General features: G+C 34.2%; 1 protein-coding gene, 1 long non-coding RNA gene and 1 pseudogene across 4 annotated transcripts; all 3 read left to right on the top strand.

The window, feature by feature from the left end:
• The first annotated feature begins 13024 nt into the window (after positions 1–13024).
• LOC113714348 (uncharacterized) lies at positions 13025–15683 on the top strand. Of its 3 annotated transcripts, none has more exons than XR_011822523.1 (4): positions 13025–13429; positions 13845–15088; positions 15194–15257; positions 15366–15683. It is a non-coding gene; the product is annotated as an uncharacterized lncRNA (long non-coding RNA). The 3 variants fall into 3 exon arrangements; XR_003453683.2 differs by having other exon boundaries at positions 13026–13429; positions 15194–15232; XR_011822524.1 differs by lacking the exon at positions 15194–15257 and having other exon boundaries at positions 13026–13429.
• A 12779-nt stretch (positions 15684–28462) lies between these two features.
• LOC113714166 (metal transporter Nramp7.2-like) lies at positions 28463–35358 on the top strand (annotated as a pseudogene).
• Positions 35359–57830: 22472 nt separating this feature from the next.
• On the top strand, positions 57831–63839 carry LOC113713488 (putative ABC transporter C family member 15). The gene is made up of 10 exons (XM_027237217.2): positions 57831–58366; positions 58464–59893; positions 60004–60090; positions 60177–60779; positions 60882–61046; positions 61185–61479; positions 61747–62267; positions 62353–62416; positions 62591–62830; positions 63198–63839. The coding sequence occupies exons 1-10, from the start codon at positions 58003–58005 to the stop codon at positions 63293–63295; spliced, it is 3867 nt and encodes a 1288-aa protein (XP_027093018.1). The 5' UTR covers positions 57831–58002; the 3' UTR covers positions 63296–63839.
• The last annotated feature ends 8250 nt before the right edge of the window (positions 63840–72089 follow it).

The following is a 72089-nucleotide window of genomic DNA, read 5'->3' as shown; positions in this document are numbered from 1 at the left end:
TTAATTAGCCAGATATTTTCCAACAACATATCATATAGAAGCATTTTATATTATCTATCAATACATCTAAATTGTACCTAATTCGATTTTTTGTCTCATGAGATCCCAACTATTCAATTGAACCCTTTAGAATTTTAAGTGATTTTAATTACATCATACAAATACTAATTTACTCTTGTATTTAGGTTTAGTATATTTATGTATCTAGTGTCCTGTTATATAATCCTCTCAATTCATACAAACCCTAGAAGCTTGTCTATAAAGAATTTAATTGAAATAATTAACCAATCTCCTTCATAAAACCCTAACCCTAGAATTAAATTAGTTCAAAATAATCATGAATGAAACTAAGAATTCAAGAAATAAATACAAGAGTGAGGATAAAAGTAAAACTTCTCAATTTTAGCTGTTGATTGCTCATTATCTTCCTCATCTTGGTCTTGATCCAGAAGAAAATATAAAAAATATGAACTAAAGTTTTCCTAATATTTTTTCCTCTCCTAAAAACGTTCTAAACAACCCCCTACTTATAGTGCTCTAAACTATGCAATACGATTAAGTCTTGAAAAATTGTCAAAAGTCGAATTCGAATAGGTTTTCGCCAATGTCCAGCGCAATGTCAGGCCCATGACACTGTCTAAGCCAAAATATGAAAAAACTCCAGAAAATGTCTGGCCCGAAATCTAGCCCCAAGTTTGGGCCCGAACATGCTTTGAAACAATTTTAATTATTGACCCAACAATGTTCAGCGCTAAGACTGGTGGCTTGTCCGGCACCTGACTTTCTCTGGTCCTTCCCCGTTTTCAGTCCATTTCCTACTTGATCAGGTATTTTACCTACAAAAATTGAAAAGAGGTCGAATTAGCAGTTTCTAATCAAGATGAACTTCAAATATAACAATCAAAGCACAAACCAGTGTAGGACGAGCACAAATACCAACCTAACAATAACATTCATAAGGGTTTCTTTCTTCTTCTTTTTTTCGGCCTTTTGTGTTCGTTTTTATGCCTTGGGCTGGAGAACACTTTGCAAGTTGCAACTAATTGCTTCCTGTCGATCTTGAAGCTCTAAGGTCGGAGCTTTTAGGTATGATGGTGATGAAGCCCAGAAATTACAAGATGATGAGATCATGGGTTGATTATACATTTTGCCTTAGAAAAAGTTCAAGGTTGATTACAGGTCCACTGCGCTATTATCTTTCTGTGCATATTCCCTAAGCACCACTTGTCAGTTGATTCCCATTTAGCATTGATAACAAGTTTGATAGCAATTTGTGCTAGCCTATGAGAACAAAACTGAAAAGTATTTATTTTTCATGTTTTTAAAGTTGTAATAGAGAAATTAATGACAAGTCATGTACAAATAAAATTACACATTAAACCCATGATCAATTCAGCTCCATAATTCGGGACACTTCAAGTATGAAATAAAGTTTTAACATTTAATTAAGGTTTAAAACTTTCTCCTCTTCGAGTTGGGGAAAGGAAATTTTGCAGTGCCATCGCCATTAACAAGCTTCGAGGCACATGCAATTGTCATTGTTGTCACAGAAGCCAGAAAGAGCAGCAAGAATGTTACAAGTAAACCGTTCACAAGGACCTGGCCGTGGCACTGGAAATGGGACTTGGCGGATATCGGCCTTCGCCACCGTTGTGCTTTGTTCTGATACATGCACACAAAAAAAAAAAAAAAAAAACTACTTTAAGATTGTAATCAACATCTGATATCATGTTAAATGCTATGAGAGAATTGATGTTTTATAAGAAGCTGCTGATTTCTAACTGTTGTTGATGAGAATGTAATCCATCAAGGTTGATAATTAATTGGAAATTGCAGTTTTCTTTTTATCAATTTTCTTCAAATTTGCAGTAGCTAAGCTGGCTTGTTTAGTTAATTGGCATGCATTCCTTAGTTAAATCTTGTTCTGACCAAATCCAAATGTGAAGGCGGTAATGTCAAATCAAATTCTTAAATTTCTGATTAGTTTGAGCAATTTAATTTGCATTTTTAACAAAATATGTACCTCGTTGATAGTTGGAGGGAATAATCAGCATGCATAAATTGAAGGAAAACAACCACAATAACAACTATAAAAGAAGCATATTTACCAAATGCGAAAAAAAAAAATCAACACTAAAGAAAAATAACATGACGTGATGATTACCAAAAATCTCATCAAGCTCCCATTATGCTTTTGGATTGAATTTTTCAGACCTTCTTTATTTGTACAAATATCCGGTGATATGGGAAATAACTGGTTCTTGTAGATACTCCTAAATAACACAATCACTAAAAACCTAATTCCAATAAACTAGTAAATAAATGAACTACTTGTTGTTGATTATTGCCATTATTCCTATTCTCTTCTGCCATCTCGGATTCGTTTGGACTACCCGATTCAACTATTTCCAAAGCAATATGGAATCCTGGTGAATATAGTTGCAAAGCATGTTTTTGTAAGTAAGTTTGTTCCTCAAATACTTTGCAATTTTTTTTTTATTTCTAGGTCAAAATCCAAGTCACCTTTTTGAGTTCAGGTTATACACTAAGCACCTAAGTAAGAAAAAATAAAAACTAAAAGTGAAGGACTAGAAAACAGCAAAATAAATGAAAGAAAACAAAAATAACTAAAGTAGAAATATTAAGTGTTGTCCTCGGCAACAGTGCCAAAAACTTGATCAATGATTTCTTACAAGCGCACAGGGTCGATCGTAGTAATAAATTACCTAGACTATTCCAGGATCGAACTCACAGGGACGAGTTAATTTTCTCTACTTTAATTATTGTGGAACAGTAATAAAATTCAAAGGATTCATTTTTAACTAAATAAAAAAGAAAGTAGATTATCAAGTCTAATAAATGAATGTGAGAAAAGATACAAAAACTAGGGTTTTAGATTTTGATCTAGAGTTTGACTTAATCATTTAGTTAATTCCTTAACAAATAATGAACGCATCACACAATTGTATTTTAGATTATCTATTGATATATCTAAAATGTGCTTAATTAAATCCTACGTCTCTTTCAAGATTGCAAGTATTCAATTAAATCCTTTAAGAATTTTAATGATATAAGCGCATCATACAAATCCTAACCTACTCTCGTGATTAGTCTAAGTATGTTTATCTATTTAGTACAGGGTTTTATATCTTTTCTCAATTCAATACAAACCCTAAGAGCATGTCTATAGTGGCTAATCACAAACATATAATTAAATCAAGATAGATAAATCAAGGCAAAAGTTAAAGACTTAACTAAGATAAAAAAAAAAATCAAAACTCTTTCACAAAACTCTAACCTTAGAAATAATTTAGTTCAACATATTTGTAATTAAAACCAAGAATTCAGAGAAAATATACAAATAAGAAGATAATAGTAAAGAAAACTTCTCTATTTTTCTTGCTTCAATCTCTGTCTTGCTCTTTCTCTTTGATTCTTCCACCCCATCTTCTTCATCTCTCAAGAGAGGAAGATGTAAAAAGGATGAACTAACACTAACCTAATGTTTTTATCCTAAAAACGATCTAAGGAACCCCTATTTATAGTTTCTTGAATATATATCCTAAACAAGGTAGGAAGAGGCTTTATTAGAGTCACATTTTCGCACATTTTTTCAATGATGATCGGCCCAATGTCCGGCACCGGTCATTAGGCCATGCTTAAAGCACAAAGAATCTGAAGAGGTCCGGCCTGAGGTCCCTTGTGATGTCCAGCGCTGGACATGAGATCCGTCTACAGATAGGTAAGTATCCGTGCGTGGATCACTTTTGAAGCTCAAAAATACTATAAACAAAGCTGAATTAGCTCCTACTCAAAACATATAAGTTGTAGATCTTTTGTGACGACCCCACTTCTCCCAAGGGCGAATCCAAGGGTATCGGCGGGCCGTCTGCCTAGCTCGCGCCAGGATTCAAAACTTAAAGTAATAAAACTAGATAAATCGAAAGAGCACTATATACAATATATACAATCCCCAAAAGTGTTCTAATTACATTCTTCAAAAGTACCTGCTCATACTATTACATCCTTATAATTATAACCAAAACCAAAGAGTAGACCCTAGGGAGGGTCCTTATACAAACCACCACAACAAAAACAAACATCCTAATAACCAACTATTACAAGCAAACCTAACTATACTAGTGTATGTGCCAAAAGTCCCCGCGTCGGCCCCTGTTAAGGAAAATAAAAGGAAAGGGGTAAGCTATATGCTTAGCAAGTAAACAGGGCAAAAGCGTAAATTTCACGTAACAATAGTTACACAGTAAGAATAAAGCAAAAGCAGAAAAGTAACATCACATAATAAGGATACAAGTGGCTCCAAAGCCAGATCGTTTGCCATACGTGACCTCCTGCCGACACTCCGTCGACCACAAATAATGGTCCGTAGAACTTCACTTGTACTCCCACCGTACATCTTATCACCCTCTCTGGCCAGACACCTCACAAACTTGCTCGAGCGAACGAAATTGAACTTGGTTCACAAGCTCGGGTCACAAACTTGGTCCACATAATCGGTGAACCGGATTCATAAACTTAGTGATCTCAAACCAGGTTGGACTGACTTCGACCAAGCCCTAATCGGCTCGAATAGTCCATCTAGGTCATGAGATTGGGCCCCAAACTCACAAACCTCACAAAATTTACTCAAAACTCACCCCGAGCCACAAGCTCAAGGGGTTTAGTTCCAAAATGATTCATATACATATGCCATGTACAAATATGTGCGTAAATTAGGGTTTAGGTCGAGTGCGATAAAGTACACCCTCGCCTAGGTACCCTTTTCATACATATCGAAACACATAAGCAACCAACACATAGGAACGGCCTGAATACTTACTCAACGAACAAAAGAGCAAAAGTTCGAGATTTGTGCCGCAAGGAGTAGCTAGTAGGCCTCACCGGCTCCACCTAACTCACCACCGTCTGAAATAGAAGATTGCGTCACATAATATCATAAACGGCTACTAATATGTCTAAATCAAGCAAAACGGCAAAATCGGCACATACGAGTGCGGAAACGGCATACAGAAACGGGAATGGTAACCTAATCGCTTTGCCGTCAAAACTGTTTTGAGCCTAATTGAAGATACGAGTATCGGATCAAGGTACATGAGGTACCTTTGCGAAGCTAAGAGGAAGGGTTACAGTTTTCATGAAGACACCTCAATCCGGATCTAAACGGAAATAGGTCGAAAGTACAGAAAATCGTTCCAGGAATTCGCACTCTAGAGTAACGAACAGGGTATGTTTGCTGGACCATAACTCCCAGCTCACAAATCCAAATCAGGAAATTCCAAAGGCATTAGAAAGCTGAGACATAAGGGTAAAATTTTGATGTTTTAGCCAAGACCTGAATCCACTCAGAACAAAACGAAAGTTGAGTGTCAAAGTACCCATCAGAACTGTCCAGATTCAAGGCAGTTCTGACGATCGATCTTGTTTTGGTCATAACAGGAGCTACGGAACTCGGATTTCGACACACTTTATACCGTTTCGAAGCCAAAACCAAGATCTACATTTCTTATGAAGGAGTTGACATCCAGATCATACAGGATCAAAACAGAAAAATGCACGGTCAGAGGCTGACTTCAAAACGCAGCACAAACCAATGTTCAAAACAGGCATGAGTGTTTTGTCTATAACTCAGGATACACTAATCCGTTTGACCTGAAATTTTACAGGCATATTCAGGACTTATGATGCTACAAATTTTATGTTTTGAGGAACTTCTGAATCCGTACGTAACATCAAGAAAAGTGAAGCCAAAGTTTGGATGCTGAACTGCCCAAGTTTTCCAAATTTGCTGGTTTTGCGCGCCGCAACCGCACGGTCCGTTTCTATGTTTCTTATACAAGTTTCCAACCAAATTCCTACCAATGAAACACACATATACCAGCTTCTAAAAGGTCTATTAATGGTCCGAAATTCTCTACTTATTTTACCACAAAATTACCAAACACGAACCATAATCCCTAACCTAATTTCATTTGCACTAAGGAACTTGATCTAACACCCCACTAACCAAACCCTAACCAACTAAACATTAGCCAAGCTAAACTAACCTAAGAAAGCCTAGGGTTTCTTAACCCAAATCAGTTTTTTTTACCACCAACTCATCAACCCAAAGAAACCAATCATCAAACACAATCACTACAATCTTCATAGCACAAAATTAAAGCTGATTAACTTATTTAGCATGAAACCCTAATTCTTTCATAAGCTTAATCAAAATTTCAGCAACATCATCATCATAATTAAACCATGAAACTTCAATATAAACATCACATCCACCATACAAATCCATAATCACAACAAAATACATCACTTCCATAGCTCAAAGATTAAAAACCCCAAAACTTAACTTTCAAAGAAGATGATTTACCTTCAAATAGGTTTGGTAGATGATCAAACTTCAACAATCAAGCTTCTAAGTTGTTCCCTCAAGTTTCAAAGGCAAGATGAAAGGCTAGAAGATGAAGAACTTGAAGAATTTCTTTCCTCTCTTTGCTCTCTCAAATCCGGCTCTCTCTCTCTCTCTCTATTTCTTTCTTATTTTTGTTGTTTAATAGCTTAGTTTCTCTTGAATCTTCTAGATATAAGCTTAGTCATAAGTCTAGTCAAGACTTGAGAAGATATTTTTCTACTACACCAATCACATAAAAGCTCCCAATTTGCTCTCAAGCCCTTACACCTTCAACTTAGCTTTTGTTCTACTCTTGCCCTCAAACATTTTGAACTCTTTCAATTAACTCCATAAATGATAACTTAATCTAGTCTAAAACATGTAATCACACTTAATTACTTTACTAATCATTCTCTTATTTTAATCACCTATACTTAAACATTCTTTCTCCATAATAAAACAATCAAATAACAACTTTTATAACATTGGCAAAATTAGGGTTTTTAAACCCAACTTAAGCTTTCTAATAAATTATAACACTAGAGGTTTGCTAATCTAGGATTTGCTAACCAAATTCAAACTTGCTAAACCTTTGTAAACTAAAACGAATCCTAGATTTACTTATGCCAAAACACACACTAGAACACCGAATATAAATTATAGCTTGAACTTACGAATAATACATAAACTAGGGTTTTCAATCTTAACCGAGATTAGGGTTTTCTTCTTAGCCCTAACCCTAATATCAACTTACGAACTGACTGGGGCCTCACATCTTTGAATTAACTTTCCAATGCTACAAGAATCATGTCATTTGGAAGTTTGGATACTCAAATATGCGTAAAATACTGAGACCTTAATGTAAGAGTATTGCAGTGCAACTACATTTCAGTAATTTGGACTTTTGACTATGAAAACGTGAGAACTGTCTCATAAGATATTAGAGCATTATCTTAGTTTCAAACTAAATTAAAAATTATTTCAATCCAATTTGGGTAACTCAAGTTATCACTAAAATACTGAAACATGTCAATGCTACCGAACCTATTTGTCTTGACTTTTTCCCCTTCCATTGCTTTTTCGAGCCATGTTTTAAGTTCGTTTTCTCTTCGATTGAGCTTTTCACTTATTAGAATAACATAAAAATAAAATTAAGTAGGTTCTACTAAAAATAAAGCTCAAATAGCATAGTTAACTAGTAACTTATACATATAAATGCATTACATTTTACACCCTATCAATAAATAAATAGAAACCTTTAGTCTTGATTTATTTTGCCAACCATTCTTATATAAATAAATCCAAAGCTATTATAAATTCATTATCTTCAGAGTTTCTTATTTTTTACTTTTAGGAAATCTATGTTACTTTCTCAATGCTGTAATATTCAACTTCTTCTTTTCTTTCGGGCTTGGTTCAATGGATGAGTGCCTTATGGTCCAAAGGTTACTAGCTAAGAGGTGCATGTTAATTTTTTTGGTAAAGTGAAATCAACCTAGGAATGTGTTTAGATGCTACAAGGCAACAATAATCAGTGTGTATTTGTAAATATTAAGTAAAGTGTAGGTTGGATATGCTAACAAGTGCCCTATTAGACACTTCTTAGACAAAGGTAGCTTCAATAAAAATAGAAAAAATAAGATATGAGATTTAATTAGATACACAAAATTTATAATACATATATAGACTTGGGCTCAAGGAGCCAGCACAGTTTATGTGCTTACCGATTAATTAGAATCTTCAAAAACAATAATTTAGGTTTCTAATTTTCAAGCTCAAACACTTAACTTATAGCTAGTTTGGGAGGATGGAAATGAAAAGAAAAGAAAGGTTTTGAAAGAATAAGAAAAGTTTTCCATTGTTTGGGAGAAAAAATGAGAAGCAAAAGAAAAGAATTGGAAAGATTTCACCTCCCTCCATGTTTTGGAAAACTTTCCGTTCAAAATTGGGCAGAAAGGGAAGGAACGTGCGAAAGTTTAAGTAAATTTTCAAATATGACAAAACTGCTCTTAAAATCCTAATAGAAAACATTTTAATACCCAATGAATCCTTCCACGACAAAACCCTCAACAAAACATCTCCTCTCACTTTATCTAGCCATCGTCTTCTTCCTCTGAGAAATAAGTGGCCATTTGCATCCTTTTGCATCTTCAATAGGCTTCTAATCAGGTACATCTCTATTTCATTTTTATTTTCTTTAGCTATTTTTTGTTGAGATGTTGCATATTGATGGGGAAGATAGATTAATTATATATCTAGAAAGTGACTTTGTTTATATAATAATTTGTTATATCTTTTGGGTTTCTATGTTTGCATTGAAATTCCATGAGTTCTTGTACTACTCTTTTGATTTTAAGGTCACACAAATTTGTGACTTTGATATACCTTTGATAAAATATAGGTAAGTATTCTTGTGTCCTAAAATCAATAAAAAAAAAGTAATGTATCAAAGAATAGAAACTTTGATTAATATATTATTTAAGAAAGACCATGTACATCATCTGATAGAAAGTTAACAATAACTAATAAAAAATCAAATAGGATATTGATTTTTTTTTAATCAAAATAGGATATTGATTACATAAATTGAGTGAAAGCATAATCACAAAATGAGAAATATTACATTTTAATGTGCAAGTGAGGATCTAATATATTCAGAAATAGTACACACAGATAGTTGGGGAGTGTTATAATCAATTTTTATAATTGACCATGAATCCCTATTATGGGATATAAATTTTTGACATTGCTTTCATACTTTTGAGTAAAGATTCTGCACAAGTCATATGCAAATGATAAGGTATGACTCAGTTTGGAATTATGGATAACAGTGACTTTTTTAATATTATAGAATAAATCAACTAACATTAGTACTTTTAGATGGATAAGGAAGCAAATGATGCTCTAAACGAGTTTCATATTCAACAAAGAAGTCGACAATTACTTGCTGCTGAAGTTATTTGTCAAGTGAAAAAATTGATTATGTCTCAAAGGGTTCGTAATAGAAATTATGTAGATCGACCTATTGGGTACCGGTCTGTAGAAAGCCAGAATGTACTAGAGGAAATATTGATGCAACTTAGGACAAATGGTAATGTGAATAAAGTTATCTAAATGGGGCCTGAGACTTTTATATATTTGTTTGAGTTGTTACAAATAAATGGGAGTTTTCGACCTACCCAAAGAGCAACAATAGAAGAGCAAATTGCTAAGTTTCTTCATATTTTATCACTTCCAGCAACGAATGGGACAGTTTCATTCTAATAGAAGAGCAAGTTGCTAAGTTTCTTCATATTTTATCACTTCCAGCAACGAATGGGACAGTTTCATTCTTTTATCGTCGCTTTGAAACTATTAGCTACCATTTTCATAGAGTATTTAAAGCCATAGTTATTAAACCCGACTCGGCCCGACGGTTCGACCGGTCAACCCGATGATCCGGCCATTAAATCGGGCCGATTCTCTAATTAGATTGTTTCTGCAAGTGAACCATTGACATTTCAACGGATCGACGGTTCAGTCGGATTAAATCGGAAACCCGGCCGATTTTGTAGGCAACTCGATTTTGAGGAAAAAAGGTTTTCCAATCATTTGCTTGGATTCAAACCCAGGCCTTTGGCCTTGTTTATGTGTTGCTCACCACCAGGCCACATTGTGACTTGTTCATTAATGGCCATTCTTATGCTATATCAACGTTTTGTTAATTTTATCTTTATTTTTTTAATTCTCCAAAACAAATTTATTTGGAATCTTTTAATAAAACTTATGACCCCTATATTCTATAAATTATAAAATAGATTTCAAAAATAACATATTACATAATTTATTTTAAAGACAAATATTGTTTTTAATAATTTTTTGCACTTAAAATTCGTAAATAACCTAGATAATTACAGCAAACATATAAAATTTTACACTTGAAGTTTGGTGGATTACTAATTAAATTTATATTTTGCTGATTCTTATATGAATTAAATATTCTATAGCAAATTAAATTAAATGAATATTTGTTATGACATTATTGATTACAATTTATATCATATATCCTATATCAAAATTTATAATATATAATATTTAAATATATTTAGTGACCCACTGGTTCAACCACTCACCCACCGGTTGAACCAGTGATCCGTTGACCCACCTCCTTCACCGGTCTCCTCTTCGAGCCGAGTTTCATAACTATGCTTAAAGCAGTTATATTCTTAGAAGAACAATTTCTGCGACAACCTATGGGAGAAAAGGTACCACTAGAAATCCTTAATAGTGAGAGGTTTTATCCTTATTTCAAGGTGATTTGATTTTCTATATAGATTGAATTTTTAACTTCACATATGAACTCTTATTAAAAATTAATATACCAAAATATATGTAAGATTGTGTGAGTGCAATTGATGGAACTCACGTTCATGTCAAAGTGTCCAATGCCGAGGTAGCAAGGAATTGTGGCAGGAAAGAGCATCCAGCACAAAATGTGTTGGTTGCATGCTCTTTTGGTTTAAAATTCACATATGTTCTACCTGGATAGGAAGGGACTGCATCAGACTTGAGAATCATAAAAAATGCACTTAACAGAGAAGACACATTAATTATTCCTAATGGTAATTTTAAATTTTTGAATTTTTTATATGTATAATTACATATATTAGTAACTTGTTGAAGTCTTTATAGGTAAATTTTACCTTGTTGATAGTGGATTCATGTTAAAAGTGGACTACTTATGCCTTATAGAGGGGTTGCGTACCATTTAAAAGAGTACTCAAATCGAGGGCCCCGAGATTATCGAGAACTTTTCAATCTTCAGCATGCATCATTGCGTAATGCAATTCAGAGAACATTTGAAGTCTTGAAAAAATGCTTCCCAATCATAGGTGATAACCAGCCAACATATGATGTCAATACGCAGTCAAAAATTATTCTTGCTTGTTGTATTTTGCACAACTTTTTGATGGAAGTAGATTTAGATTTGGAATATATTGATGAAGTAGATGCAGAATTGGCACACCAATCTCCTATCAAGGATGAAAATGTTGCATCTATTAGTACTGAAGAAGATTCATCACAAGGCGAATCTTTGAGAAACCAAATAGCCATGCAAATATGGAATGGTTATGTAGTTTAAAATTCTTGAATTTGGTGCTGTAAACTTTCTGAATATTTTTTAGCTGTAAACTTCCTAACATGTACTAAATGGTATGTTCTAGTCTTGTTTTGGTGCATGCACAATGTTTTCAAAATGTTGCAATTGTTTAAAATATTTATTTGTTGCTAATTGTGCTTACTATCTTATCATTACCATTTAGCATTTGAAATGGGTGAAAATTTGAAGAAGGATCAGGAAGTTAAGAAAGAGCACTTGAAATGGACACAAACTATGGATGATGCTTATATCCGAGCATTATTGAATCAGCACTATGAAGGGTATTGAATTGATGGAACTTTCACAAGACTGGCATACAACAACATTGTCAAGGAATTGAAGGATAAACTTGGCAAGGATTTCACCAAAGGTCATTTGATGAATCAAATGAAGACACTTAAATTGCACTTCAATGAGTGTTATTACTTGTTTAGAAATGAAAAATTTAGTGGCTTTTCTTGGAGGCCTGTGACAAAAACTTGGGATGCTGAACCTGAAGTTTGGGAGCAACTTTTAAAGGTATGCACTCATTAAATTTAGTTACTTTTTTTTTGCTCATTTTCAATTCCTATTGTAACAATACTCCTATTTATTTAGGAAAAACCGGATGCTGAAAAATAGAGGACAAAACAAATCCATAATTATGACAAAGTAGAAGAGTTATTTGCTAAGGATCGAGCTACTGGACATGGTGCTGAAATAGCAAAAGAAACGCGCAATAGATGGGCCAATGAACCAAATGGTACTGAATTGAAAGTTTTATTGAAGTTGAACATCTTCTCTCTCAAAATAAGATTACTATAGAGAGTTTTGACAACACAACTAAAGATACTGGTATGAAAGTTTCCAAAGCTTGCAACAAAAAATCAGTACAAGGTACATCATCTGCTCAAGGGGAAAACAGAAAGTTGTCTGTTGTTGATAAAGAACTTGAAATTATAAAAGGTGCACTTGATAATGTTGCTGATGCAATACGGGAGGGAAAATTTTTTTTTCAAAATTCTAGAGAATGCTGGTACACTGAAAATGAGATTTACAAGGAGCTAACTAGTATTGGAGTTGAAGCGGACTCTATTGATGATTGCTATCTCTTTTTGACTCAAAACCAAGCTAAATCAAGAGCATTTTTTGGTGTCCAGCAGAAAGGCGCAAGAGCATATTGGGAAAAATGATGCAATAGCATATTGGGAAAATGATGGATGATCTTCGTCATTCAGTCCATTTGGATGAAAATAGGAACACATTTGAACAAATGAAATGAGCTATGTTGACACCTGTACATCCTCTCTGTTTTGGTCATTTGGAAATACTCCCTCCGTCCCTTAAAGTCTGTCGCACTTGGGAAGCAGCGCTTTTTATGCACAGTAAAATCCACTTGTTTTTAAACCCATGGGTTCCAAATTTGCCCTTCACATTCACCGACAGACTCAAGAAATAAATGGGTCAAAGAGGGACCTATCAAAGGCATTCCATTGTTTCGGCTACCAAAAACAAAAGCTCATTTCCTTATCAAAATCTTCTTCATCCAAAGCAAATGGGTCAAAATGGGACCCACCAAAAACCAATCTTTTGTTTCAGCCACAAAAACCGTTTCCTTATCAATTGCTGCCACAGAAACTGTTTCCTTCTTCTAGCAGACATTCATCACCGCCTACTACTAAAATCTTCTCTGATTCTCCGTCGTTAGCCATTCTTCAATTGCTGCAAATTTAAGCTACGATAATTTCTCTGGAATAACTACAAATTCCCTCTTTTCATACTCCATATTCACTTGAAAGTTTTCACCTTTGATTACAATATTGGTGCTCCAATTCAAGAGAGAAGCATTGGAAGGATATGAAGTTGATTGCTAATCCATCGTTGATAACAAATGAGATTAAAAGGTTAGTTAACTGTCTTCTATTCTTTCTTTTTAATGGTTTTTTTCTCTTTTCTCATGTAAGAAAGGCTGGATCTTTTAAACTTTTGTAATGTTTATTTATTGATTATTTTGTCTATAATTTCTTAAAGATTTGCCGCCAAATTATTTACTGAAAATTTGGATTTTGGCGGATTACTCCAAAAATAAGTCTTGAAATGCCTATTTTAAAATATTTAATGGAATTGTACACTGATTTGTACCTCTATATATGCAGTCCGTTTGTTTTGTTTTAACACTCTGTTTATTTTTTTTTACACCATATTTCAAAGGTGATTCTTAAAAGAAATATGGATACTTTTAATGATGTTGAAACTAATAATTCTACAAAGAGATTGACTAATCAAGAAAGGCAAATGATTTTTGAAGCTTTACTACAGGAAAGTAATGGCGGTAAATTGAAAAGGGGAACCATCAGGAACATTGCAAGCCTATTTAAAACAAGTGTTAGGACAGTTCAGAGAATTTGGAAGCTAGCAGCAATTACTTCTACAGATGGAAGAGTTGATGTATCACGCAGATTTTCTAAAAGATGCGGAAGAAAACAAGTGGATATTGATTTTACTTTGATCATGGCAATTCCTCTCCGGCGTCGGACAAACATCAGGTCACTTTCCAGTGAAATGAAAGTGTCCAAATCAACCCTTCACCGACGAATTAAAGAAGGTGCTATAAGGCCACACTCAAATGCACTCAAACCACAATTGACAGATCAGAATAAGCAAGTAAGGCTTAACTTTTGCTTGTCAATGCTTGAACCAGAAAGTCTCAACAGCAATCCAACATTTATGAGTATGTTCAATGTTGTGCATATTGATGAAAAGTGGTTTTACATGACTAAAGAATGTGAAAAATATTATCTTCATCCTCACGAAGAAGAACCTCTTAGGACATGTAAGAGCAAAAGGTTCATTGTGAAAGTTATGTTCCTAGCTGCTGTTGCTCGACCACGTTTTGACTGCTCTGGTAACCCAACATTTGATGGGAAAATTGGGATTTTTCCTTTTGTATTCAAAGAACCAGCAAAGAGGAGTAGTAAAAATCGTATGGTAGGTACATTAGAAACTAAGCCAATATTGTCAGTGACCAAGGAAGTATATAGGAGATGTTTAATTGAATAGGTTTTGCCTGCAATACATGCTAAATGGCCACGGGATGGTGGTAGTGTTACTGAAATTTTGATCCAACAGGATAATGCAAAACCACATATTAATCCCACTGATCCGGTATTTATTGAAGCTGCTTCTAGAGATGGATTTGATATTCACTTGTCATTTCAGCCTCCTAACAGTCCGGACATGAATGTTCTTGACTTGGGATATTTTAGAGCTATACAATCCTTGCAACATCAAGAAGCACCCTTGTCAATTGATGAGCTAATTCTTGCTGTGGAAAAGTCATTTGATGAATTATCAAGTGAAAGTCTAAACAATGTTTTCTTAACATTGCAATCATGTATGGTAGAGGTGATGAAAAATCTTGGGGGAAATAACTATAAAGTGCCACACATTGGGAAGCACCATTTAATGAAAGAAAGTTGTCTTCCACTGCAAATAGAATGTGAAAAAGAACTTGTGAATCAAGTTCTAAGTCATATGCAAGCATGATTATCTTCATTGGACAGGTAAGATTTTATAAAGCTTTTTTTTTTTAAAGATTTTTTTATCTCTAATTTTTTGTGTGTATGGTTGTTTAAACTAACTAGTGTTCCTTATTTTCATATTTGTAGGTACTTAAACTTTACTAATCATGTGTTTTGAACAAAATGGTATGGGTGTTCTAATGTGCAAAATGTACATGTACTCAATGTTCATTTGTCTAGCTATTCTTGTTCACTTTGCTCTGGAGCATCTTTATTTGTTGTTTATCACTAAATTGTGTCCTATCTCATCTTTTGGCAGATGGTTGAAGTCAAGCAATCCAACCCTTTTGATTTTGTGGTGCAAGCTTTTGATTGGGCAAAGAATATAGAAGCACTTTTATGTGCTAGTGGTTTTTCATTGACTGCTTTTATTTCACTTTACAAGATTTTAGAATAGCTCAGTCAAGTTAGCTTGACGTTAGTAGTAGTAGTGCTGATTTTTGTACAAAAGGGAAAATGTGCAATGCTGAGTGAAGCTATGTACATGTATAAACATTGAAACACTACTTTTGTTGGAGTTTTTGAAACTGTCAATAGCATTATTCTATAAAGGGGAAATAGTGCATATTGGTTTGCATTCTTTTGCTATTTGGTGGTAGAATATCTATTTTTGCATTTTTGAGTTTTGAAACATTAAAAAAAAAAGAGAGAAACTAACACTTCCATAGACTACGTTTAAATTAAATTTGGTAGTGAGTGTAGTTTTTTTTCTCCAAGTAGAGTAACATGCCTTATTATTTTGCTCATTTAGTTTTTGGGTCAATCTAAAATTATTCACCTATTTTTTACACTATTTTCTTGCTTTCAATATGAATTTATTTTGTGAAAGTTGATCATTCTTAACAAATTAGTGCGTATGAAAATAATTTAAAAATTGAAAGCTTTCAAAAGAAAATCACTAATTAAATCATCTCGATATTCTATTTCCTACAAAAAATCGAAATGATCCTCTTGATAACAAAATCAGTTTTCAATTGAAGTTTAAAAGAGCCATGTGTACATTCTTGATGATGAATTTGGCTGGAGTCGGAACTTTGTTGCTGGAGCCGAAAGTCAAATATGGTACAAGTTGGAATATTTGGATGTCCTTTGGGACCACACATCAATTTGTGGGCCAACTAGCACATGCATTATCACACTTTTAATGGAGGGCAGAAATGGAAATTCATAGCTTAAAATAGTTTGAAATGTCAAACATGACAAATATTTTGGGACAGCCCAAAAAGGAAAGTATGACACTATCAATGGGACGGAGGGAGTAGAACATGTTTTAAATATTTTTTTTGCGTCAAGATGTAAAGGCATGCAGAAAAGCCTTTTTAGTTTTTGATATAAAGATGTAAAAGTATGCAAAATATCTTTTGTAATTATGTAGATCCCTTTATTTTTGCCTTTGGGATATGGAACTTGGATTCTACATTTTTGTACTAGGATGTACTGATATGGAAGTTGTAAACATAATTCTATTGGCCTTACCAGTTATAATGATGAAATGGAACCTGTCGCGCCCCATTTTTGAAAAAATTAATTTTAGTCTTGAAAAAATGAATTTTTATTAAAAGATGAGTGAAAAAGTGGCATTTAGAAAAATAGGAGTTGAAATTGGCTTTAAAAAATGAGTTTTTTGGTAAATAAAGAAAAATGGCCTAAAATGGGATTTAAAAAATATGACGGTTTGAACCCAAAATAATAGTCTAAAAAGGGTTTTTAAGAAAAATAGGAATCACCACTTGATATTGAGTTTAGGTGTACCAAGTCACCAAAAATATATATTTTTAAATAAATGATGAATAAAATCCTTTTAGATGATTCCAAATCTTTAAAAACAAGGGAAAAGAGTTCGGGAGTCATATTTAAAGAAAGGGAAGGCAAAGATTTGATCTAAGACACCCTTTCAATCTAACTAAAACTAATTGTGAGATTTAGTCAAAAAAAATTTCAGTCTAACCTATAAAACTTATTATATTTTGGATGTTTCTATATTGATACAAATTTTGACCTAAGGGTACCGGGCGGGTCGAAATATTTTTTCAAAGTTTAATTGGTGGAAATCACATTAATTGTGATGCCCAAAATTTTACTTAGAATAGGTCACGAATATGCAAAAGATGGGATTCGAAAAAGAAATTATAATATTATATAGATAAATATATATGACCTAGAAAACGGGAATACAACATAATGAGTACGTGATGCTAAGATTCGTGATTTAATTTTTCTTTTTATAGAGAGGATACGAGCGTGTTAAAGTTAAGAAACCGTACTCATTCATTTTCCATATTTAAAGGGTGACTTTCCTAATCTGGTCAAGCAAATGGACTATCCTACTTCTAATTTCTTAAATGGAATGCAAGTTTAAATGTCATGTTTCATGCACATAAGGATGAGGGAGAGAATATAGAGAGAAAAGATCATGCAAGATAGAAAAAAGACCCTAAAAATAAAAATATGCATGAAATACAATAAATGTCATGTAAACATGTGATTCTAGCACCTGGGCGGCTCTAAGGGTCGAGCATTGGACTAATCCATGTCTATAAGTTCTCACTAGCGTTGAACTAATGAGAAAACAGAGAGAAAGGCCACAGCTAGCATTGGATTAGTGCGGTGACTTCGTGCATTTATTATAAATAAATAGATCATATAAAATATAATTAAAACAAATAAACACATAAAACACATAGAACACATAACACATAGGCATGATATCTAGATGCAAAACTCTAAAGAAAGCGAATAAACACATAAACAGACAAGCATGCAAGCATACAAGCAAAGAAACACATGTAAAGACCTAACTATTACATTAAGGGGCCCTAATTACAATCTAAGGGGGGAATTTGAAAAATAATAACATAACTATTACATTCATCTAACTAATTACATTTTTGACAAAACTAAAATCTATCTATTACATAATCTAGCTAAATACATGTCTTAAGTATCTATCTATTACAATTTGGCATTTAAATGCCCTCCAAATAACTCTCAAAAATTAAATAAAATAAATGAAACTTGAAATGAATAAAATGAGTAAATAAAAGACAAGGCACTTAAAACATGCAATCACATATAAAAAATACATAGAAACACATAAAATAAATTAAAATAATGATAAAAGGTACCTCCCTTGAAGTTGTGGTTAAATGAGGTGGAATTTGCCCTATTTTTAATTTAAAATCAATAAAATAGTCAAGACACCAATTTAATTGATAATTAAAAAGAAAAATATAAACATATAGTAAATTCACTTTTACTATGATAAGGAAATATAAACAAACATAAAATTTCTAAAATTTACAAATTAAATGCACTTAAATGTAGCATGCTTAACAATTAAAGAAGATAGACAAACTATACTTAAGAAACAAAGCTGTTAGGGATCTAATTGCATAAATTGAGAAAGTTTTTGAGGTTAAATTATAATTATTACAAAGATTAGGGGAGTTTAGGAACCAAATTACAATTAAATTAGGGATCTAATTAAAAATTTAAAGTTTTAGGGTTACAATAAAATTATTCAAAAGAATAGGGACTAGATTGTAAATTTTGGATCTTTTTCTTTAACATGCAAAATGCCAACGGGCCATTCTTATTATTTGCTTGGGCCAAATCCCTCTAGGCCCAGTAAAAAGTCAAGGAAAAAGGATGGGCCAACCCATCATTTTGACCAAGCGAACCCAACAAAAATACATGGGTTTTTTCCCCCAAGCCCATGTCATAACCCAAATAATTAAAACCAAAGCCTTAAACAAAGCTCAATCAAAATAACCTTACCCAAATTTTAACTTCTTTTACTAAAATCCAACAAGACATTAAATCTACCAAAAATTATTAATCCTTAATTATGTCCTAAAATCCAGAAAAAAATTTGCTCAAAAACATGTATAAAATATATAAAAGAAGATCAAAACTTGAAAAGTGCAGATTTGCTTCTTTTTTTCAAGTTTTGGGCCAAAATATAATTATACAAAAGTTGAGGACCAAAATTCCATTTTCCAGATTTCCATAGAAGCATTTTCTGCATTTCTGGGTTCATAAAATGCATGGAACATGACCATCGCTTGTCAAGATTTCAGGCCCAGATACACACAAATCTATACATCCAAGCACATAAATTCAACACCAAATCAGGTAAAGGGGCATCCAAGCTGATGGCTTGCAAAGCAAGGGGAGGAAATAGCAGAAAGAAGAAGACAAAGGAAACGGATACAACCGTGGTTCAAAGTCGCCACTTGGAATCCTCGGTGACATGTTTTCTGTGCCAACCCAATTTCTGTGCCAACCCAATGTCACTTATAGTATTGCGCCAAGTGTCCTGTTATTATTTATACTTGTGTTAAACCAAATCAAGTTAAATTATTAGAAAATTAAAGTGCAAATAATAACAGGATACTTGGCGCAATATTATAGGTAGCATTGGGTCGGCACAGAAAACATGTCACCGAGGATCCCAAGTGCAAAGTCGCGGTCACGGCTGCGATCGCGGCCTGGACCGTTCCCCATCGGTTTCGGCATATCGGTCGCGGTTTCGACGAGACGCGAATTTTTGAAATATTTAATATTCTAAAAATTGTAAAAAATATGATAAACAAAAATAATTTAAAAATTAGTAAAAATAATAAAATTCGAGTTGACTCGGGATGACTCGGAGTGACTCGGTGAGACTCGGTGAGACTCAGCCGTTTCAACCCTTTACGGTGACGTCTTGGTGAGTCACGTATCTCGGTATCATTTCGTCGCGGTCTCGCCTCGGACTGATACAAAATCATAGAAAAAAGAATTAAGAATCATCTCAATTCAATTTGTGTAGCTCAAGTTATCGCTAAAATACTAAAACATGTCAATGTTACCGAATCTCTTTGTCTTGACTTTTTCCCCTTCCATTGGTTTTTTGAGCCATGTTTTTAGTTCGTTTTCTTTCCAATTGAACTTTTCACCTATTATAATAAGAATAAATCTTGTATACACTGATGGTATATACACTCTCACGGTTGGATATACAACACATATACAAAATTTGAGTTTTAAATTTAAATTTGGATTATGTGTCATGTATCTAATAGTGGAAGTCCATACACTGTCAGTGTATAAAAGATTAATCCTTAAAATAATATAAAATAAAATTAAGTAGTTTCTATTCAAAATAAAGTTCAAATAACATAGTTAACTAGTAACTTATACATATAAATGCATTACATTTTACACCCTATCAATAAATAAATAGAAACCTTTAGTCTTGATTTATTTGGCCAACCATTCTTATATAAATAAACCCAAAGCTATTACAAATTCATTATCTTCAGAGTTTCTTATTTTTTACTTTTAGGAAATCTATGTTACTTTATCAATGCTGTAATATTCGACTTCTTCTTTTCTTTCGGGCATGGTTCAATGGATCAGCGCCTTATGGTCCAAAGGTTAGCAGCTAAGAGGCGCGTGTTAATTTTTTTGGTAAAGTGAAATCAACCTAGGAATGTGTCTAGATGCTACAAGGCAACAATAGTCAGTACGTACATGTAAATATTAAGTAAAGTGTAGATTGGATATGCTAATAAGTGCCACATTAGACACTCCTTAGACAAAGGTAGCTTCGATAAAAATAGAAAAACAAGATATGAGATTTAATTAGATACACAAAATTTATATATAGACTTGGGCTCAAGGAGTCAGTACAGTTTATGTGCTTAACGACTAATTAGAATCTCAAAAACTATAATTTAGGTTTCTAATTTTCAAGCTCAAACACTTAACTTAATGTGGTTCTTGAAATTTCAAGAATGTTCCTCGTACAAAGTTTGGAGTAGTTTTTTTTTTTTTTCATTTTCACTTTGGGTGAGTTAAACTAGGAAATTTAATTATGTTGTATAGATGGTAGAGTATAGAGTAAATGGTCAAAATGGTCACAAAACTATTTAAAATACCATTATAGATAGCAGTTAGGCCAGTACCCTCAAAAATTCATTTTATCAAACCCTAACCTGCATATGTAAATCTTTTACCAAACCCTATTGGATAACCATATGGGTTTTAACTTCATTACTAAACCCTCTTGTTTTGGGTTTGGATTACCCATCAAGTAACCTTTGCTTTCTAATCTGAATAATTCAAAAAAAAAAAGGAAATTGATTTTTTCAATCTAAAATCAATACACATTATGTTAAATCAACACATTGTGTTGAATATTAAATTTGGGTAAAGCCATAGAGAAATTTAACATTTTATGAAGGCTAAATTTAACAATCTTTCAAAAGAAAATTCAAACAATTATCCCACATTTTCTAATAAGGAATTGTGTATTAAACATGATAGATAGTAGTCTACAAGACAAACATGTGTGCCAATTGAATATAGATTAAAGAGAATAAGTAAGTTCTGTAAAGATATCAATTTTTCAACATAGATACATATACATACATATATACACACACAGAAGGTACAGGGTTTTAGGTATCGGATATCGAGTTTTTAGAATTCTCTTACCAAATGCTATGAGATTATGCGTCGGTAATCCTTTATCAATACAAACCTTAAGGGATTACTTTTTGATCGTCTAATTGAATAACTATCAGATCCAATCCTTACAGGTATCGGTATCGAGTTTTATCCGACCCTTGCCATCTCTAAATGGCATGGGTTAGTCAATGAACACCTTTTTTTTTGGGCAAAAAAGTTCACTCAAATTGAAAAAGCGAACCATTCGAATCATTTTGTTAATTTCAATCGCTAAACCAACCGGCAGAACGATCTTTCTAACTCAGACAAAAAATTCTACCGGGACAAAAAAATCCACTTGTACAATAACAAATCCAAAAAAAAAAGAAAAAAAACTGGATTCTTTCTTTTTATGCCACTTGAGAAGGATGGCACTGTGCTGAATTGAAGCAGCAATATGGGTTTAGCATCTGAGTTCTTCCCAATCCCAACATCAATTCGGACCCACCAGCATTTTCTTTCTCATCACGGGGGCTAAGTGCTGTATCTTTGTTGAACGTCATTCCTTTTACATGATCCAAAATCATAGAAAAAAGAATTAACCCAAAAATGAAGTATCCAGCAGATGAGCAGTTGATCACTTATCAACGAAGAAAAGTTGTTAGAGTTAGCATCAGAGGATAAAAAATGTCCAAAGATGACAAAGGGGGCACAAGGGGGAAGGGAGAGTACTAGTTCAACTAATGGAGTGCAAGAGAATTTGCTGATACCAGAGCACGAAACAGACAACGTCCATCACTAGTTACTTTCTAAACTGAGTAACGCTCAACTCTCTTCAGTGTTGGAGACACTCGGGTTGTGATGCTCTCTATTGGTCTCTTCATTTATTTATATTTATATTTATATAATGCTATAAAATTATAAAATTGTGTACTTACTTTTTCTTTTGATCTCTAGACCAGCATACTAAAACATAATTTTTTGAAAATATTTTGACATTTAATTTACACGAAATATTTGAACATTGAAAAATAGATCGAAATTGCGACAAAATTTGCATTGACTAATTAGATGGCAAATTTTGGTCAATTTCGTAAAAAAATTTATGTATAACTAACACAAGTAACGAAATATATTATAAACAGTATTAATTTTCAAAAATAATTTTTAAATTAATTTTATTGGAATGTAATAAAAAAATTTCTCACCAATGTAATAGAGAGGAGTCTAGTCCAAGATCCTCCATCCCTACTTTAATGGTGGGTGGAGATGTACACAATATTCCATAGCTAGTTGTTTAAAAAAAAACTTCTCAATGAACCAGTGTTTTAAGAACTGGCCATGATATCGGTTTGGTCTTATGAGAACTGGCAAAATCCTAAATTTTGTGTATATATCCATGGGAAAAAAAATTTGCCAATTCTTAAAACACTGGTTCTACTTATTTAGGATTTTTGTGTTGATTTTACATATTTCTACTTATCTATTTTTTATTTTTTTTAAAAAAATGAATAAATCAATCAATGAATTGGGTTGAACTGGTTAAACCGATTGAATGTTGATCTGACCATTTTATCGGTTCAATTACTGGTGCGAATTTCAAACATTGCAGTGAACCCGTTTATATGCTCTAAGATAGAATGGCAAGTTAAGAATACGAGAAAATAACGTTTCTTTTATTGCCTTTTCTTTAAATAAGTCAAATACAAGAAACTTTTGTGGTTAAAAATGTCCGGTTAGGAACAAATAATTAGAAAATAATTGGGAAAAAATGAATAAGAAAGGGAAGGAATAGTGAAAGACAACTGTAACAAATAAAAGGGACAGTTAGTTAGCAGTACAATGAAGGTCCGATTCTTCCGAAGAATTGATGGGCGATGGAAATGAATGGACAGAAATAGAGGCAAGTGATGCCGGTAATTGGAAACGGAAGGACCCGGAGATGACGTGATCTATGAAGTTCCAGAATTGCCGCTGACAAAGACCCGAAGTACAGTGTCAAACCCATTTGACTCCCCAGTAGACATTTTTGTCCCAGTAGAACTTTTCGTGCACGCGTGTACAGGCTAAAATTGACAGGATGATACGAATGATTGGCTTTCTCAATTTGAGTGACCCACGTGGTTCATGCAGTTCCCATCGGAGACCCAATTAGGTCTGCCTTTTAGATTTGAATAGGGTAAAATAATATAGATAACACGATGATGATTAAAAAAAAAACGTGATGTTTATTGACAAAATAAAAAATAATTTAATGATCAACTCGCCGTGCCATTTTAAACCGTTTAATGATGATTTCGGTAACACATACTCTAAAGGATATAACCATTAGATTCTTTTCTTTAATTATCCTCCATATATGTACCATGCACTTATCTGTACAAAATAAGACTTTAATGAAGACACACCACGGTGTCTGTCTCCATTATTGCAAATTTAATTTGACTCTAAGCCGTAATAATGGACATGTCTAATCAAGCATGTCTATATTTCTGCGTCATGAACAAGATTTGAACAGGGCAGCTAAAGCAAGGTTGTATGATTGAAGATTTCCAACAAATATTGGCCTGTTTGGATAGAGAATTATTAGTCAATCATTACAATTTTCAACACATCTTTTTATCTTTTCAATTATCTTTTTATCTCGCATGCATCACATCACAAAAAGTGTTACAGTAAAAATATTTCAAATAATTTACAATCCAAAGGTTAGAACGTGCGTTCCATGCAACATTTATGAAATGCACGAAAAAATGCAGTTCATTTTCAGAGGTTGTAACAACTACTCGATCCCTAGTTGTTAGGGATCTAGCCTCGCCAGATCTAACCTAACCAGCTGAAAATGGCAAACATGGTTAATCATTACGCTCGAGGATTGTACTCTTATCTTTCTAACTTCCTAATTTGTTCAGCTCTTGCATTTTCAGTTCTATCTTCGATAATTTGTGCTTGATGTTTTTGTTAAGGGCTCTGTCTTCCACAAAATATCAAGTTTTCAGATGGAGAGCCAGCATTATGTGAAAACTTGGTGATTGAAAAACAAGTTTTTCCACAATATTACCTGTTTAGTTCTCACACAAGTTATCCACTCCTTTTTAATCTTCGGTGTTAGTCATCCCTTCTTTTCTCACATTTGGCTTGTCAACTATTAGACGAAAAAGACATAAAGACTTGGATTATTTTCCTACCGAACAACTGGACTTAAGCTAATTTTCTTTTCAGCTTTCACTTGAAATGCAGCCAAGTGACGGACTTAGATCAGTTGGGTTGTTTTCATCCGATTCAATAAATCATTTTACTTGGTATACACTCGTATATATTTTGTCCAAATGTTTGAAATTTTCATCCATATGCATTGACTTTTTCATCATATCTCTAAATATTCTGTAGCGGACAATTGCTTGTCTTTATATTTAACTGTTTTAAACAACTAGAAAAGCTGTATGATTGAAATTTTCGACCTAGCATTCCCAATAGTTCGTGTTCGATCTGGAATGTGCAATTAAAAGTGCATTCCTTGCAACATCTATATGAAATATACTAAAGTGCATTTCATTTCCAAATGCTGTAACAACTGTTCTAACCCCATTGTACGTTGAGATCTCAGAAATTAGAAATCCTAAATTCTAATTCCTCTTGGCCCTTCCTACTTCAATTCTACTCCTTTTTTAACAAAGAAAACTGTTCTAACCCTAATTATCATGAACTCTAGGCTATCCAGCTGAAACTGGTGAACATAGTTAATTATTACACTCGACGATAGTGTATATTGTGCCTTATAAATTTCTCATTTCTCATTCTGAGATACTAACGGTCCTACTCTATATATAGACAGCCAGCTTAATATATGAAAAGTTGGGGATTGGATAGGGGAAACTTCTTCAAATTTACCTCTTTAGTTCTTATCCAAAGATATTTAACCGGTTGTCCATTCTCTCTTTCTTTTTCTTTTTTTTTTTGTGTTAATTTCCGTTATTTTGCCACCTATGGTTTATTAGCTATGAGCTAAAACAGACAAATTGTGTCTTATATTATTTACATACCAATTAAATAGGCTAAGCCAATTTTCTTTCCAGCTTTCCAGTGGATTTTAATGAATGGCAACAAGCATTTCTCACTCATGACATCCCCACAATATATCGAGTTGAAACGTAGCCAAGTAACAAGGAGTGCGGCCAGTATAACTGTGGATTGATCCGATACAATACACTTGTTGTATTTAGAGTACAATGCACAATTTTAATTGGAAAAATCATTCAAAACGTCCCTCACATTTTATAAAATAATTTTTTTATCCCTTACTTTTAAAAGTATATTGAGAAAATGACATGTTTCATCCCTTACATTTCGTAAAAATATTCTTTTCGTCCCTCACATTTAAAACGAAGCAAATTGGTCCTTCACATTTAAAAATTGAAACTTTTACATCCTAGAAATAAACTCTTAGTTGTGAATCAAACCATCTAACAACCCGGTAACAAATTTTAGGGGTAGAATTTGTAGATCACTCGTAAAAATATATTTCCAACAAATAAATTAAAATAATTAAAAAATCTTAATTAAAACCCATTTGCTTCTTCAAAAGAATGAAATAGTGCTTAAGCTCTCAAGCACTAAACCCTTAGACATATTCCTCAGTTTTGTTGCACTAAGGGTTTAGTACTTGAGAGTTTTAGCACAATTTCGTTCTTTTGAAGAAACAAATGAGTTTTAATTAAGATTTTTTAATTGCTTTAATTTATTTGTTGGAAATATGTTTTTGCGAGTGATCTACCAATTCTACCCCCAAAATTTGTAACAGGGTTGTTAGATGGTTTGATTCACAACTGAGAGTTTATTTCTAGGATGTAAAAGCTTCGTTTTTTAAATGTGAAGGACCAATTTGTTTCGTTTTAAATGTGAGGGACAAAAAAAATATTTTTACGAAATGTGAGGGATGAAACATGTCATTTTTTCAAGTATATTTTTACGTTCCTTACAAATTCATATTGGTCAAATATGGTCTATATCTAGGTTTTTGACTAGTTTTTTGTCGGAATTCAGCACGTGCCTTGCATATGATCATTTTTTAGGGGCAAAATTATCAAATTAAAATTTACATAATTCGATCTATAGTCCTTTACATTTCATAAAATGAATTGTTTCGTCCCTCACATTTCACAAAATGAAATTTTTAGTCTCTCACATTTCACAAAATAAAATTTTTCATCCCTTATTGATCATGGTACAAATAGTTTTTTTTTTTAAAATTCATGTATATATCTATTTAATTTCACCTAAACAGTACGAATAACATGTAATATATCTCTATTTGATTTCACCTAAACAGACTATTGTAATTGTATATATGCTATTCAATAGATATATACGTGGGTTTAAATCTAACAATTTTGTTTTAAACTCATATATATATATATATTTTTTTTATTTTACCATGTGAATCTATTCAATAGTTGTAGCCTTTCTCTTTTGGTAATAATTATTTATTGAGTTGCGTAATAAGGTCATCTAATTAATCGGTCATAATTCGAATTCTATAGTCATGCTAACAAATTGTAGTTTAAATTTGAAATTTTTACTCGTCACCTTTAAGACCAACAGTTGAATTTCTTGCCTTATGATTGTCTTAAAATTTGAAAGTGTTAATCACTTACTTCTTTTTGTCATACTTTTCTTTTGTTTATTTTTTCTGTCCAATTTTAATTCAATATAAACACTTGATAATGTTTAGAATTAAATATCTTTTTTATTTTCAATTTTTGAGCTAAAGGATATGAACATGATTGAAAAACTAATAATTTTTAAACCTCGGTATATATCTATTTAATTTTACCTGAACAGTACGTTCAGACGAAATCAAATAGAGATATATTATATACTATTCATATTATTCAGGTGAAATCAAATAGATATATACATGAGTTTGAAAAAAAAGTTATTTGTGCACATGATCAATGAAGGATGAAAAAATTTATTTTGTAAAATATAAAGGATGAAAAATTCATTTTGTAAAATGTGAGGGATGAAATAATTCATTTTGTGAAATGTAAGGAACTATGAATCGAATTATGTAAATTTTGATTTGATAATTTTTCCCTTAAAAAATGATCAGGTGCAAGGCACGTGGTGGATTTCAATCAAAAACTAGTTGGAAATCTATATAAGAACCAAATTTGACCAATGTGAATTTGTAAGGAATGTAAAAGTACACTTTTAAAAGTGAGGGACGAAAAAAGTTATTTTGCAAAATGTGAGGGACGTTTGAACGATTTTTCCATTTTAATTTATTGGAGTAAACATTAGTGTACATAAGTTGAATATCTTATATGTTCATATATAACAATTTATTGTAATTCTGTATCCTGCATTACTATAACAAGTACTCCCTCCTTTTCATTATTAATACTATTATGTTTTCACTTTTTAAATGTTTCAAAATAAGGAGTCATTCTCTAAAACTTAACATAATATTTTATTAATTTTTCAACTTTGCGATTTAAAAAAATAGCTTGTCCTACCTACCAATGCATTCCTCATACTTTTAAATGTTGAATTTCAGGATAACATTGTAAAATCACTCAAATGCAATTCATTTAAATATAATGATTACATGTTCCCTTAAAAAGTTAGTTTTACAAAGACGATTCGAATTATGGCACAGAGGAAGTATATCAACTCTAGCAAATTACACGAATATCCATTATACCGGCCTTCCGTGCGACTAGTGTCAAGTGTCAACGCAACACGATGCAAGAATGATACCTTGCACGTACCCTTTTCTTTAATGAATTTTCTTACTTCTCTCATGCAAGAAGAATGCTCAAACCCCTCTTGTTTAGACACTATAAATAAAGGCCTCCACAAGTCATAAACAACACTTCAAACAAACTACTACTCCGATTTGTAAAGAAAGGAAGTTAAATGGACACCTTGGAGCTGCAAACTCAAGCAAATATTGGAGGCAGCAAAAGAGTAGTTGCAACGCATGAAAGTTCACCCTCCATTAATGAAAGCAAACATTTTGATCTTGATCATGACCCTCAAGAGGAGGTAAATTAGACCTGTTTTAAGTTTTCAATCAGGGTTTTTGAAAGTCTAAATCTAATACATTAATTTCTTTCTTGATCTGTCGTATAGAAACCTGGATGGAGAAAATTCTTGTTCTTCATCGGACCTGGTTTTCTTGTTTCAATGGCATATGTCGACCCCGGAAATTGTAAGCGACCCTCCCCACTCCCCTTCTCTTATGTGCAATTTTGTGCTTTAGAAAAGGGTTCGGTTCTGACGTCACTGTGCCTGTAGACAAAGTTAGAGATTTCATCTAAACTCTGTGGTCTCTTTGTACAGTGGAAACTGACTTGCAAGCTGGAGCAAACCATGGATATGAGGCAAGCAAAGATGTTTCCAATCTTAGCTCGGAAATTTAATTTCAGAAATATGTGCAAAAAGTAACACTTTTGTAAATGACATAAAAAAAAAATATGTCCTGTAAATGCAGCTATTGTGGATCATCTTCATTGGATTAATCTTTGCTCTAATTACACAATCTTTGGCAGCAAACCTTGGTGTAACCACTGGTAAGACAAAGTATATATTCATACCAGTATATTTGGAAATACTATTTTTTAACCAAAAAAAAAACTTAGAATTTTCTTTTTGGGTTGTGCAGGAAAACATTTATCAGAGTTGTCCAAGGCTGAATATCCTAAATATGTGACATACTCCCTGTGGTTGCTTGCAGAGGTTGCTGTCATAGCTGCTGATATTCCTGAAGGTAGTTGATACTTTAGATATTATATATTACTGAAAAGATTTATATATATTGGACCGCTTGCATGGCAGTTAATCTACACTGATCAGTGTGGATCCCGGTACTATAAATTTTTGGCTCTATTTGGATGGCAAGTTTTTTAATAAACACATTTTTTTTTCAGTTTTGAAATTTTTTTTACACCTTTTTAATCATTTTTGTGTGACATGTACATTCTCTTCAATAAAAATAATAAAAGCCAAGCCTCAGAAAAACTTTATATTATGAAATTCACTTCTCAAACTAAATTTTTTGCGTCCGTCCATGCTGGATGAATTTAAAGTTACAAAATCGAATATTTTGTACGTTAATTACAGTTTCCACTTCTCCAAGCTGGCCGAACAACCGGTTCCAATAGGTGATGAAGGGAAATTACATACTAAAGAAAATTTTTGGCTTTATTTGGATGGGAAGTTTTTGGTAAAGTCTGTATTTTATTTTGAAAATTTTCAGTACCTTATACAAACCATCTATCTATCACACGTATATTCTTTTCAATAGAAACGAAATAAGTCGAGCCTAGGTTTTGTCCTAATGAAAATTTCATATCATTTTACATTAATTTCAAACTGTATGTGAATGAAGTTGACTCTTAAATATTTATTCTGTGTCCGTCCATGCTGACAAATATAAGTGATGAACAAGCATTACAGATTATAAGAGTGTTTAACTATTTTATCTTTTAATAGTCATTGGGACAGCATTTGCACTTAACATATTGTTCCACATCCCACTGTGGGTTGGAGTTCTTTGTACTGGGATGAGCACTCTCTTACTTCTCGGCCTGCAAAAATATGGAGTAAGTCAGTTGATCCTATCTATTCATGTTGTCTCTTTCTTTTAGTTGCATCTATCAAACTCTCATGGTCAAAATTTTGTCCTTGCATGTTCCTGCAAATTGGTCCTTTCTTGGGTATACAAGAGGACCTACCAAATATTTTGAACCACCCTGATTGACTCTTCTTGGCTAGCTTTTGGATAAGAGAAAATCCAGTTGGTATATAACTCCTCCAATAATTGGTAGTAATAAACGTACAGAAAATCCTACTCTAAGCCGCATATAACTTATACAGAGATACAAACTAAATAATGGTCCAGCTCTTTAATTTTTGGGATTCTCATATTTGTAGTTTAGCTGTATTGTGATTTTCAGTCTTTTTTTTATATATGAATTCTAAATATCTGTAGTTGAGATGTTAATTTACCAGTCTTACCATATGCTAAGGGGTGTAACAAGAATATAAAATGAATGAGCCGGCTTTCATGCATCCATGATACCCTAAAAGATTTAATCATATTGGATTGCTTGTTTAGTAAGTCAAAAAATAATCTTGTTCCCTGAACAGACATTTAAAAATAAGATGATTGATATAAAATTACTAACATTTCACTTCTTGAGATTGCCATTTGAAGAACACGAATGTTGAATAAGACCATTTTTTTTTCTTCATTAATTAAGATGATTTGCTTTTTCTTCTTGATTTGTATTCTCTACTTGGACTCCTATGAATCCACATTCTTTTACCTTTTTATTTAATAGAAGGCAATATACCTGGCAATTATGCTCAAAACCCAACAATCCACCCAACCCACCCACTAATTTCAGAGGTTGGGTTGGGTAATTTGGGTGTTGGGTCAATTTTGGATTGGATAATAAAAATTCAAATATATTTTGGGCAGATTGGGTATTTGTGTTGGGTACCCATTACCTAACTTCCACTTTCATTTGACAGAGATGTAAAACTTGTTCTTATACTATTGTCTTCTCTAGTTTGTGTAAATTATAAGTATTACTATCCAGATTTCTAGTTAGCATCAAATTTGACTCTCAAGCGGATTAAAGTTTTTCTTGAATAAGAGAAGAATAATTTAAGTCTTGGCATTCTTCATTAAACTTTTACTAGAATTATATTTCATGTTACACTATGAATTAGGTGACACCCATAATAAGGATCATAGGAATGGCCAACTAATCGTGAAGAATATATGGCGTAATATGGAGTATAACACAAAAATGTTGAACGGAGGATCAAATGCCAAATTCTACTCATGATATATTCAAAATAAATTTCAGATGCAAATTTGGAAGTTATCTTTTAGGATGCAACATGATTCATTTTGTGTTTATTTCTAATTTCTAATTTCTCCATTTTACAACGGCTCAAATGTGTTATCATGCATGATTCTTTTGTGTTTATTTTTTGGGTCAAAATTTCAGTTTATAACTTTCTTTAAAGTGTGATTGGATCCAAGTAGTTTAAACAGTTAGTACGTGTGTATATTTGTAAAAGTATATTAGTGTGTTTGTATGTGTAAAAATAACGTATTTCAAAAGAACTTAAAAAGTGAGTGTGTGTTTGTATCTGTGAGTGTTTTAGTGTGTGAAAATATATCTATCTATGTGAAAATGTATTTATGTGTGTGAATTTTTCTTTGTATGTGAAAATATATTTGAGAGAGTTTATGTATCAAAATCTATTATTTAATATATTGGGTCATATTTGGGTAATGGGTTTGAGATAACCCAATATGACCTAACCTAAAATTAACCCAACGTAATATTGGACAGATTTGATGTAATCCATTTAAATGAAAATCCAACATCAACCCGCTCAAAACCCGCCCAATTGCCAGGCATAGAAGGCAATTATAATCAAGTTTATATATACATAGACATATACATATACATATACATATATATATATAAAGAAGGCATATGAGATACATATATAAGTTAAATGTGACGTTTTAGCATGCAAAAAGAAGCTCATAGGAGAGTCATAAAATTTCAATCATATGCAAATCATATGAGATGAAACATAGATGCTTGAAACATTCCACTAATTTTTTACCTTAGAAGCTTTGAAACATAGATGTTTTTCTTTGTTTAGTGGTTTATGTTTTTTACCAATGAACAAAAATTTAAGCAGTCTAAGTAGAAGTTAAGAATCCAAATTGATACGTTCCTGATGGATTAATTGTGTGCAAATTGGAATTACCCCAGTTAATGACTATGGACATAAAAGAGTTTCTTAATTTTTTGTCTTTGTGTACCCTGATTAATTAACCAATTTCATTATGCTTGGTGGAAAAATAGGTGAGGAAGCTTGAATTGGTGGTTTCAGTTCTAGTATTCGTCATGGCTGCATGTTTTCTTGGAGAATTAAGTTATGTAAAGCCTCCAGCAAGAGATGTGCTTAAGGGCATGTTTGTTCCGAAGCTCAATGGTAATAGTGCCACAGGCGATGCCATTGCTTTATTAGGGGCACTCGTAATGCCGTGAGTCCAAACACGTCCTTAACATCCATCAAATATTCAACAGGAGATCAAGCTCCAATTGTTTGCAAAATTATTTTCTTTATCATTATTAATCCTAAAATTTCAAATGTTGACAGGCATAACCTCTTCCTGCATTCAGCTCTCGTGCTTTCTCGAAAAATACCAAAATCAGAGCGGGGCATCAATGTACGGAAATTTAAGATCATTATGCACATCAACAAAATTAAAGTGAGAAAAAAAAGGGTAAAAAAAATTTTAAAAAATGCAAAAATTAAGAATGGGAAAGAATACGATCAATCAAATGAGAATAACAAATATTTAGCATATATAGTGATTGATTTTGCTTGTTTTGTGCATCAATTTGCAGGATGCATGTCGATGCTTTCTCAAAGAAAGTGGATTTGCATTGTTTGTGGCCTTTTTAATCAATGTTGCAGTTATATCTGTATCCGGAGCCGTTTGCTCAGGAGAGATTCTTTCACAAGAAAGAATTGAGAGTTGCAATGATCTTACTCTTAACTCTGCCTCTTTCCTTCTGAAGGTAAATTAGAATTGTATTTTTTTTTTTTTGGGAAATTGTGTTAAGCAAATTATGCTGACTAATTCGTTGTCTTTGTCATAATTGCTGAAAACTTGCCTGATTGATGGCTTGTAATGCAATGGAATCCTGTTCATATTTTATTACAACTGCTTTCCATCTTAACTTCTTTTGCGAGAGAAAAAAAAAAGACCGGATTTAAATTCAACTCCAAGAATTGAAAAAAAAAAAAAGGAATTATGATGCAGAGCCCCTTGTCCAATTTGAGACGTGGACCTTAGGAGGAAATGGTTAATTTTATACATTACATGCACAATATAAACTTGTTTAAAGGTGTTGTGAGGGCAAATTTCATTTTTTAAGGGGATAATTTCATATTCCATTTTAGGTCAATGCCACAATTTTGATAAAATAGAAAACTATCTAAAGTTAAAATATTTCTGACCCTCTATTTTTAAGCCACTTGTTTGATATTCTGTCAGAATTGCTAAGCTCAAATTGTATATCAAGAACCATAATAAAACTCGAAAAAAAGTCAAGAAAAGTTTAACTTACCCATTTTACTCTTGAAATCCTAGCTGCATAGGCTCTCCCTGGTTAAACAAAATTATTTTCCTTAACGTACAGAATGTTCTCGGAAGATCGAGCTCTACAATTTATGCGATAGCATTATTAGCATCTGGACAGAGCTCTACAATAACTGGCACATATGCTGGGCAGTTTATTATGCAGGTCTGGGAAATTTGTATCTTCTTAGTGCTTTAACAATTTCGATATTTTTATCAAAAGTTTTCTAAAATGAGCTTTTGGGTTTTTTTTGTTTTCAAAACAATAGGGATTCTTGGACCTTAAGATGAAGAAGTGGTTGAGGAATCTGATGACCAGGTGCATTGCAATCACACCAAGTCTTATTGTATCAATAATTGGTGGATCTTCCGGGGCTGGACGCGCGGCTCATTATAATAGCTTCAGTTTGTACTCTCTAATGTACTATAAATTTTTTTTTATTTTAATAACCAAAAAGCCAACTTAACAGAACTTTCTTTTGAACTACCATTTGCTCTCTAATTGACCTGATCATTTATCCTCTTTGGCCTCTGCAGATGATACTTTCTTTTGAACTACCTTTTGCCCTCATCCCCCTTCTTAAGTTTAGCAGCAGTACCACAAAGATGGGCCCTTACAAGAACTCCATTTATGTGAGCATTTGCACTTTTTGACTTTTTATAGTGAAACAACTAATTGTTGACAAAATAATTGTATCTAGAAAATTGATGGTATAGATGTATGTTTTATTTTTATATTTCTAATGTGCTGCCTTGCGATATAAGCACATATAAATTGGAAGTTAGTATGCAGGAGGGGGTTGGGTCACCATCCCACATCGGTTGATCGTAGGGTATTTACTCTGGGTTTAAGGTTTATAGAAGCACCTTCCTGTCACCAATTGGCTGGATGGGTGTTTCTTGTGGATCCCCCTTAGATTGCTTTCAGGCCGATTTGTTGATGCCTGCTGCGTGTCAAATCATTGTTTGTGTGTGTGTGTTCTAGAAAATTGATGGTATAGATATGATGTATGTTTTGTTTTTATATTTTTAATGCAGTACTTGAAAGGTATAAATTAAGTACATACAAATTAGAAGTAAATAGGACACTTTGAATTGCATAAACTTTCATGAACTTCTAGTGGAAAAAAGTGATACTAGGCCTATTTCTGGTCGTGTACCAAATGGAATAATCTTAGACGTAGTTCTAAATCACATTCATATTCCTAATGGGAAAAGACGTTTACATAATCCATTGATATATGTATATTTTCACCAACAATTGATTTGACTAAAATTTCAATGTTTGATGCAGATCATCGTGATTTCCTGGATTTTGGGGCTAGGAATCATTGGCATCAATATATACTACCTCAGCACAGACTTTGTTGGATGGCTAATTCATAACAGTTTATCAAAAGTAGGCAATGTGTTCATCGGAATCCTGGTATTTCCCTTGATGGCAGTCTACATTGTTGCTGTGTTCTATCTTATGTTTCGAAAAGACACGATTGACACGTTCAAAGAACCGGCAAAGTATGATCCAAATGCTCAAATTCATATGGAGGATGGAAGTCTTAATCGAGATCATGGAGATCATATTCCATATAACAAGGAGTTAGTAGACATTCCACTTCCTGAATAAACTTTGCCCACTTAATTTTAACTGAACTTTGGTCAGGGCGGTAGCTATCTTTATGTAGCAAATTAGCAATGGCATCATATAAAAATCTTGGGCAAGAGAAAGAAGTTTTTCTCTTAGTAATCTCAAAGAGTAATGTTATCAAGAATGTTATTATTAGCATTAGCCATTAGGACTATGTGCTGAAGCACATTATCTTGTAAATATGTAAATTTTCTTGTCCAAAAGTTCAAAAAAAATCTATTATTGATTCAATCACGTTCTCCTTGGACATTTTAGTGTTATATTTGTGTAGAGTGCTTCACAAATGATACGTGTATGATGTGTGTAGAGTACTTCTGCTTGGACACTTAAAGTGCATGGTTAGCTATCTCGGCAAAGTCCAATACTGATCGAGCCATAATCAGAACGGAGGGGATTAGTACGATTCCGATCCCTGAATCTTGAATAATTTCATATTCGCAGTGACTCACTTTGATTTGGCTGATATTGATCGATTTCAATCCGTGATGCATAAAATCAGTCAAAATATCCGAGTCAATTTAGAGTCAACTTAGATATATTTTTTTTCCAGATTATACCTTTTATGATATTTTTTATTTTTAGTAATTTTTTCAAATTTTTTATATACTATAATGTGTGTATCACCCGATATCCAATCGATATGTTGAGGCGAATGTGGAACAATGGTGACTGCGACTGTGACCCGTGACGGCAAACCATGCTTTAGTGTTATATTGGTGTAAAGTACTTCACAAATGATATGCATGCAAAGTAAGAAAAACTTTTTTTTATCAGTTCACATTAGGAACGGCAAACCATGCTTTTAGTGTTATATTGGTGTAAAGTACTTCACAAATGATATGCATGCAAAGTAAGAAAAACTTTTTTTTATCAGTTCACATTAGGAATAAGTAATTTTTTTGTTGATAAACTAAATAATCTCATCCATTTCACTGAAAGGTGCATTAGTGGCAGCAAAAGCATCAAGAACATGCCAACACGTACAACAGATAGACAGGACCTTGTTTTGATCGCAAATTTGCAAATGGATGCTCTTTCAAATCTCACATGTACTTTGGCACCGACTGTTAATTGTCTTGATATCTTCTCAATCAAGAGATACACAAAATACTAATGTTGATATAAATTTTGACATTTAAATAGTTAAGAAAATAATTATATAATTTTTTTCTTGATTAATTGAAGAAAATATGTTTAATTATTTTCTTAAATAATTAAATATTAAAATGTTAACGTCGCCAAATGCTTCCACTTCAAGACTTGTTGAGGATGAGCTAGTTTGCTAACTCTTGAAAATGAGTTTCGAAGTTCTTGAATTTCTTTAACCGAAGAATGAGCAGCCCACTTCGTTATTTGAAAAGAACCAACTTGGTGTAGCCCAATAGGAAATCATTTGGAGTTCCAAAACCTGAATCCACGAATTAAGCCCAAACACTTTGTGGTCTTTATATGGTTGATCCCCAGGATTCTAGAACTAATTCCAATTCACTCGTGCACCTGACAAACTTTTGGTTTCAATTCATCGAGGAACCAAATCCAGGAGCTTAGCAGGATATAGAACCGGGGACGACTTTTTATTTTTCCACTTGGAGACTAGAGATGCATTCAAATACAAATGAACTCGACTATCACTATACTTGAGTTGAAAACTCGATCATTGCACTGCACTTGAGCTCAAAACTCGATAATTGTCATGGATATGGACTCAATAGAATTGTATTTTGCGTGATTTCATCCTGTCATTATACATTTTTCAATTTTTTGTGTATAAATACATCATGATATTGTAAATGTCAAATATTTTATTCATTTATATCGCTTTTATCTCAAAAATAATAATGTAATGTAATTGTATATCAAATAATGTAAAAAGCATAATAACTGAACCAAATCGTACCCAAGCTCAACTTTGCAGACCTCTCTCCTCATTGCCAGTTCTACTCGAGGTCGGATGAGTAGAAAACCTAAAAGATCGAACTTGACTCGTGGTAGTGATAAAGGAACTTGAACTTTTTCTTTTTTTCTTTTTTTTGCTGGGGTGTCCCACATGTAGCAGACCCCGTAGACTATTCTCCCACCTTCCACAACTTGCTGGTAGCAAGGTTCGAATCAGGGATTTAAGCCCCATTTTCAGCAACCCCAGCCACCAAACCAAGCTCTAGAGGGCAAAGGAACTTGAACATGACTTGAATAAGTTCGACATTTTTGTCGAGCCTTGTTGAGTTCGAGTAATCGACTCAAGCTCAAAGTTCTAAGCTTGAAAACCTGCTTTCCCATCAATTCAAAGCATTTCACGGCATATCCCGCAATTTTTGCTGAAAATTGGAAATTTACAGCTGCATGGATTCAGAGATTTTTGCAAGTCCCAAATGGCAATAAAAACAGTATTTACCATCCTCACCAATCCAATAGGCTGAGGTGTTGAAATTAACAAGATTAAATAGCAAAAGCAGTAGTAAGTCAATAAGGAACAAAATGGTAACGCCAATGTCTATGAGCATATCACTATAGCTATCAAAATGGTCCAAAGCCAAAGTAGCGCAATCTAAATTCCTAATCAGCAGCGGCCATCAAGAAGCATATTTGTTCACAATAACTTCTGCCAAATTTAAAGTACAATTTAGAAGCCAAAGTGGCCACTGGCTAACTAATATTCAAATTGTTTTAGGTTGAATCCAGCCATTGCGTTGTTAATTGCATAATTTCAGGTTTAAATTTGATAAAAAGAAAAAAAAAAGTGATCTAGAATACATCTGCAAGTGACGATGGTACCATTGCCCCTTCTTCTTTGACAAATGAAGTGCAAACTGATTGGAAGCCCCAAACTACATACCAAGCAAGTCCTAACAAAAAACACTCACACAGACCCAAAAAAAAAAAAAATAATAAACTTAATGCACAAATAAAAAAATTTGCTTAATTAACAAAAAATTACCATAATTTAATTATCAAGAATGGGTCCGGTTTGGGTGGCTCACTTATAATTTTGCAAATCTCATCTCTCCCAATATCTTTTTTTTTTTTTTTAAACTTGACACACTAAACTCTTAGAATTTTTAAAACGAACTATTTTGTCTACTTGTTGAGTTTGAATAGGCAGAAAATTTACCATACCAGTCACTGCACATCAACAGCCATATATGTTCCAGGCGAAATCAGATTTTGTAAAAATCTATTGACCGTTGGTGCAATTTTTCAAAACCTATTTAGAAACTAATGAAGACTAAAAAGAATTTCTTGGAGAAAAGCTATAGCACAGAAAAAGAAAAAGAAAAGAGAGAAAATTCTAGCGTTCCTAAAACATTTTGGAGAATTTGGATTGACAAATTATTTCAAATAATATTTCGCTTGTATCATAAACACATTTCTCAATTCATATTTTTATATTTTTTATTACTTTTTATCTCACATACATCACATCACATCACAAAAAATACTACGATAATTATTGTAAATAATATTCTATTCAAACACAATGTAAAGTAATTATCAAGAGAAGAATTTTCAACCCTACAATTCCAACAAGATTCCTTGTTGGTTCCCTAAGGACAAAAGTTAGCCGGGTGGATTCTCTGGCAACCTTATCCAGTGGCGACTTGGATGTACAGTTAAGGTCAATGTGTCTCTATTGTTTTGAAGCCAAGAGGTTCAAGTTTCAACACGTGGTGATGAGCATTAATTCTTTTTATGAGTGGGGTGTAAATTCTTTTTTTAAAAAATTTATAAAAACTATATGGATTACTATTCGTGAATTTAATTAACTAATAATTAATTGTTGAATGAATAAATTACCCTCATAGCAACTTTTACTCTGTTGAATAGAAAAGTGCAAATTTGGATAGGGTATTATTTAGAATATTTACTGTAGCACTTTTTGTGATATGACGTATGTGAGATGAAAAAGTGATTGGAAATATAAAAAGGTGGGTTGGGAAATGTGTTTATGATTCAAGCGAAATATTATTTGAAATATTGGAACTATCCAAACAAACGAATTAATATTATGTACCCAAGATTCCATTGAACCCGAATGAGATGGACAGCATGAATATGACGAATCGTGATGACTTGCGAAGATGCAAAGTCATGCCTTCCAACCCTTTCCCACTACACGAGTAACACGACCTAGTAATTAACTATTAAGGCTCGATCCGGGCCATGCATTTCATGGGGAATTAAAGGAATAATAATGTACTCTCTCCATCTTATTTTATTAGTTTTGATTTCTATTTTGGATTGTTCCGATTTTTTTTGTCATGATCTTAAAAGAGAAATGGAAAAAAGGGTAACTTGCTAACTTTGCCTTTCATTCAATTTTCAAAAAGAGCATTAAACTTATATTTCAATATTAAATGATCTAACAAACTAATGTAAAATTTAAAAATTCCAAAACAACAAACAAAATTTGAGTTTAGGATAAGGGGTAACCATGGAAAGAATTATTTGATGGTTAGTAAAAAAAAAATTAACTGCATGCAAACTGGATCATAAAAAGTAAAATAGAACGAAGGGAGTATACAATGGGTACAACTTACGAGATAGTGCGAAAAATCAAAATCTCTAGGGTTTTTTCCATTAAACAAGATCTTGTCACAAATCATAATTAAAAATAATAATTTTGACTTAATTAGTGGAAAATATTAAAAAAATCATTAACAAAATGTCAATTATAGAGCGTCAACCAAATTACAAACAATTACGTGGGTAGGGGTGCAAACGAGCCGAGCCGAGTCGAGCTTTGGCCTTATCGAGTCGAGCCTTAACTTAATTTCATCGAACTCGAACTCGAGCTCGAGCTCGACGAGCTGGTAATTTTCAAGCTCGAGCTCGAAAAAAATAAAAAATAATTATTTTATTTTTAAAAAAATAAATAAAATAATATTTTTTCTTAATAAATAATAAAATATTAAGGATATTTATGTAATTTTACTATTAAAAATAAAAATAAAAAAAATAAATATATATATACTCGAGCTCGCGAGCCGGCTCGCGAGCTAACGAGCTTAATGTTTTGAACTCGAGCTCGAGCTCGACTCTGGCTCGAGCAGCTCGAGCTCGACTCGAGCTCGATATTGATCGAGCTCGACTCGAGCTCGAATCGAGCCGCTCGCGAGCGGCTCGCGAGCGGCTCGATTCGTTTGCACCCCTATACGTGGGTCACATATGCCTGACACGAGTCCTTCTGTATTCTACCATTCCTTCACTTCATCTCAAAGAATTGCCTGTCTCGTGATAAAACAATCAGGAGTTAAAATTTACTTCAGCTATTAGTTGACTATCCAGTTTGAGTTGTGTGTTTTTTTTTTTTTGAAACTCCTCCACGTTTCAACTACTCATTGAACTTTCATTTTCAACTAGAGTAATTTCACGAGAACTCATTTTCAACTGGAATTTGTTATGCTCTGCCATCAACCGCCATGCCATTGCTTGTTGTAAGTAGGGGTGTTTCGCGAATCGAGCCCAATTGTGAGATGGTGTGATAAATTTTAAACCACAAGGTCTATATAGATCCAGGCCCAATTGTCATTTAATTGGACCATTGGATCAAGTAGTTGAGAACGTTCTCGACAATAATGGTAACTAGGCCTCGCATAGTTATATATGTCTAAATTGTCTCCTCATATGCATTGATTTTATGAAATTTATTTCCTGTGGCTTTTCGGTAGAAATTTTTGGGTTCTACATCTAGTATCAGAGTCCTATGAACATTGAAGAATTGTCCCGCCTACGAGGTTAGTCCTGAGGATTTTTTGCTGTCAGAGTTAAAGTATAAGAATTGCTGCGAAGAAGTTAGTTGATTGAGTTAATTAGGTCAAAAGATTGGTCTTGAAGTGTGTAGTTGGTGAAGAATTTGACCATAAATTTGGTCCAAAAATTGTCAGATTATTGCGCGTGTTTTGACAATGATCGGAGAAGAATCCTATTAGTTAAGTTTTGACAAAAATTGTCCAAAAAATTTATTTTTTCAAATGTGAGCAATGAAACAACTCATTTTGTAATTGTTAGGGACGAAAAATTCATTTTGTAAAATGTGAGGGACTATGAATCAGATTATGTAAAAATTTGATTTGATAATTTTGTCCTTAAAAAATGATCACATGCAAGTCACGTGGTGGATTCCGGCCAAAAACTAGTCGGAAACCTAGGTAGAGACCAATTTTGGTCAATGTGAATTTGTAGCGGACGTAAAATTATACTTTTAAAAGTGATGGACGAAAAAGTCATCTTGTAAAATGTGAGAGGCGCTTTGAACTATTTTTCCAAAAAAAAACACACTTCAAAATTTTTTTTTAAAAACTTTTATAGTAAAGTATAGTAAAGTTTTAGACAAACATCCAAAAAACTCACCTTCCAAACGGTAAGTGAGGCCTTTGTCCCCCCATGGTAAGTGACTCTTTTTCTCTTTTGTTCCCTCTCTCAGCATTTATTTATTTTTTTCTATCTGATGTGAATGGTGAAAGGTGAAAAGTGAAAAGTGAAAAGAGTTATAAAATGATGAATATTACCAGAAGTTAAGTTTTATGTAACTCCCAATTTTTCCTCCTATTTAATCTCCACGACTTGTTGCATAGCTACGCCAATTTCCCACTGCTCAAGTTAACTTCCCATTTCCTACTTTTACTCCTATAATGTCTACATGACAATCTGCACATTTGGTGTTTGTCAAATGGAAAAGGGAAACAAAAAGTAGAAATGCGTCAGTTAGTTGCTTAAGTTATACGTGAGGTAGTTATCTACTCCCACAATCTCTTAGTAGTTGAGATAATGTAGGACATTTAACATAAAATACCTAAAGAGATAAAGGAAGCAATCACACTACCACTAAAATAATTAATAACTAGTGTGAGTACTCGTGCTACGCACGGTAGTGACAATATTGAAAAAAATAAAAATAAAAGAGTGAATTAAAAAAGGTTAAAAAATTGTACCAACACAATTAAAATATAATATCTGTCTAACAATAGTTTGAAATATAATATAATATGTATATTATTCAAAAATTACCTTTTTTCAGAAGATAGATCCTGAAAAAATAATAGAAATTTATATTAGAAAATGAATGATATATGAATAAAAATGAATGTAATTAAATGTTGTTAAAATGAAATACTTACAAATATTATGTATTCGATTTGATAATCTTGCATGAAGGTGCGAAGACTCTTCACACCAATCAACTTTTAGTACGAAAGTTAAAATTGGTGATTTAATTAATTCTGTTGAATTTATGGAATGCGTACTACAAATGAAAATGCACGATCTTTGTATGAATTGATTCGTTGGTTGAACAACTAATCACCATTGTCCTGAGAATTAAGTACGTGCGAAATTCAAAATTAGTGTAATTTTTTTACATAGTTTATAAATAGCATTATAAAAAATAAACATATATCAAGAAATTCTACCTTCCTTTGTAATTCTCTGAAATAAGAAGCATCACAACCAAATACGAATCGTGCATGTCTGTCCTGTAGATTAAGATGCATGTTAACACTGAAATCTTTGATTTGTATGTTAATATTATACCTGTTTGACAAATAAAATGTTATATATAATACAGAAAAATTTGTTGAAATTAAAGGTACATGAAATTAATTACCTAACAATAGTGTCGACCACGTCATTACAATGCATATATACTGTTTTTGAAAAATGACCTTCACATAGTTGTCCACAGTTTTTGCATAGCTCATAGAACATGTTTTCTATATTAATGCTCTGAATGTAAGTAAATATTTGAAAATATTTAACCTAGTAAGAATGAAAGAAAGTATAGGTTATAATTATAAATTTAAAAAAATTTGTGCAGTAATTAAATTAAATAGAGTAAGTTTACTGTATGCATGATTGTATATTCGGATATTCATATTTTCTTTGAATTTGCTTTCAACAATACTTGTGATGTTGTAAAATTGCTTGACCTCAATCACGTAACTAACTTTTGAGTATATGTATCATTTTCAAACCTACAATTTTTTGAAATACATGTTGATAAGAGTATGAAACAACATTAAAAGTTTGATGTAGTGTTACTGATGGAACTCACCAATTGTGCAGGTATCGAGCAAAATCTAAATTGTAATTGATATATAATTTGCTAGCTCCAATTATACAAAGTGATGGTCCTGCATAGTATGATTATATTCGCTAAAAAACTATTTAAATTATATAGATTATAAGTAAAAGTATTTGATTTACCTCTGAAATTTCGTACGCAAATATCACATGCTAGTAAAATATTAATTTTTATAGCAGACTGATATTATAGAATTTGTAATATATTCAATAACTTGATACTCAAATCACCGACGAGGCAAAATTTGCCTAAATAAGCTTTACAGTGTCCTAACTACTTGTAAAAAAAAATGCTAAATAGTTCTAATTGGCATTGCAAGTTATGGCAACGTGGCAGTGGCATCTAGGCCTAATTTTTTTTTTTTGTCAAAATCTGGTACTAATTGGTTTTGCTGTTTCTTGATCATGTTGTATGCTTCCGAATTAAAATTGTATTAAAAAAGCATGTGAATGAGCATTTGTCTTTAATGAAGGAGTAAAAAAGATTTAAAGTACAAATAACAAACTATAAACTGTTTATGAAGTAGATTATGGGAAAGTTTTAAATTTTAAATTTGACTGGTGATAGGGTTGATTATAACCTATTACTTTTTATATATTAAAATAGATACAAAAATCTATAACTCACTACTTGTTTCGTTCTTGAGATTTTTTTTTAGAGTTAAATATAGTAAACCCCTTAACTTTATATTTAGCTGCACTTTATCCCCTCAACTTTACATTTAATTGCACATTTGTGATTTTTTTGAAACGTGATTGTAATTTGCAAAACTCATTTGTAGGAGTGGTTATAAGATTAGTGTGGTGACAAATATTTTTTAATTATAAAAATGTAACATTGTATTAAAATAGCATACGAATGAGCATTTGTCTTTAATTAAGGAGTAAAAAGGATTTAAAGTATAAATAACAAACTATAAATGGTTTATGAAGTAGATAGTGGGAATGTTTTAAATTTTAAATTTAATTGGTGATAGGGTTGGTTATAATCCACTACTTTTTATGTATTAAAATAAATACAAAAATTAAAAAAAAAAAGAATGAGAAGTTTGAAAATCATTGAAAGGGTCTCTGCTAAAAACCCCTTCTGCAATACATATAGATATAGATATATATTAGTCGATTAAATATTTTTTTTTTCTTTCAAGCAAGGGAAAGACTGAAAATTTCGGGGTTTCACATGAGATCTTTATTTATCAGTCTAGAGGATGTCCGCGAACCAATACGAGATTAACTTGTTTAATACCTCCTCTCACGTGTGAGTCCGGTGACTAGATTCAGTGGATTGGATTGACAAGACAGAGTTCAATGACCAAGAATAGAGCCCTAACTAAGCACGTGAATCAGATCATTGTAAACGATTTCCAATTTGGCTAATAGTAGCAGCCAGGAATGATTCAAAGGCTGAATCCTCTTTTATAATTAACTTTTGTACTTTCAAGTGTTAACATATATATATATATATATATATATATATATATATATATATATATATATATACACACTGATATTGATGTTTGTTGAAAAAAAAAATCAGATCATTGTCATGGTAGAAAATTATGAAGCCAAACGTAATCCAAACCTGATATGTAGAAGATTTCGAGTCGTGTGAATTTGTGATGGTGCTAGGTAGCTTTGATACTATGATAGAGAATCTAGATTTCTATCTCAAAACCATAACGACTAGAATGGTCTACAATCTTATCAATAGAACTAGAAATCCTCGGAAAATTGACGTGCCACATTTTGTCTCTTAGTTTCATCCAATGATTAACCTCCTCGGTTAGGGAGGTTTTTTTGCATTACTTGGACATTTTGTGGCATCGACAGTATATGTGAAGCTCTATAACTTGTTTTTTTTTGTACTTTGAACACTATACCAATATTTGATTCTTATTTCTTTGATAGTTAAATAGTTGACAGAAATATTTTTTTAATACACATGTACTGTAAACCTAATATTTGTTTGTGAGAAATGTTGAATCCCATTGGCATCTGTGGAGACGAGGTGAGGGCGGGATTGAGGTTATAGTGACGGGATCAGAAATGGGATGGTTTTAGAAGATGGGATGGTGGACAAGCAACGCCCGCCGCCCCATTAGCATTCCTAGCACCAAATCTTTCCTGCATGAATTTGACAATTATACATTATTATTATTATTTTTTCACTTGGGGGTATTCAACCCTTTCGATCAGACTAATCTCTTAAAACTGTGTAGAGTTTTGTTTTAAGAATTTACAGCGAAGAACCACATGAAAGTCGATCACGAGACCTACTGGTAACTGCCAGATTATGGAACCAGTCGGACAAACAATCGTACATCATGGAATCGGGTAAGTGCAGTCGTCTTCTATACAGTTCCCTTCACTTGTGGTATATGTTATACTTTATGGTGTATAACCGCATTGTAGTACTAAAAATTTCTTTGCTTAAAATTTTTTTTTTCTTTGCTTATAAAATGTTGATAGCCCAGATTTACGTTGACTGAACTCGACTCGATCTAGATCATGATTGCTTGTGTATCGCATACTTACGGATAGTTTTCATGAGTCGGATCAGCTGCTGTGGCAAGCACACATAACGCCACACGCCAGCCCCATTGATGTGTACATAAGCTAAACAAGAAACTGACATTGTATAGCAACTAAACAAGAAATTGACAGAAAGTCCCAATCCTGTATTCCCGCCACGCGTTATGATTGGACTAAATATGTATGAAAGGTCAGACAGAAAATCCAATCCGTCACGTTTCAACCCTTAATGCTCCGAGTACTAGTAGGAGGACTGCTTCAAAAAGAAAAGAAAAGAAAAAAAAAGGGTATTAGGAGGACGAAATTGGGACTGATTATCCAAGATACCATGAACCTTGAACGTGATGGGACCGCATGACGGCATGAGCGTGATGGAACCGTGATGACTATGGAAGGTTCAAAGTCAAGCCTTCCTCCTACATGGCCTGGTATTGAGTCTAAGGCCCGCCCCTCGCTCGTGACTTCTACCATTCCTCAACTTAATTCACCTCAAAGAATTGCCCATCTCATGATGAAACAACAGATTTGGAGTAAAAATTTACTTCGATTACTTGTTGAAGATCCGCTTTTAAGTGGAGTTTTTCGCCTTACTCAACTCCACGGCGGACTAATATGTCAACTACTTGTTCATGAAGACATGAGGTTTTGCATCAGATATGGTTTAATTTCTCGACTCCACCTGCAAGCATCACTTTAACTACTTGTTGAAAACCCGTTTTCAAGTGGAATTTCTTACTTTCGACCTTCAAATACCATGCCAAATTACTTGTCAAAAAACGTGGGGAACTCCACCTCCAAATGCTTTCATATATCAGACTGGAAAAATGGCCGGAGGCGGACTGATTGTTAGGGGAGGGCTCTTAAAGTATTTCGAATCTTGTGACTGATAGTTGGAATAGGACGAAGGTGAGGAGGGGCGGAAGAATTAAAAAAAAAAAAATAATGCCATGATTAAAAAAAGAAGAAGAAAAATGCTAGTAGAATTTTGGAGGGAGAGGCAAATCATGTAGAAAAATAATTGATCGATCGTTGTCACCAATATCGATTCTTGAATATCTGCGCGTGAAGCACGGGATTTTCCATTCCCATGCAAAAGACCGAGGCCCATGAAGCTACTAAACTCAATTGGTAATAGCCTACTAGCTCTCTATTCTAAATTATCTATATGGTAAAGTCAGTTTATTCAATACTTAACCAGTGGCGGAGCTAGGAATTGCAATTAGGGAGGGCGAGTCTCTGTTATTTGGACCAAGTCCAAATAACTTTCAAACATTATTGTTTGGGTCCGTGAGAGGGGGCAAAGTGAAATTTTTTTCAATATTTTGGGGGGGGGAGAACAATATAATAAAAATTTTTTTACTTAGAAATTTTTTTATAACAATTGGAGGGGGGGTAAAGTGAAATTTTTTTATCAATATTTGGGGGGCAAAACAATATAATAACAATTTTTTTACTTAGAAATTTTTTATTTTAACAATTGGAGGGGGGACGTACGGTTGCCCCCCCTGGCCCCCCCCTTCCCTCCGCCCCTGTACTTAACTATACTACCTTCTTTCTGAAGATTGACTTAACCATCGAAGACTCCTCCTTTGCGGATAAAAGCGCCGCCCTCCTTCTTTGAATTTGCAGTTATGCATATCTACTTGAGATGCTTCTTCCACCAGGTCTACTTTTTTGTTTGAACCAATTAATCTCCCAAGATAGGGTTTTTTTGTGCATTATACTTTTGAGCATCAACACAATGTGTAAAGCTTTATAATTTGCTATATATATATCACATCCAGTTCGATGTTTGGTTGATGTTTTGGTTATAAATGATGTTATGTTCGAATATTTTGCAGAATTTTAACTCCTAAACAAACGCGTTGTAAATCCATTTGTTGTTGTTGCGTTTTAAAATGTTGCATCAACATCAATAGTGGGCACTCCGGACTCGAGGTCGAGGGTGCCAGTTGGGTTGGATAAGCGACAAGAAGAGGTAGAGAAAGGGCGGAGTTTTCTGAGTTGGGATGGGCCTCGCCTGCTCCAGTCGCATTCCTAGTACTATGAGTATCAGTGGGGGTGTTGGTATTCTGGCCACATTCCTAGTATTCAACAGCCTCCTAGCCTACGAGGCTGTTGGTAATCGTGGTGGGGACGGGAGGTCAAGAGTTCAATCCTTTGCCTCTCATCATATATTTGTCATTTAATTGTAGCTGCGACTTTCAAGTCTTGATAAGGGTGGGAGTATTTTGAGTTGAGATGGGCCTCGCCTGCTCTAGTCGTATTCCTAGTCCAAATCTTCCACGATTTTTTTTAATTTTTTTTTAATTTTTAGGTGCGTGAATCTTCCATTTATATTTTATAAAACATAAAATATTGAAACATGGAGATAGGGAAATTTCTGAGAAATTGTCTAATGTATTTGGTGGACCGAAGGAGGTAAATGGGAAATATTAGTTATTGACTAGGGAAAGTAAACTCCTCATTTTTAGTCAAGGGTTAGTTGCACTAAAATTCCCTTGAACTTGTTTTAATTCCCCTTCCTGATGCGTTTGGACAAAACCACCTCTACCATCTTTGTCATTTTTGTTTTCTTGTTTATCCATTCTTTTTTCCCTTTTTTTTTTTTTCCTTTTCTCCCTCTTTCTTTTTTTGTTCTTTTGTTATCTTTACCTTTTCTCTCAAGCCATTGACCACTTCTTTCCTCCCTTGATAAGGCATTGACATTTTGACTCTTTTAATGCTCTTTAACTCATTCTTTTGTTTTTTTATTTAGCTTGTTTATTTGTTGAATTCCACTTTTACTAGATTGTCAAGTATAGAGAAAAACAAAATATATGTACCTTACATCAGAAACCAAATTTAATCTGGTAATTACATAATTTAAATACATTTAAACTAATTTGAGTTCATGGTTTCTCAATTATTAATAGTAAGGGCCTGTCTAACGGGTGTCTATTGGGTAGTCAGTGAGATGTACTTCAAATGTTAAATTTTTGAAAATATAAGATTAATTAGGAAAAATGTATAGATGTAAGGAAGGATAATAATGATAGTGTATCTATATACATTGCGGATTGCATGGAGTTTAGGTGTATTAACGAATGTCCATTGAACACTCGTCAAAAAAAAAAAAAACCCTAATAGTAAAAGTAACATACTAATAGATCATGTAAGCAATAAATATTAATAAGCTATTACTTGTAAAACACAAAAAATAGGATTTCGGATTCAGTGTTTCTGGAATTACCATAAAAGAATTGTTGGATTCAGGGTTTCTATAATTATCGGTACAAATTGCATTATACAATGTTCAAACTATCACAACACGTGCATCCACGAAAACAATAATTAGAGTTCACGGTTTCTTAATTATTAATATTAAAATTAACAGACTAATAGATCATGCAAGAAATAAATGTTAAAAAGCTATGTTATAAAACTAATAAACTACTATAGTATGAATAGAGATATTAGAGAAAAAGCAGAGCAATGGAGAATGATATTCTTGTATTCCAACAAATACCAAAGTCATTCCAAAGGGTGTCAATGTACCTCTATATATAGGTACTATAAGATCAAAGTTACATAAATCCTATTAAACATCCACTACTACAATAATATGAAGAAACTTATGAAACGGTTTCTCCACTATATGAATAGATTTATGGATTGTAACTTCTATACATAATGTAGCCATAAAATCAAGAATTAATCCTCTTGGGAATACAAAGGGACATCCATACTTTTAATTGTTTCATAACACTCCCCCTTGGATATCCATTACACAAAGAATATGCCTCGTTAAAATCTTACCAGGGAAAAATCTATCGGGACAAAAACCCTAATGAAGGAAAAAGAGTACACTATTCTTGTGTATTAATTTCTCCCCCTGATGCAAACATTATTTGAGATCTTTTAATCGTTATATTCCAATATTCTTCGCCAATCGCACTAATATATGGTACTTCGGAACCAAATATCTCTTCATCTTCCTTTCGCGATCTAAAAGGATCCTTATTAGGATCTAATGATCTGACGATCATTGGAATATTTAATATATGTGTCTTATTCATATAAAACTGCTTTAATACTTTCCGAGTATAAGCAGTTTGGTGGACAAAAATTTCACTTTTCAAATGTTCAATTTGTAAATCAAAGTAGATTTTGTTTTTCTAAAATTCTTGATCTCAAAATCCTTCTTCAAACATTCAACATTATTTTGAATCTCTTCAGGAGTTCCAATCAAATTTAGATCATCAACATATACAACAATTATCACAAATTTTGATCCATTTTTCTTGATGAAAACACATAGACATATTGGATCATTGGTATAACCTTCTTTAGTTAGATATTCATTGAGGCGGTTATACCACATACGTCTAGATTGTTTTAGGTCATACAAAGGCCTTTGTAATTTAATAGAATAAATATCTTTAGGAGTTGATTTGCATGCTTCAGGCATGTTGAATCCTTCGGGGATTCTCATATAAATATCATTTTCAAGATTTACATATAAATATGCAGTAATGACGTCCATTAGACGCATATCTAATTTTTCATGTACTGCAAAATTCACAAGCTATCTAAATGTAATAGCATCCACTATAGGTGAATACGTTTCATCATAATCAAATTCAGACCTTTGTGAAAAGCCTTAAGTTATTAGCTTTACACCTTTAGGTGTTTGGACTACAGGTCCAATAACTTTTCTTTTAACCAATAAATCCAATTTAGATTGGATCGCATCTTCCACTTTGTCCAATCATTTATATACCAACATTCATCAACCAATTTAGATTCATGATTCTTATCAACTTCTATAATATCAAGTGCTACATTTCATTAGGCTCCAATTAAATTTTCTATGATTTCATTCTCTTCAGGAGTTGGCTCTTCAGGAGCAACCTCTTCAAGAGGTTGAATTTTGTCACGACATTTATTTAATCTCCGGAGCTATTTAAAATCAATTTATACCTTATTTAAATAGGTCGGTCTTAAATTTATTTGTAGCACTTGTACATGTCCTTCAGGGACATCAATTTTAATCAGAGTATTTCCTGCAGGAATAGTTGATTTAATGACTCTTCTGGAGTTGATAATATATTTGACAATTGGTTTGCAGTTTTCTGCAAATGAATAATTTCTTGAACTTCTAGTTCACATTATTTTGTATAAAGATCGAGGAAATTCAATTTTTCAGATGATTTCCTTTCGATTGATTTTTTTCCTCCCCCTAATGTCGGGAATCGTAGCTCATCAGAGTAATAAATCATTCAATAGATCACCCATCAATATTTTACAATATTTAATCGTAAAAGGTGATTCATATCCGACATAAATTTTAAATTTCTTTTAGAGTCATATATAATATAAAAGGGATATGTATAAATATTTGTCGGCTCTCAAATATTTTCACGTTTGCCAAATCATATATTTATTGGGATCAGTAAACTTCTGGTTTACTGCAGGTGATGATTATAAATCAAATAAGAATGAAGACAACTATATCGATAATCATTTCTCTCTCGAATGGTTATTATAATATAATTAACCTTTATCTCACTTGATTTCTAAACGTGATCTCTATTATTGCCTCATTTAATGTCTCAATTTGATATCCATTTCGACGGATATTCAAATTCAATAAATTTTTTTGAGACATGGTAAAAAGTAGTGTTTTATTTATGATCAACTTTTCTCCTACAGGGAGAAATATAGTAGTGGCTCTTCCGGAGTTTTCAATCACTTTAACACTACAACTGACTGTGTTTGTCCTCTCATTGGAATATAGTGTATATAGTATCACTTATTAATGAGACACATATCATTGTCACCATAATTCTTATGAGACAAATATCATCACCATAATCCTTTGATCCCAAATATTTAACATCCATCTCTTCTTCAGGAAGAAAAGTCAATTACTATCATAAATTAAATCAATCATCATACACATTCAGGGCGTTTAAAGAAATTTGCCATGTGAAAATGCTATTATAATTTTGATTTGTCAAATGTACTTCGGGACATTTATATTCAGGATCCTTACTTTTTTGTCCTTATATTATTATCCCATTTCAAGTGGTAACTTTTTCTCTTGTCATGGTAAAATATATATTTACCAAAATCATAGTCATGGCAACAACCATAACTAATAAATTGAAATTTAGTATTCATTTCTGGGAATGGACTAGAATTAGCATGCAATAAGTGCAAAATACTTTTCAAAATTTCTCTTAATATTGCTACTACATGAGCATATTCGAGAAATCAATTGTGGAGAATATCATTTTCAATATATCTTATGAGTAAAATTTTCTCGACACAATTTCAATTGAGAAGTAATTCTGAAAATTGCATAATTATGTTCTTGTAGCCACAGGTAAATTTATCATACCAGGCTTTTGAAATAATGACCATCTTCTAGTGACCAAATATTTTCGTTAAAGAATGACCATCTTCAGGTGGTCGAATCTTTTTCTTTAAGTATTTCAAAGGACAAGTAGATCCTCAAATATAATTGATTTTCTATAATAGCATCTCCAAAATTCATTGCATCAGAATATAAGTGTTTATAACAAATAATTCTAAAGATAAATAAGTAAAATTAAAAGATGGAATATTACCTCAAAGATGTCAAAGAGTATATGTTCTTGTTTAGTAGTTGCTCAGTAGTAGACACTTGTTTTTGCAATCATTCAAAGGTTAATTATAATAAATAGAAATAAATTTATGTGTCAAAAATTTACCTCAATAAGTAGACAGAAGTTGTCGAAAAAATACGGGCAGAATCTCTTGTTTCACTTTTACTCAAGGTAGAGGCTCCGTTTTCACATCTTGCTCAAAAATAGAGACTCGTGCTGATAACGTGTTATAAAACTAATAAACTACTATAGTATGAATAGAAATATTAGAGGAAAAGTAGAGCAATGGAGAATGATATTCTTGTATTCCAACAAATACCAAAGTCATTCCAAAGGGTGTCAATATACCTCTATATATAGGTACTATAAGATCAAAGATACATAAATCCTATTAAACATCCACTACTACAATAATATGAAGAAACTTATGAAACGATTTCTCCACTACATGAATAGATTTATGGATTGTAACTTCTATACATAATGTAGCCATAAAATCAAGAATTAATTCTCTTAAGAATACAAAGGGACATCCATACTTTTAATTGTTTCATAACAATTAATAGTAAAATACAAAAAATTAAGGTTTTGGATTCACTGTTTCTGCAATTGCCATAAAAGAATTGTTGGATTCAGATTTCTACAATTATCAGTACTAATTGCATTATATAGGATACAAACTATCACATCACATGCATCCACTAAAACAATAAATGTCCTTACTAGAATAATTGTATGGAAAGCATAACAAATTTTGCCATACATCCAGAGTTGTATCCGACAGTTAAATCTGTCCATTTGAATACAAATTATAACTGCCCCGCGGTTAGTTCAGTCAGTCATGTAGTTCTTCTTTAAGGTATTAATCAGTATTCGAATCTCGTAATTATCGTATTCAGAGTGGGTTGGGCGCCCTCTCTCGAACCACAGGAAAATTAGCCAGATCGAAAGCTTGGATACTCTCTGTATCATAAAAAAAAAATAATACAAATTATAGCTATATAAATCATCAATTGTATGGTAAAATGCTCTGCCAATTGTAGACAAATCCAGACACTACCCTATCCTCCCAATAGGGGCACTGTCAAGAGTCAAGACAGAGTCAATTCAGTATAAGTGAGCAAGCAAAAGATGACAACATGGTTTTGCCATAACGACTATGAAAGTCTACTTGTCAATGTTAAAAAAGGACAAAAGAATTTGCCTATGTTAACTGTTGGATGATGACGTAATATAGGCACCCCAACTCTCTGTATCATAAAAAAATAATACAAATTCTAGCTATATAAATCATCAATTGTATGGTAAAATGCTCTGCCAATTGTAGACAAATCCAGACACTACCCTATCCTCCCAATAGGGGCACTATCAAGAGTCAAGACAGACTCAATTCAGTATAAGTGAGCAAGCAAAAGATGACAACATGGTTTTGCCATAAAGACTATGAAAGTCTATTAGTCAACGTTAAAAAAGGACAAAAGAATTTGCCTATGTTAACTGTTGGATGATGACGTAAGCTAGGCACCCCAACTTTTCCGAATGCTGACGCAATCATATACGAAGCCTTATGACGAAGAATCTTTCCGACAACGCATAATATATGTCCTTAAGATAGAAGATTATATGCCTTCAGAGAGTGGATTATTTAAAATATTGTTTAGAATAATTATCGTATCACTTTTTACGATGTGATATATATGAGATAAAAATATGATTGTAAAATAAAAAAATATATTAAAAAATGTGTTTATAATGTAAGTAAATAATTAGAAAGTTTATTTGAATTGCAAATTTTTAATGTTTTAGTAAAAAAAAAAAAGAAATATGTGTAGAGAATTTTTGTGTGAAAACTTGCAATCTAGTGTTTCCTTACACACGCTGACACTCCTGCAATCCTTTGGACGGTTGACTACTTCAATTATTTACATATTGGAATTAAGTATTAAACTTTTCTTGAGTGATAATATATACACTATTAATATTGGATGAATGATAACTATATCATGAATTCAATAGTGATAATATATACACAGTTAGTATATATAAGATATATTCTTAAAATAGTACATCCATTCCATTATGGCACATCTATCCCCCAACTCTCACACATTTAATTGAATCTTTTCGTTCTTCCTTTGGGCTGTTTGATTGACAAACAAATATAGTAAATAGCAAAGACCACTAAAACCAAAAGGTGATTCTTGTAGAAATAGGTGAGAGCTCATTCATCAAGCATACTAAAATCATGGTACTTGTTTTTTTACTAGTGTTACATCAAAGAAACAATCAAAATTTTATTATGAACAGCAAAGGCCAAAAAGTTCAACAGAGTGTTATTTTAGTATCAATTTCTATTAAAATATGTTATTATAAACAAAAGCAATGGGGGGGGGGATGTTAATAGAGTATGTTATCTGCTTTCAAAATGAGATTAATTTCCAATTATAGGCTACATGTGAATAATACCAAAAAATATATATATATATATATGACCATGGCACCACAAGATGAATCTTATTAGTTTTACTATTACGAAAAGTTCAAGCATAAATATGTTCATATATGGCCGGTGTTTCGTACACTAATAATAAAAAGAATTTAGTAAAAACAATACACAATAGTAATCCTTAATCTATATAAACAAAGATATTGTTATCGTTAGGTATATGCAAAATTGATATTCAAAACTATAATTTTTTTTAAAGCACAACATAAAAATTAGATAAAGCACAATTATTATGGTATTATGCTCAAACTAAAACAACTTTTTAGAGACAAATTCTTTTTTTTCCTTTTAAAAATGCTTAACGTTAGGCCCCATCATACAAAATGAAGATGAAGTATAAATTGATCAAAGTTACAAAAAATAGAAAAGTTTTAGACAATTGCATCTGAAAAAAACAAAGAGGAATACTTATAATTTCTGATATCCTTAACAGCCATAATAAGAATAATATTGTGGTGTGAAAAAATTATATAGAAGTCTTGCATATGTGTATGTGAAGACAAATATGAGAATACAAAACTGATGCATCGTATAACAAAAATGTTATCAAGGAGAGAGCTTCTATATATAAATATAACTTTTGCACATATGTCATGGATCCAACATTGATAGTGTACAATGATGCATCATATTTAATCCACACACACACACATATATGTATATATATGTATGTATGTATGCGTATGTGTATGTGTGCCATGCATCAAATAGTGAAAATATATATATTGTCAGTGTATAGAAAATAAGTCATGCTCAAATTCAAACCAAGCCTCATCTACAATAGGATGTTTAATTGAATGAAATTTTTAAAATGTGTGGACAAAAAATTTTGTAGTTAAAGGGAAGCAGTTTAGGTTCAATTTGTATTTAAGCAACTATTTTTTTATTAGAAACATCATAACCTTATTTCATTTTCATAGGATTTGCAATAAATGGAAGAAAATACACCACAACATATAGCAAACACAAACATATCTAAATAATTAAAAAAGATTACAATAGATTTGGAAAAAATTTAAAAAGATTACAGTTGCAAACTCCGAAATACATTCCAATATATAAAGATTAGTTATAGCTCAATGGACATCTGCACGTATCATCAATCATTAGATTTACTAATCAAATTTTTCAAACCCAAATATCAGGTTGAGCAATGAAATTTAAAATTAAAAAAATTCCAGATTTGACTGATCTAAATGAAAAACTCCAGTATAACAAAGAAATGAACAAAATGACTAAAATGACTCAAACAAAAATACCTTTGAAGAGAAGAAAACTTTCTTTAGCATGTCTTATGAGAGACTTCAAACAATCCCTTAAAAAGACTAACGCTTGACATGGTTTAATCATCACATTAGCACGGGACATGGTTTAATCATCATCCAAGTTTTATAATTTGCATACAAACTCCTTACGTAGTCTAACATTGGACATGGTTTAATCATCAAATTAGTATGAGGACACGGTTTAAGCATCATCCAAGTTTTGTAATTTGCATATATACTCCTCACATAGTCTAACATTTTTTTTTCTTGATAGAAAACACAAAATTAATGTTATTAATGAGCTAGTTGGAAATCGCGTGGAACAATTTGTTTGACAAGGAGAGGGGGAATTTCATAGAGATTCAATTAGGTTGATAGGTTTAGTGAAAATATGGCAACTTTATTTGCTTCCCCAGAATCCATTGAGCATCAACGTGAATTTGTTCTAACAAAACCAATCGCACATATTCAGTGATAGGACCTAAATTAGTGAGAATGTCATCATCATGCTGCTGCAAAAGTTGATAACTGTTTGGGCATCACCGCCAAGAATAAAGCTTGGGATCAGAAGGTTTCGAGATAGCTCTCGCAGCATACGCTTCAGCCAATTCCGCGTTCACCAAACCTTCATATTCCTTGATCAAGCCAGCAATGAGATTCCCTTCATGACAAGAAATGGCGACACCAATGTCGAACACTTTGTTGAGTGCAGAATCAGAGGCATCAATGTTAACCTTAAACGGCTGAGAAGAACATTTTAATTATCAAATTAGTATGGGGATGTGGTTTAATCATCATCCAAGTTTTGTAATTTGCCAAAGGAAAATATGAAGGTTAAGGATGATATTTTTATTTTATCTCCTTATGCCTAGATTTTAGATATCTCCACACATAATATTTAGACACTTGTGCAAAAATCTTTAAAAATCTTAGGCTATTTAAAATTAAAATAGGATTTTTTAATGGATGCCCAATAGACACTTGTTAGCACAACCAGATTAAATTTAACTTACTATTTTAATACACAGAATTGCAATTAATGCACCTTTTGCATTTAGATGCTTTTTTAAATTAATTACAATTTTCTAGAAAAATAACCTTTGATTTGCCAAAGACAATGCCGCCATAATCTTTAATTTGCCAAAGACAGGAAAGAACAAAATATGAATTACCATGAAAAGTACAGAGTACAATTAGGAATCATCCAAAACTTGCCATACTTCTTGGATGACTATATATTGCCTTTAAAATTTCTTATTTCCCCAAAAGGAAAATAAAAAAGAAAAATAAAGTACAATTAGGAATCATCTAAAACTTTCCTTACTTCTTGGATGACTATATATTGCCTTTAAACTTTCTTATTTTCCAAAACAGAAAAATAAAAGAAAAATAAAAAGCAAGTTCTATATAATAATCCTAAGGCCCCCTAGAAGCGTAACACCTCTTGATACATTAATCCGACTTTTCTTTGCCCTTCCTTAATCTTCCTTACTCTTGTTTCCAGGACAAGTTGGCTTGGAACTTCTCTCATGTCTTTATTATTCTGAAAAAAATATAAAAAGAAATTGAAGACATGCATGAAGAATTCTTAGTATCTTTTTTGTAGTTTGCCATGATGAAAATTGTATTGCCAAAGATTTTGTCCCACTTCAATGCCCTTTTGAGCAGAAATTCCAGAGAGCAGTGCAATGATGGCGAAGAACCGTTTCTTAAATCTGCAGACGAAGATGCATTCTCTACAGCTGGAATTTGGAGCAAACTTGGATTCCTCTGGCTTAATCCACTGTTCAAGAAAGGGCATCTTGAAAGACTTGAGTTTCAGCATGTTCCTACCATCTCACAATCAGAAGCCGCTGCTGAAGCTTTTTCTTCACTGGAGGAGTCTCTTGGTAAACAGAACCCCAACAAAACCTCGTTGTGGAAAGCCATACTCCATACTCTCTGGAGACCTCTTGCTCTGAATGCTATTTTTGCCGGTATAACTACTATAGCAAAAATCTTCATTCAACCTTACCATGAAATTGAACTTTAGTTTGCTAACTTGCCTGTGTGATCATTGTAATATGTTTCTAGGTGCCAACACAATTTCTTCGTATATCGGCCCCTTGCTCATCACAACTTTCGTAAAGTTTCTATCAGAAAAGGATGATGCTTCGGAAAACTGGCACCAGGGTTTGGTTATACCATTGATCTTCTTTTCTGCAAAAACGGTGGAATCAATGTCCCAACGGCAGTGGTATTTCGGTGCTCATCGAATTGTAATTAGACTCAGGGCAGCTCTTATGGTGCTGATATACAAAAAATCTTTGTCAGTCAAGTATGTTGGAATGAGCACTGGGAAAATCATTAACTTGATCGACGGAGATGTTGAAAGGGTTGGAGATTTATGTTGGCACATTCATGAGATTTGGTTGCTCCCAGTTCAAGTTACTTTGGCCTTGGTAATCTTGTACTGGAATCTTGGTGCTGTTCCTTCTTTTGCTGCACTTTTAACCACGATTCTTGTGATGTTGACCAACACTCCCCTGGCTAAAGTGCAAAAGCAGTTTCATACCAAGATCATGGAGGCCAAAGACTCGAGAATCAGAGCCACTTCAGAGACATTGAAGAGCATGAGAGTCTTGAAGCTTCAATCTTGGGAGTCAACTTTTTTGGAAAGGCTGCTTCAACTCAGAGGAATTGAGAGAAGTTGGGTAAAGAAGTACTTATATACATGTTCAGCAGTTGCTTTTCTCTTCTGGGCATCGCCAACTTTGATCTCAGTTGTCACATTTGGGGTATGCATCATTTTAAAGGCACCATTAACATCAAACACGGTTCTTTCAGCTCTTGCAACTTTCCGGATTCTACAAGATCCTATCTACAATCTACCAGAGCTTGTCTCTATGTCTGCTCAAGCAAAAGTTTCTCTTGACCGGATACAGAACTTCATCACAGCAGAGGATGATGAAAACTTGCCAATAGGTGATCCTGCTCCTAATTCATCAGGAGTAGCAGTTAAAATTGAAGCTGCAGAATATGCATGGGGAACAGATGATGCAAAGAAGGCCACGATCACGATCACTGATAAAATAAGAATCATGAAAGGTCACACAGTGGTTATTTGTGGTTCTGTTGGATCTGGTAAATCAAGCTTACTCTTCAGCATACTTGGAGAGATTCCTAGGATTTCTGGTGCAAGTGTTAAGACTTGTGGAACAAAAGCTTTTGTGCCACAAAGTGCTTGGATTCAAACGGGAACCATCCAGGATAATGTTTTGTTCGGCAAGGAAATGGATAGAGATTTTTACGAGGAAGTTGTGAGAGCATGTGCTTTGAACAAAGATTTTGAGATATGGCTTGATGGAGATTTGAGCAGAGTGGGGGAAAGAGGAATTAATCTCAGTGGAGGACAAAAGCAGAGGATTCAATTGGCAAGAGCAATTTACAGTGACTCAGATATAGTTTTGCTTGATGATCCACTCAGTGCTGTTGATGTGCATACTGGAACTCATATATTCAAGGCAAGAAAAAGTCTTCTAAATAATTGACTACCATTCAGTTGGCCCTAACTTTTTCTTTTCTGTTTGCAAAGTTAACTAGATCTGGTTTAAACTTTTCAATTGTTTAACAGGAATGTATAGAGAAACTCTTGGCTACTAAGACTGTAATTTATGTCACTCATCAGTTGGAATTTTTGGATGCTGCTGACCTTGTTCTGGTAAGTTAACAGTTAGTTCAATGAGGTCTAAGATTTATGCAAATTCAATAACTATTTCTTACTTTATATGCATAATCTGGATACAGGTGGTGAAAGATGGAAAAATTGTACAATCAGGAAATTATCATGATTTAATTGCTGATCCTGACAGTGAACTTAATAGACAAATCGCAGCTCACACAAAAACTCTGGATGAAGTAACTACAGTCCAACAGTTTAATCGATCACCCAAGGACAACCATCAGGACAATCAAAATGAAATTACTGGAAAAAAGTTTAAAGACTTCAATATGAATTCCAGGCTTTTGGAGAAGAATCAGCAAGAAGAAGCAAAATATGGCCGGGTTAAATGGCATGTTTACTCAACATTTATCACCTCTGGATACAAAGGAATGCTGGTTCCTATTATCCTTCTGTGTCATATCCTCTTCTATGGATTGCAGATAGCCAGCAATTACTGGATTGCTTGGGCAACAGAGGAAGAAGGCAGGGTCAGCAGTGTGCGATTGATTGGAATATTTGCTTTGTTGTCTGCTGGGAGTTCCCTCTTTATCTTGGGTAGGGCGATTTTGCTGTCAACCGCTGCAATTGAAACTTCTCAGCGCCTTTTCCTTGGAATGATAACTTCCATTTTTCGTGCGCCATTGTCATTCTTTGACTCTACACCTTCAAGCAGAATTCTTAGCCGGGTTAGAAACTTTTTAACTATTGAAGTTCATTTGTTACTATTTCCTCAATATTTGCACTTTCAGCTAAAAATCATTCGGAATATGTTTCTTTTTGTTTATTAGTCTTCAACAGATCAAAGCACTGTGGACACGGATCTTCCCTACAGAGTAGCTGGATTAGCCTTTGCTGTTATCCAGCTATTGAGCGTTATTGTCCTTATGTCCCATGTTGCATGGCAAGTCATTTTCCCGTTCCTCATTATTCTTGCCATTTCGATATGGTACCAGGTAAATACATTTCTCTTCCAGATTCCAGAACTTGTTGCATAGCAGTGATAGTACGAATATGACAAAGTTCTATACCATCAATGTATAATATATGTTCACCAAAATGTGATTTGTGAAATGCCAATGCTTTTCTTGCAGGATTACTACATTAGTACAGCTAGAGAACTAGCAAGGATGGTTGGCATTCAGAAAGCTCCAATCCTCCATCACTTGTCAGAATCTGTTGCTGGGGCTGCAACAATTCGCTGCTTCAATCAGGAGGATCGTTTTTTAAAAAAGAATTTAGATCTCATTGATAATTATTCTCGTGTTGCCTTTTACAACTCTGCAACAATGGAATGGCTCAGTATCAGGATAAACTTCCTCTTCAATCTTGTTTTCTTCCTTCTCCTCCTCATTTTGGTGAACCTTCCACGGTCTGCAATTGACCCTAGTAAGTGTTTCCTTTCCATTAATTTGCTTCTAGTTGGCTGATAAATATAAAACCATTTAGATTAAACAACTACGAGAGGGAAATTACTTATCCAAGACAAATTTGCAGGCACACTTTTGTTCTAGTATTCTTAAAAATATTTCTTCCTGATTCTACCTTAAGACGGGATGATTCCCTTTCGATGAGTAGAGGAAATTGTTGAAACCTGACCTTGACTTTTGGTTTCTTATACCAATTCCTAATCCCAATTATCTCTGGCGGTAACAGGTTTGGCAGGACTCGCAGCCACCTATGGTTTAAGTTTAAATGTACTCCAAGCTTGGGTAATATGGAACCTCTGTAATGTTGAGAACAAAATGATATGTGTAGAGAGAATTCTTCAATTCACTAACATTCCCAGTGAAGCTCCCTTAGTTATTGAAGATTGCAGACCACAACCTGCATGGCCGCTCCATGGAAAAATTGAAATTGAAAATCTCCATGTTCAATATAGTCCTTCTCTTCCAAAGGTTCTTAAAGGAATCAACTGCACTTTTCCTGCTGAAAAGAAAATTGGAATTGTCGGAAGAACCGGAAGTGGAAAGTCCACTTTGATCCAAGCTCTATTCAGGGTGGTGGAACCTTCAGATGGGAGGATTATGATAGATGGCCTTGATATCTGTAAGATTGGTTTACAAGATTTGAGATCCAAATTGAGTATAATCCCACAAGATCCAACTTTGTTCCAAGGTACCATAAGGAGCAATGTCGATCCATTACAGCAGTATCCGGATCATGACATCTGGGAGGTAAGTTGAAAAGTTGTGATTCATTTTTACAATCTAGAACCATATATGTGGAAAATAATCATCACAGGATAAGCTGATCCATCAGGTTTTGCGCAAATGCCATCTAGCTGAGATAGTAATGCTGGATCAAAGGCTTCTTGATGCACCAGGTCTGCTTCCAACAAATGGTTTAACTGCTAGGGATGAATGAACTTTCTCTGTAATCCATCCTCACCGAAAAAAAAAATGACACACTCAAAAAAGGAAATGGAAAGAATCAAAACATCTAGCTACATTTCAATACTATTTTCCTGGATTGATTTATATCTGGTCACCTGAAACAGTTGCAGAAAGTGGAGAAAACTGGAGTGTAGGGCAAAGGCAGCTCGTTTGCCTGGCTAGGGCATTGTTACAGAAGAGGAGAGTACTAGTACTGGATGAGGCAACATCTTCAGTGGATACTAGGACTGATAATGTGATCCAGAAGACAATAAGAGAAGAAACAAGTCAATGCACAGTACTAACTGTGGCTCATCGAATACCAACAGTTATTGACAATGACATTGTTTTGGTTCTTGGGGAAGGTAAGCTTATTGAAGAAAATAAAGCCAGAGCCAAAATTTACAAGCAAACTTCAGCTGAACAAACTAGATCATGCACCTTCATATGCATTTAAGGCAAAGGTCCAACATATGGTTGACTTTAGTCAGATTGAGCAGGAAAGTCTCTTTATATAACTAAATTGTCTCAAAGATTTCTTGCGGTATAGCCATGTTTTTGTAACACACATCACTGAGTCACAGTTCATTGAAGCATGATGCAACAGGCACAATTTTTCAAATGGAAGAAAGTGAAGTGAACTAAACCATGACTAATATCTCTCCAATTGCATTGTGCATATATGAAGATTTGCTTTGAATTTCCTCACTATGGTCATCTTTGTTGATGCAGGAAAAATTGTTGAGTACGACACTCCAGCACGGTTGCTTGACAATAAATATTCAGCATTTTCAGAGTTGGTCACAGAATTTTTGAGAAGATCATCCTGAGTGACTTCACCTTTCAAACAATAGGGATGAATGTATTAAGAAATCAATTACTCCAATTTGTTGCTCTAGGTTGCTTTTTTGTCAAAAAAATAAGGAAAAGGAAAAGCTCTAGTAGCTGTACAAGAAAGGGGGGTTGAGTTACTCTGATTATCTAAAACAGACATGGTACAGGCATACAACATCAAGACCAAGTGCCAAATCAAGAAGCAGTTCAGAGAATCAGAGGACACAACACTAGAGAAAAAATATTAGTAAATCATATATAGCTGTTTTCTTCAAAATTAGATCTTTTTTCTTATAAAAAAAATTAGTATATTTAGTCTATATTGGTTATTAAATCACAATTTACAACTCAGTTAAAGTAGTCAGGCTTGGTTGGATGGATGCTTATTCAGACAGATGCAAAGAAGCCATACTGGTTATTACATCAATATTTATCAAGAACTGTGTTTGTAAATGCTGAAGACAGTTACCAATATTAGAACTTGAATGAACTCGAAAAACTCGAAAGTGACTACTTCGAGATGCTACTTGAGTACCCTAATCAGACACTGCTTCAAAAAATCGATCTTTTTTTTTTCTTTTTTGTTTCTATTAATTTTTTCGTTGCTTTCAGGACAAATTAGGCATCAAACTGCCTGCATAGAGCAAGAACATTTTTCCCATGCATTGGCAAGTTTTCAGTCTTATAAACAGTAACACAAAATCGTAGTACTCATATGTCATAAATTATAGTGTGTGTGTGTGTGTGTCATATAATCCACCAATAAATTGGCTTCATTCATACCCATTTACTTTACTTTAAAAATGGAGCACAACTTAATTCACTATGTGTTTATGCGTGCAATGAAATGGTCAAATTCATCACTAGAGTGACTTTTATTTAGATTTTGGTTAAAGTCGATATATAATCTTAAGGGAAAATTGCGCTAATTGTCCCTCACGTATCACTGAAGTGAAAACTCAAAATGAAAATGAGTAATTTGAGTACTTAATAAATTTAAAAAAAAATGGATCAATTTTAGTCTCTAATCACTTCTCCATTTGAATTTTTAGCAGAATTAGTCATGTACACATCATGTGACCAATTTTGAAAGGGTAAAAATGGTATGTCACTCAGTGTTAACCAAAACGTAAGGGACCAACCACTATTTTTCTTCCATCTCCTTCAATTCTTTAATTTTCTAAACCCCACTACCGCTACGGCAGTGGTCCACCACTAAAACAGGCGACAACGAGTGGAACGACACATAGGAAACAGCCTGGCTCCGTGACAACCTCGTGGGAAAGACCACCATTTTGTATTCTGGTGGTGTTATGCGCTTGTTTGCCACATTGGTCGTGCCGGATAAAGCAAACAGTCTTTGAATCATGTGTGGCGGATGGAAGCGTCGGCTACCAACGGCTAGCCTGAGAAGCATGAACTCTTGCCAGCAAATTTTAATGCCAAGGGAAGCTTGGTAAAATTTGTTGTAGATTCATGGAATCCTGAATGCTGTCAATTGGGGACTATTGTTTCCTGTTGGTATCATCATAGCAAGGCACTTGAGAACATATCCTTGCGCACAACCCGTGTGGGTCTTCATGTTTTTTGCCAGTTATCTGCCTATGTGACTGGGGTTGCCGGTTGGGGCACCGGTTTGAAGCTTGGAAGTGAATCTAAGGGTTTTTAGTACTCTAATCATCGGAATATTGGGATTGCACTCTTTGCTCTTGCCACGATGCAGGTAGTTCATGATAGAGTTTCAATTACCACGGTGGTGGTTGAGGTGGTGGGCCTGGTGGCGGTGGTAATGAGGTTTAGAAAATTGAAGAATTGAAGGAGATGAAAGAAGAATAGTCGTTGATCCCTTACATTTTAGTCTAACATTAGAGTGATATGTCAATCTTACCCTTTAAAAATTGGTCGCATGATACGCACGTGATTAATTCCGGCAAAATTTTAACGAAAAAGTGATTAGGGATCAAAATTGATCATTTTTTATTTATTAAGGATTTTTTTCGTAACGGTACATTACAAAGTTTATTGGGGATTCAAATTACTCATTTTCATTTTAAGAAATTAAATTTTCACATTAGTGATATATGAAGAACGACTAATGCAATTTTCCCTAATCTTAAATTAGTAGCTGGTGAGTGACAGGTCGTCAGCCTGTGCAATAATAGTAATAAATATAGAACCTAACTACCACTAAAAGCAGTCAATAATTAATCCTAGGTACTGGAGCAGGGACTCTAGGTGTGCAATGGGTTACTCGATTCACCCTGTTCCCGAAGAGTTTGCTTAATCCGATATACCAGTATTAATTAATTGACAAAAATTACTGAATAGTAGACAGTGGCAAGTAGGGTCGTCTCCTCAGGGACTGGAGATATTTGTCTCTTTTTAAAGTCCAATTGATAAGGGGGGGGGGGGGGATTTTACCGGAATGAAACTAAAAATAATTAGACAATTTAATTAAAAATGAATAAATCACTAGCACAAATATAGCCGGAATTTAGTCAGGAATAAATAAATCCTAACCAAGGATGCAACTACTCAGGCACAGTCCATTTATCCGATCATTGATGCAGGAGAGGTTCACTTAATTTATTAATAGGCTAGTTATAGTCTGATGACCAATTTTTCCTTAAATTATTGATAACCAAGGTACGACCGTTGATTACCCCTAATCAGCAAATACTCCTAGGTACGACCATAGGAATTAATTTCCCAATTGCATTAATATTAGAAAAACTTAGCCCCAACCAATAACACGCTACGAGGGTTATTTAAATTAGATTGCACGTTCCCCTAATGTGTAAACACACCAGTTGCCACTAATATTAATCAATCAAACAATTACGGATTTAATTGACTAAATTGGCACGAGATTAATAAATCACATTGAACATCGGGCCCTTGACATCCAATTAATAAAATAATCCCATGAAAATACAAGCAGGCAATGTGCAAATATGAATAAATTAAGGAACGCGTGAAAACTAATTAGATCTCACAGATTTTCGGGACTGCGCCGTCGAGTTGACCCTTGACTAGATGGAAGATTTAGCCACGCCGCATAATTAAATCACCACACGAATTAATGGATTGCAAAGGCATAGCGTTTTCTATTAAGAAGTAAGGAATAAAAGGTGTTTTTCCCGTTGGGGAATTTTGTCGAACACCTGGCGTGTGTCAGAGGCCAGTCAAAAGAAGGAAAAACTAAAACTAAAGACTAGGCTAAGAAGCTAGACTAAAAGCCGTCCCTTGCCTCCGTACGTTCGTGGCCTTTAAAAGAAACAAAAGAAAGATATCCTGCGGTCCCCACCAATTGGTCACAAGCTGCCTCTTTCTTCTTAGTCTTCTTAGGCTTTGTACGTTGCCAGCTTTTGGTCAAATGGCTAGTGGTCTTTTCCATGGGCCCCCACCGAAATTGAGATGGTGAATTACCAATGCTAGGCCCTGCTGAATTGACCCTTTGTAATATGCTCTAGAAAGTCCCTCCATTTGGTAATATTTCTGCTTCACTCCTGAACTTGATTCCAAATACCAAATATGAGTAAATACCAGCAATTAACACAATATTCGTCAGGGATAGAAGGGGAAATTAATAATAAAATTACTAACAAATTATACCCTATCAATTCCCCCCACACCTAAACCATGCTTGCCCTCAAGCATAAGAAAAGTGGGCAGACCCCAAAAAGTTGACAGTGGTCATCACTCTAATCCACCATATTGCCAAGAGATTCAAGAGAAAATCATATATCGGGCACTAGTAGTTAAAATCCGAGAAACATCCCCCCAGTTAGCCTCTACCGCAAACTCCTTCAATTTCCAAATTAACTAATCTAAGGAAAAGGAATGACACACAGCATTTATCAGCTAATGGTCCAAATATTCACACAAGTCCCCATATGGAGTCCATAAACCAGCAAGCTTCCCTATTATGTATTCTCTCTTTTTTTTTCCTTCTTCTTTTTTTTTTTTTTTTTTTAAAAAAAAAAACACATAATAATATTCGACACACGAGGACTTAGTCTCTAGCCGCCGGAGCCTTTTGACGCGAACTCCGACATTTTTAGATGAAGGAGCCCGGTTACTCGGCTCCTACCGCTATACAACCACGTACTCATATAAAGTGCCACCTTTTGACGCGAGAATCGACACTTTTAGGTGCAGATTCCCGGTTACTCGGTAGTAGCCAATAGAGGAGTACAGTCAAGCTTATTCACAGCTAATCAAAGCAGAAACGCAAAATAACAGCACTAACAACTAAACATAGGGGCAGCTCGCCTCATTATTGCCAAACCTGGAGAACTGGAGTCAATATTGGACCAGTTCACATTAAAATGCCAACAGTCATTCCCAATGCCTAGAAAAGTTAACACGGACATCAAAAGAACCAAGCAGTTCGATATTCACCAAGGAGACATCTCGAATCCAACCACACTAACCCGATACATTATATTTAAAAAAAAGAACTTGGCAAAAGTAGAACTAGAGTCAATAAACATTTTCTTCTTTTTTTTTTTTTTTTTGGTCTTTTTTCATTTTTTTTCGTTTTTTTTTGTTTTTTTTTTGGATTGTTTTAATAGTCACCTAGGATTAAAACTAAGAATTAAAACTAGAATTGAAGTAAAACTAAAAACTAATAAAACTAGAAACTATTAAAAACTAAAAACTACTAAAACTACTAAAAACTAAGAACTAAAAACTACTAAAAACGGAAAACACACTAGCACCACTGTAGACCCATTCCCCCCACACCTAAATCACACAGTGTCCTCAATGTGACAAATAAAAACAAAAGTGAGAGGGAAATGGACCAAACTTCCCTGAAACCGGGTCATAGCGGAGGGCGAGGTGGGAATGGAGGTGCAAAGCCTGTATGCATCAGGAACTGTGCCAAATTCTGTGCTATGCCGGCGACATTGGCGTCGACGTTGGTCATCCGGGCCTGCAAATCCTGAACCTGCTCCCGGAGTTGCTGCCATTCAGAAGTCCCATGCGGTGGAGGCGGCGCAGAAGAAGATGGCCCAGCTGTGTCCTCGGCTGATCCAGGAAAGGAGGAGGAACCTGCCCGGGACGAATGATGCGCACCCGGAGCTCTAGGTGGTCCAGGGGGGATGAACTGGTAGGAACCATCAGGCAGGCGCTCGATGACTCCCATCCTCTCCAAGCAGTCTGCGTCCAAGAGCTCCATCTCGCACGCCAAATGTAGGTCGTGGTCCTCCAGGTCAAGAACCCCCAACTGTATCGCCAAGTGAGTGATGTATGACCCAAGGATGAGGGGTTTGTTCTTCTTGGCCAAGACGGTCTTGAACTGTGCGGCCAACCAACACCCCAAGTTCACCTTGACATTGTTCTTCATACTCCAGAAGAAGAAGAATTCAGGGCGAGAGAGTATGCCAGAGCTGTCCTTGCGCCCCGAGTAGCTGTAGGCTAAGAACCGCTGAACATAGCGGGCACTAGGGTCCCTAAGAAAGGAGCTCCTAGATCGGGAAGGATCGTAACGCTGCTGGTCGACGGACATTTCTTCCCACACGTCATGGTAGTGGGAGAGGAACGGCTCTATGTAGTCACAGGCACTCTCGGCAAACTCCCTACTCCCAGCATACTCTCTAGTGGCAAACCCAAATGCCCGATTGAATTGGGTAATGGAGAAATTGAACTCTCGACCCATGAGCCGGAAATGAATGACCTGTGGTGTGTCAACGGTGTATCTCGTAGGTAACTCGAACTCAAAGGTGGAGTAAAACTCCCGAGTCAGCTCGACAAAGGCGGGGCATAAGACATCTAGATATGAGCGCCACCCGATGGCTGTAAACATTCGCTCGACTTCCTCTCGTATGCCTAGACCCATGACGGTTAATTTTTCCCAAGTCTTACTTGGTGTAATACGCCGCTCGCAGACCTTAGCATATCTCTGCTGATCGGCGGGTCTAGTGAAGGTTAGGTGCCCCCCAAAGTGAGTAGGGGTATCTACCTGAGCACCCCTACCCCTACCCAACCGGGTCCGAGCACCAGAAGAGGAAGGTAGGTTGGTAGGTGTATTCACAGGAATGGAGGCTTGTGGAGCAGGCTGAGAACGAGGAGGCCTAGACCTAGAGGATGATTTTGGTCTCACCATGTCCCCCAACAGTGAACTCAGACCAACAAGAAGCTTTAACAGGTATAGAAACCAGCAAATGCAACTAGCAAAGGAGATTCAGCAGAACAAAGCAAGAATGCCCAGTAGTAACCCAATCAAAAAGAAGTTTTTCAGCAATTAAAGATGCCCAGTCAAGGCCTTCCCACTTCAAAAGTTGACGCAATCAGTCAGAGGTCCCCCCCCAACAATGAAATTGTGCAAGACGAACCCCACAACGTAAGTCAACTGGCACAGGATCTGAGCTCAATATGCAATAGCAAAATTAACGCAAGCAAAGCCCCCGTAAAACCCCAATAATTCCTCCAGCATACAAGCAAACTAGACCTCAACACATTGACTCACATCAGCAATATGCCAGCTCACGCCAAAAATTTCAACAAATGGCTCCAGTTGGCCAACCAATTGCACAAGTTCACCCAATTCCAAAATTAAAATAGCAATGCCAAGCAAGAATAATCCAACCAGTACCACTGGCGGAAATCAACAATTGAGAAAATAAACTCCAACCGTCACCAATACCTAATGTGGAAAATCCGAAACAGTAACAATCAATATTAGAAATTGGGGAATAAAGTCCAAATACCTCCACCTTGGACGATAACCAAACGACAGGAGGCAGCAGCAGGCGGCGTGTGGCGACTGTGGAGACGAGCTGGAGCCGAAAGTGAACTGAGCAGAGAGGCGGCGTGGGTCTGGTCGAGGAAGAAGGTGGCGCGCGCTAGGGAGATGGGCTGGCGGATGTGGCTCGCGGCGCTGGAGCGGTTGCACGATGGCCCTACAGCAGCGGCGGCGTGCGAAGGAGTTCTGTTGGTCGGCAGCGTCGGCGTGGGATGGCGGCGGCGAGCAGCGGCGGCGTGCGAAGGAGATCCGTGGTCTGGCGTGCGGCGATGGGGTCTCGCGCGACGTGAGCAGATTTGGTGGTCGGGTCGGCAAGCTCGATGCGGGCGGCAAGTGAGTACGGGCGTCGGACAGAGCAAAACAGAGGAGAAGAAAGAATGAAAAGAAAAAGGAAAGAAAGAAAGAAAGAAGAAAGAAAAGAAAGAAAAAGAAAAGGATTTTTTTTTCTTCTCTCTTTCTTCTTTTTTTCTTTATTTTGGAAAAGAAATTGCTATGGTTTTAGGGGAAAAATTTTTCTTCTCTTTGTTTTTTTCTTTTTTATTTTATTTTATTGTATTTATTATTATTATTTTTTAAATTTTTTTTAATTAATTTTTTTAAATTTTTTTCATCATTCGAATAAATGAAATAACAACAATTTTTCTACATTTTTTTCATTTTATTTCTTTCTCTTTATTTGAATCCTTACCTTTCCCGCGAACGTGACGCGGGCACGTCATGAGGGCAGGAGAGCTCCCAGAAGTTCAGAAATTCCTGATCGTGAGCGTCCCGCACATCACCACGCGGGCACGTCATGAGGGCAGGTTGCCTACAAATCAGCAAAAACGAAAATTAACACCCAAAATCAGTCAAATTCAAGGAAAACATATTTAAACAATGACACGAAACCAACAAACAATTAAAAGAAACAATTGGGTTGCCTCCCAATGAGCGCCTTTCTTTAATGTGTTTGGCTAGACATTGTCCAATAATTTGCTTAAACTAAGCAAGTAGGATCCTCCAAGTGCATCACCTCCACCCGTTCAGTTGGAACCCCTTCATAATATGGTTTGAGACGATGACCATTCACTACAAATTTCTTCTCAGCTTTCAAACTTTGGATCTCGACTGCACCATAATGGAAGACATTAGTCACAACAAAAGGGCCAATCCAACGAGAACGTAGTTTACCTGGAAATAACTGCAATTTGGAGTGGTACAGCAGAACTTTTTGCCCACACTCGAATGTCTTCCTTGAGATCTGTTGGTCATGAAAAATTTTATTTTTCTCCTTATAAATTACCGCATTCTCATAAGCTTCATTGCGGATCTCCTCCAACTCCTGTAATTGTAACTTCCTTTGGACTCCGCCCTCCTCAATATCCATATTGCATTGCTTAACCGCCCAAAATGCTTTATGCTCGAACTCTACTGGAAGATGACACGGCTTACCGAATACTAACCTATAGGGAGACATCCCTATAGGTGTCTTGTATGCCGTGCGATAGGCCCAGAGTGCATCTTCCAACCGTTGACTCCAATCTTTCCTATCGGGGCGCACCATTTTCTCCAGGATGGACTTTATCTCCCGATTCGACACCTCCGCTTGACCATTGGTCCGAGGGTGGTATGACGTTGAGACCCTGTGGAGTACACCATACTTGCGAAACAACGCAGCTATGGTTTTGTTGCAAAAGTGCGTTCCCCTGTCACTGACAATAGCTCTTGGCATTCCAAATCGTACAAAAATATTAGACCTGATAAAATCTGCAACCACTTTCGAGTCATTAGTTCGAGTGGCCTTAGCTTCCACCCATTTAGACACATAATCAACTGCCAGCAAAATATACAGAAAACCATATGAAGTAGGAAAAGGCCCCATGAAATCTATACCCCATACATCAAAAATTTCTACAAAAATCATCGGGACTTGGGGCATATGATCTCTACGGGCTATATTACCTACCCTTTGACAGCGATCACATGACTTACAAAACACATAGGCATCCCTAAACAATGAAAGCCAATAAAATCCACTTTCTAAAACTTTATGAGCAGTT

Source organism: Coffea arabica, chromosome 10c (genome assembly GCF_036785885.1).
Source record: "Coffea arabica cultivar ET-39 chromosome 10c, Coffea Arabica ET-39 HiFi, whole genome shotgun sequence".
NCBI classification, from domain to species: domain Eukaryota; kingdom Viridiplantae; phylum Streptophyta; class Magnoliopsida; order Gentianales; family Rubiaceae; genus Coffea; species Coffea arabica.
This window is presented reverse-complemented; position numbering and strand designations above follow the sequence as displayed.

What these genes read in the sequence shown, in the direction of transcription:
- LOC113713488 (XM_027237217.2), top strand. Translation starts at nt 58,003, where the DNA reads ATGATGAAAATTGTATTGCCAAAGATTTTGTCCCACTTCAATGCCCTT. An exon ending in CAAGCAGAATTCTTAGCCGG is followed by an intron (nt 60,780 to 60,881) that starts GTTAGAAACTTT and finishes TTTGTTTATTAG; the next exon opens with TCTTCAACAGATCAAAGCAC. An exon ending in AAGGCTTCTTGATGCACCAG is followed by an intron (nt 62,417 to 62,590) that starts GTCTGCTTCCAA and finishes CACCTGAAACAG; the next exon opens with TTGCAGAAAGTGGAGAAAAC.